Source organism: Dipodomys merriami, unplaced genomic scaffold, assembly GCF_024711535.1.
Source record: "Dipodomys merriami isolate MVZ:Mamm:240054 unplaced genomic scaffold, mDipMer1.0.p SCAF_72, whole genome shotgun sequence".
In the NCBI taxonomy this organism is placed as follows: Eukaryota; Metazoa; Chordata; class Mammalia; order Rodentia; family Heteromyidae; genus Dipodomys; species Dipodomys merriami.
The window spans coordinates 6,993,418-7,065,506 of record NW_027206313.1 but is presented as its reverse complement, the minus strand read 5'-3'; the positions used below and the strand labels follow the sequence as shown (position 1 = coordinate 7,065,506).

Sequence of the window (72,089 nt, the reverse complement as noted above, 5' to 3'; positions counted from 1 at the left end):
CTTGTTTTGTTTTGTTTTCACATGATATGTGAACTGCCAGGCCAAGATTCTTTTGCAATAATCCTTTGGGATAGAGTTCTATATCACCTTTGTATTCTTTCCAAATATTACTAGTCTTTAAAAAAAAAAACTTGTCTCTGAAGCTACTGTTTTTCAGATATTTTTTTCATGCTTTTATCTGCATGATCTATCACAGAGTGTGAAGTGCTAGAAAACAAGAAACTTGGTGAAGTACTACAACTAATCACATGCCTGATAAATATATGTGGATACGTGTGTGTGTGTGTGTATGTGTGTGTGTGTGTGTGTGTGTGTGTGTGTGTGTGTGTGTGTGTGTGTGTGTGTGTGTGTGTGTAGGGACAGATTTACTCTCAAAGCTTCCCCAATTGTCCAAACCCATCTTTAGTTGTAAATCCTGAAGCAAATGCAGAACTCTTCCCAGGGTTTTAAATGTTTATTTTATTTGTGTGTCCACGTGTGTATGTACAACAAAATCTGTATTCATCTGCATCAGTGAGGAATTGAGATGAACCATGAGCAGCAGAGACCTTCACCAGCACAGATTTATCTTTCTTGTGTTTTAACTTCAATAATGATTGGCCCAGGAACATGAAGGAGCTTACTCTTGCCCCTCGGAGTCCTGGCTCCTTTGTGCTCTGTTTCAACTGTACTGGTCCCTTTCTTCACGCTTACAAGATTGCTGCTGGAGTGCCTGCTCTGTGTAGGCTATTATACCTATATAACTAGAGAGAGAAGGATAAAACAGATGGGAAGGACTGGCAGGTAAGCAGGCAGGCAGACAGGACAGACAGGCGTTATAGGACCTTTCCCTTTTCTAGGGATACTCCTGAATGTCCTGCTGCATTACTTCTGCCTCTTTCTTTCAACAGTAGCTGCAAGGAGTGAGAAGCGGGTGGCAATAGCTTGCAGATGTGGAAATGTGGTCTTCCAATGGATCCATGCTTACCTAGAAATAAGATGGAGACTGAGAGCCATGAGTAGGAAAAGTGTTGCTCAACTTTCCATCACCTCTGCCATAACACTTCAGGCTTCCCCTAGCCTTAAGCCAGCTTCAGAGAGAGAGCCAGAGGCTGCTGCTCGTTGCCTGGCTTTTGTTCCTTACAGCATCATCTTCCTGATTCCAGAAAAGAGCCAGATACTTGCTCACACTTAGCAACAAGTGATGAAAAAATTTAAATACCACTTCGCCCTGGTATTTGTGTTTTAATGGTGAGTAAAGCCTCAAGCTAAAGAGATGAGTACATCACCATTTCTATTTAGGCATCTAGACATTAGCAGCTAGATAACAATAAGTAAGACACCGAACTGGATTTTGGGAGAAGGTATTTCTCCCTTTTCTTACTAAAAATCAAATCATATGGCCTGATATTCCTATGTTGAGGCTTTCTTTTAATGTCTCTATTTAATTTCAGCACAACTTCGAGTACTGATGGTGACTATTGCTCACCTTGCATCCTAATTATTTTCACTTTTATTTGTGCACTGCTTATCATTCTCCCTGGTCACAACTATGCAATGTAGTATTTTTTTCTTCCCTTAAGTAGGTAAAAATCTTTTTTTTTTTTTTGGTCGGTCGTGGGGCTTGAACTCTGGGCCTGGGCACTGTCCCTCAGCTCTTCAGCTCAAGGTGAGCGTCCTACCACTTGAGCCACAGCACCACTTCTGGCTTTTTTTCCCCCCTGCTTATGTGGTGCTAAGGAATGGAACCCAGGGCCTCATGCATGCAAGGCAAGTGCTCTACCACTGAGCCACCTTCCCAGCCCAGGTAAAAATCTTTTCAACACTGATACTAATTAGGCTTCAGTGCCCAGAGTTTTTATTGGATGTTTATTATTCACACAGCAGTCAGGAAGGGATGGCAGAAAAGTGTTTTTCTTCTGTGGTGACTCAAAAACAAGCCTGCTTCTGCTCTCACTGAGATGGTATGTGAGAGATGGCGGTGACTTTATATCCACCAACTCTGCCAAGTGGGCATGAAGCAGAAAATGAGGTTTAGTGCTCCCATGCTGCAGTGAAATATATGCTTTAAAAAAGAACATAATTGCCTTTGAATTACTGCGCCTTTATTTAGTGTATTACGAGGTCTTCAGGCAAATATTTCTGCAAACTGTTTTTCGGGATTGATGGTAATAACTGGCATTTGTCGAGTATGTTCTGGTATAAAAAGCATTTTCTCACTTATTGTGAGTGCCTAACTTCTCTGTCCTCGACTGCTAGAAAGCAGGGATCTCAATTTCAGAGCTCTGAGGTGGCCCCTGGGACATAGCTTTTGATCTCCTCTATCTCTGGAATAGATACTGGCAGTTTTAATAATATCCTAAATGACAGATTTCCAGAAGCAAGAACAAACTGACTGCTTCCTGATCTCTTTCTACCCTCAAAATAATACTATCCTCTTTGAAGCAAATAGCTCCATGCCAGGGCAAGCTATTTAGGGGACTGCATGATGGAGAGGTGTGTTGGAAAGAAGGATAATTCCATTCTACCATCTTTGACCCTTCTCCAGTTCTACTTCCAGGGTAGGCCGCCTTAAGAAATCACTGTCGATCAACAAATGCATGTGCGCTCCTTTGGGCCATGAGTAAGTCAGTCACTGAACCTCAGAGTTGTAAAAACACAAAAGTGAAAAACAAACAAACAACAACAAAACCCTGAAGATCATTAAGACCAGCCAACTAGGACTATACTAGCTAACTTAGAAGGAAATAAATTTAATCTGTGAGAAAAATCAAAACTTTGGGTTCCTAAAATTGTAAGCAGCCTAGATGTGCTAATCAGTTTTGGGTCACTGATAAAATACTCAGGAAAAATCAACTTAAAATGAAGTTGTTTATGATTTCTAAGATTTTTAATCAATCTGTTCTTGGGCCCATTGCTTTAAGCTAATGTAATGGCAGGAAAGACAACATGGAGCAAGTTAGCACCAAGAGGAAGAGTCTGCACACAATGTCCCTTCAAAGACACCCCTCAGTGACCCAACTTACCTCGGCTAGGCTCCACCCCCTTAGGGTCCACCAATTGTATACATGAGTCTCTGAGGACCATCTCAGATCAAACTATAATGCAATGGCACAGGACCTGGTTCCAACCCACTCCTATCTCATCTTCTGAATATAGAACTGGTCTGTCTACAAAAAAATACTCAAGGCCAGGTGCTGGTGGCTTACACCCGTAATCCGAGCTACTCAGGAGGCTGAGAGCTGAAGGTCATGGTGCTGCCAGCCCAGGCAGGAAAGCCTGTGAGACTCTTATCTCCAACCAACTAGCACAAAAGCCAGAAGTGAAGCTGTAGCTCAAGTGGAGCGCTAGCCTTGAGCACAAAAAGCTCAGGGACAGCCCCGGGACCCTGAGTTCAAGCCCCACAGGGGACACACACACACACACACCACACACACATATGAATAAAAATGCTCAAGCATCTTTTACCTAAAATACAAAACCAAAACAAATGATTATTTGGTTTCTGATCACTCCTACTAATGTTCAGTGCCTTTCAGGCCTTTTTCATTGAAAACTCTCCCTATAATGTCCTACCCTGGCAGGCTCTACTATCTGACTTCCCAGCTCATCCTCAATCCATGGAAGCAAGCTTAGTCCTCATCTGATCTCCATGCTGTTTCATCCTCATCTCTAAATGATCACTGTTGGAAAGCTTTATACACTTCCCCCACACACACACTTTAGAGATTCTGTCAAGTTAAATTTTTCAACCCTGTGGACTGCTAATGCTGGACCTCCCACGCGCCTCCCTGAGTTTACCCTGAGCCCTTCGCAAGCTCCGCTTCCGGCTTCCTGCTCTGCTTTCTGTCCACACCTCTCCAGGTGACCTCATTCCTTCCCTTTCTTTCAGTCACTTCCCCTGGGCTGATGTTTCCGCTGTGTGCTTCTTGCCAAGAGTTCCCCTCCAGCTTCATACTTGGATACTGTCTTTCTCAAAGCACATCTCCATGAAGCTGCTTTACCTAAACACACACTCCCTTCAACTCCTCCTCCTCCCCTACCTGGTTTTTCATCTGGTGTTCTAACCATCCTTTCATTCACTCCAGCCAGAAGGCCAGGATACTCCCCACACTTCCTCAACCCTACACTCTATTTCTCATTTCTTCTCTCTACGGTTCTGACTTTAGTTCATCTGTCACCTCCCTCAATCACTGCTACATCTCCTAAGTGATCTCCATACTTGCATATCGTCCTGCCTAGATTGTTTGCTTGAGATAAAAATCTAAACAATAGGAGAGAATTCAAGGTGCTTCATGTGGGACAAAGATACTAAGTGCTTTAACCTCAATTTCATTCATCTGACTGCTCACTTCTATATGATGTATCTTTTATATCCAGCCAAATGGAGCAGCTGGCAGCTCCCAGGAGTTACTATGGCAGATGTTGCGCCTACAAGTAGGATCCTGTGTTTGGAATGTTCTGCCCACCTCCTCCTTTCCCATCTCCTTCAACTCGTCAGATAACAGTCAGATAACTGCTCTAAGAAGCCATTCCTGACACCAAGATGGGTGAGCTACCATTCCTAGAGACCCTCATAATACTTCCTGCATAGTCTCACCCCACAACTTGACTCTTCTTAAAAACTACATGTCACACAGATGAATTCACTACAAAACTATTGAACCTTCGAGGCCTCCATCGAATTGATCCTTTCCTAAATATCTGTTCTTACTCACGTATGCCCAAACTATGGGAAAACCATTTCACCTGGAATGTTGATTTGAAAGTTAGTGCCGTTTGCTTCTTTATGTATTTTGCATTTTTAATCCTTTAGATAATTGAAGAATAGGAAACATCAACACATGACGCATTTTCTTAGTGTGGTCTTCCCAAATGTGTATAAGGCCCCAAATTTCCACCAGGGTCTTCTCAGATCTGTTTATCTTCTAGTCAATGAATTCTATAAGGGCAAAACTTATGACTTTATTTTTTTTAATATTTGTGTAAACTATACTTACTAGGGACTTAATAATTGGTTGTTGAGTGGGCAAGTGGATGGATGGATGACTCAGAAATCTAATAAGCTTGGAAAGAAAAAGACCAGAAATAATGCTGGCTATGGGAAGTGAGGAAGCAGCTCAAAGTGTGACCTGGTTCCCTGAGGGCAGCCGAGAGCGAGACCTTATCCAGGACACGAGGGAGGGGGGGAGTATCAGGCATCACACCAAGAGCAAGGGTCAGAAGCCAGGCAGATAAACATGGGCCTGGACTGTGCAAACACTGGTAGATAGAGCAGAGGAGGTCCAAGTCCAAGCTAATGGTCAGGAAACACAAGAGCAAAACAGCACTAGCAGGAAGGCAGAAACAAAACAGACCAAGTGCATCCTGCATGCTTCCTCTGCAGTGCTTTGTCTATGGACTCTCCCAGAAGAGCAATGGATAGGGACAGGGATTCAGAACACCTCGCCAAGAGATGGGGCAGGAAGGAGACAAAGGATTCTGACTGCCAGTGTTTATTCCCACTTGGGTTGGTCCAAAGGACATCCGTTTCTAAGCTTGAGCCTCTACTGAAAATTAAACGATGAAAATACTGCTGAGTTCACAAAGCCCTCTTTAAAAAAAAAGAATTTAAAAAAATGTGTATCTGTCCTGTTTTGAGGTATTCTCTAAAGATTTGCTTTCAATGACATGACAATAAATGGTTGTGTTGTCATAAGAAATCAGGACAGCAGTTATGTAAAGGAGGTAAAAATTGCTTCATTAAAATGCATGGAAGGAGAAGCGATGGATTATAGTATAGATCATGCTGGAGATGAGCAGATTACTGAGCGCCAGACACACAAGGGAAACAGATTAATGAAAAATAAATAAAGGGGCTTCGGAAACATGGCAGGAAGCTGAACACAAGGCTGCAGCATATCACAGTATGTGAGTCCAAAGTGTGGGGGAAATCATTTCATTTGGAACATTGGTTTAAAAGTTAATGATAGCTGCTGCTTTCCCTATTTCACATCTTATTTATCTTTGAGATAATTAAAGATGATTATTAAGAGCAGGAAACACTGACATGATAGCACATCTGATACAAGTGACTTATCTTAGGAAAACTCAAGGGCATTATGGTGCAGTTTTCTCAAAGTTATATGTAATCATTAAAAATTATAAGTAAAATAACTGACCCTTCTTGTTGTGGCTTTACTGTATGTTTTTCCTGAAAAACTCCGTGGATGTTACTTTGAAGAGGAAGCCAATTAAAGTACTGGGATGGGAACAGAATGTGGGGTCAGATGACCCAAGGTTTAAAAGCCAACTCCACTTCACATTTATAGTACATGACTAAGACAGATCACCAAGGGTATTTGAGTTCCAACATTTGCTGGGAAATAAAACTATACCCACCTTTACTAACTCAGAGTTTTCGGTGCATCTCAAATGACTGAGAAAAATTAGTTTTAAAAAAGTTGCACAGAGAGAGTGACAGAGCGTTGAGGTTGAAGCATGTGTAGAAAGGTAATGATAAAACCCAGCCTCACCCTCAGGCCCTGTCCCCTTATAACTAATATAAGCTAAAATTTAAAAAGCTATACAAACATTTATTGTCAACTATATATAACAAGCCTCATCCAGTTTCACATTTGAGATTCACATAGGCTCTGTGACTAATGAATTATCAGCCGAAAGTCATCTACCATTTATGTGTCAATATTGACAGCGAGAGACAGGTAGTTACTACTTTTAAGAATGCTATTAGTTTCTGATTATTTGCTTAATCGTTTTCAAATTAACATTTATACAATGTGTGAGGTTAAGCAAAACATCTTTCCTCAACTTAATGATCTATGTTAAAATATTATAATTATATTTACTTCTGAACATTGGGCGTGCATAGAGGCTTAAAAGTTGTAGGACAAATAAAAATAGCTGAAGTGCAAGTTAGATGGCTGAAAAAAATGTGGGGAAATGCTAGTAACTATAATACAGAAATAAAACAACAAACCAAAATAAACCTCTGTTTCAATTTTCAGTCTTCGAGGAGCCTCTTCATGACTCGGAGTCTTTCTCCCTGAGACAAAACTTGGGAAAGGTTAATGGGAAACACTGTTTGGCTACATTTGATCTTGGGGTTATGTGGTATGCACCGTATCCTTCCTCTATTCTCCATTCTGATTTCACCTCTGTCTCTAAGCTCTCATCTCTTCTGGTCCTGATGGTTTATTTGATTCTCTGAGCCAGACTTGTTCCTGAGGGGTCAGCATACTCTTTTCAGACCAGAATTGCTGCGTGAGTCTTTTCATGATCATAATCAGGCAAGGAAATGCAGGAAGCACCTGAGTAAGTGGTTTGGGTCCCAGGTCCCACATATACTGCTTCTCTCCCTGCTGTATCCAAAGGCCCTCGCCACATGAAGAGAGCACAAAGCAGCCTTACCTTCATCTATTGATGTGAACTATGCCCCAGTCAGATGGTGGCTCCTTTTTTATGGCTGAACTCCTACTTTCTTTTTTCTTTTTTTGGGTCGGTCAGTGGTGGGCTTGAACTCTGGGCCTGGGCGCTGTCCCTTAGCTCTTCAGCTCAAGGCTAGTGCTCTACTACTTGAGCCACAGCGCCACTTCCAACTTTTTCTGCTTATGTGGTGCTGAGGAATCGAATCCAGGGCCTCATGCATGCAAGGCAAGCGCGCTACCACTGAGCCACCTTCCCAGCTCCTGAACTCTTACTTTCTAAACACAAGGAGTCCAAAGTGCCACAAGCAACAACAGCTGTAATTCAAGGGGAATCGTAACAATATTCCCCTAAAAGTGGGAGGGTAAAAAGGAACACTTCTCTGAGTGAGTCGCTGAGAAGATGGTAAGAAAGATCTTCTTGCTTTCAGTTCTTGGTTCCTTTGGGTACCGGGTGTCATCTAGAGGTCTCTGATTTGGTGGATTTAATGACATCTTTTCTTTGTCAGATATTATCTTGAGGTAGGTCTCCAGCTTCCAAGACCACAGATACAAGTTCTTCTAAGTACTGTAGAATCACATGTCCATCAGAGCTAATGGTCCTGGTTCTTTCCTACATTTCTTTCTGTGAAGGTATTCCCTGGGAGATTCCACACCCGTGGAACAAACCTTCTGAAAGGTTTCTGCAGAACTATATTGCTCAGAAATAACATGAAGGTGTTTCTAGCCCAAATTTCAGGGCCCCAGGTTTAACCAAACATAGCTGTGAGCTGTGCATAATGCACTCGCTTTTGATGACTATATAAGTCCCCTGAACTCTGAAATTCCACTACATTCTGAGTCTGCTTCCCAGCTGTATCTGAATAAGAGCTTCTTTATAAGATACCTAAGTCTTCTGGCTCTAAGATTTAGCCTTTACCTACTTCTTAATCATGACTGGTCCTACCTTATGACTAGGTTTGTTTGCTTGTTTGTTGGACTATTGCTGATACCACCTGAGTGAATTCCAGTCCTCTAAGAAGCAGACACCAAGACGGGAGCAGAAGTATGAGAGAGATATTGACGATTATGCTTATGATGGATAACGTAGCAAAGAGAAGCCCTATGCAGAGAAACCTTCAGAACATCTGATGTTGGTAAAGGAAAGTAGGGTAGAAATAGCCTCCAACTGAGACTGGCCAGACCAGTGTGGAGACCCTGTATTGAGAAAAGGCAGTCATCTAGCTGGCTCCAGTCACTGCTGTTAGAAGCTCAGGAAACTCGTGTCCTTGCCACAAGCACCGTGGCAGTGATCACAGTCGTGGAGGCCACGGGTCGCCCATACTCCCACAGCAAGTGCTTTCTCTCAAAAGGGCGAGTGGAGCAGTCAACAAAGTATGCTCAAGCAAGAAACTCAATGCCCATCTAACTGAATTCTGATCATCTTGGTCATTGGATGTCCAATACAACAGGAAGGGTGCAAGTATTTTATTAATAAAAATTATTTTTCCAGAACAATATGTTACATCAAGCTTAAGCTGTTGGGGAGAGTTATTAAGAGAGGTGATTGATTATGATAGCCTGATGCCTCTTTTCTGATGAAAGAATTAGACATCAGTTCATCTGCAGAAAACACTTCAAACTGAACATAAGAGAATTGCAAATATACAGGTTTTTTCCTAATGTTTTCATACATTATTCACTACTAATAACCAGCCAATCCTGAAATCCTTTTTTTCTTTGTTATTGACAAATATTATTTAATGGAAATAATCGGGGGCTCTAGCTAGTTTAAATAAAAGTAAATACAGTTGAGAATGAATCATGACTAGTTCCCTCAAGTTGTTGTTTTTGTTTTTTTTTTTTAAAAAAACTGAGTTCATCTCTCTTCTTTTTTAAAAAATTGTATTTTATTGTACAGATGCTATACGGAGTGGTTAGAGTTCCATGAGTAAGGCAATGAATACTTTTCTTGTAGAGCATTGTTACCCCCTCCCTTGTTGTTCTCCCAGGATCCCTTCCCTCCCCCATGTCCCTCACTCCCCCTCACCCCTCACCTCCCGCCCGCCCTGCCGAAGTTGTAAAGTTCATTTCCAATATAGTGTCTTGTAAGTATCATTATTGCAATGGGTCATCCTGTGTCCTTGTTGCAGCGTTTTGTTATTCCCCTTCTCCTCCCCAAATTAGACAAGATGCAGGGTGCCAAAATCAAGTACAGTGACATCAGGAGGAAGAACATAGAAAGGACACCAAAAATCACATGGTACATTAAAAACAACAACAACAAAGAAAGACCTCCTGTGTACCGATCTTGGAATTCATTTGGCTTAGCATCATCTTATATGCTCACATGTACGTAGCTTTTGAGCTTTTCTGCTCATCTGATAAAATTACCCTAGACATATACCAATTATTGCAAATGAGGGAAACCATGAGATCTATATTTCTTTGGGTCTGGCTTACTTTACTTAATAGGATTTTTTCCAAGTCTTTCCATTTCCCAACCCTGAAATTCTTGTAGACTTTCCCCCATATCTTTCCAATATTGCATCATCACATTAGTAAAGGTATTGCGATGCTAACTTTATATTATATTTATTCCAAGGTAGGTATTGTAAAAGGGGCATAAAACTGCAATTCATTAAAAATACATTAAACATACAAGGCTTTAGACTGCCATTTAGCCTCCTCATAAATATTATTCTTTCTTATCTAACAACTTCCTTTTTCTATACTTGAATCCTGAAGCAGTTCTAATAGCATTCTGGGTAAGGAAAATCACAGGTGTGATATGAAGACAGTATCTCTATAGTAACATTCTGAAGTGGAAAGTTATCCATATTGCCTGATTGATACAGGCACACACACCCTAGCTTCAAAGAATTTGACTTGTGCTTTTTAAGTGAAAAATATCTAGACTAGAAGAGTTTCATTGTGATTAATACAGCAGATAATTTGCCTCATTTGACCTACTTTTATGTTGTCCAAATTGCTGTGTCCTTTTATAAGTTCTCCTTGAGAACTTATTGTCCATACCTTTCACTCAACATGCCTAGACTTTTTAAAATTATAACTTATGCTAGCAATAGTTCTTTATGTACATAAGGTTATATAGATAACAGGAACTCAACTATATAAAAAGTTAAAGGGACCTCAACTTGAAGAACTCACAGTCTAAACGGTAAGGCAAATGTGTAAACAAAGGCTGGGGCAGGGCTCAAGTGGTAGACAGCTATTCAAACAAGCAGCTTTGGGTTCAGTCCCTAGTACAATAAAAATAAGAGTTTAAATCCATATTTCAAAGCTGTTCTTGAGATACAAATAAAGGCCTTTTTATATATAGAATAAACACACAGTTCTACACAGTCTTGGAAAGAAATCTTACACTTCTTTTCCAGCACCAGTGATCAACACAGGATCTAGCACAGACCAAACGTCTATAACAGGTATCATGATGTATCTCTTCTTCAGTCATTCCATCAATCCTGTCATGTTTTAGCTGTTGAAACCATATCTATCAGTTTTAACAGCAATAATGATCTATATGGAGAACCCAGACATATTGATTTATTTGCTGAATTAAAAAGTAAACAAAAGAACATTCAATGTGTTGGAAATTTATAGTAGGTAGCCCCAAAGGGTCCTGAGAATGAAAACATAAAGTCACTGGGAGAGTGATCCCTTCTTTTTACTAAAAACTCTGACTGACTTAGTACCCTATAGGTTATTGGTACTGCGTACCCTCTATATGGCATGAGAGCGCAACCTGGCTGAGCTGAACCAACAGAAATCCCTGTCTTCTTCGGACTTCTATTCTGGTAAGGTAGATAGACAGCAAGCAAGTTATTAAGTGAAAAATGTACTACCTTAGAGGGCAATAGATATTACAGAGAAGAAGAGGACAGAAAAAGGAGGCTGAGGTTATGGGGTATGGGCGAGTTAGACTTTTCACTAGTTTGGTTAGAGAAGGCAATAGGCAAAGATTTAGCCAAGGGAACAAACTATGAAAAGAAGAATGTCTGGACAGGGAGAGGAAAGTATTAAATGACTCTGAAAAGGGAGCGTGCCTGGGGTTCTGAAGAAGCAGGAAGAAAGTCCCTTGATAAAGGATGGCAGTGGAGAGTAAAGCAGATGAGTAACTGCAACCTGCGCTCTACTGGAGCCCATGGAAGACCTTGGCTTTTCTACTCAGTGAGGTAAGCTTAGGCTGTTAGAAAAGTGTAGGAGTGACATGATATGATTCACTTTTTTAAAAAAGCTAACCACAGATTGAAGAAAAATCTGCAGGAGGGAGAAAAGCAGGATTTGAGAATGGAGGGAGAGTAAAACATGTACTTTGAAGTAAAGTTGATAGGATATAGGATGGAATGGGAAAGACGGTCACACATGATATATGCAACTTTCCCCAGCCAATGAGAAGATGACAGTTGCCATTTACTGACATGGAGAAATCCCCTGGAGAGCAGTTCAAGGAAGGGGGCTTCGAAGTTGTGCTTTGGACATATTATTTGATGCAAGTACGCTTGAAACTTTCCAAGTGGAGCTTGTCAGTCATCAATTCCAAGTCAGAGCTTTGGGAAGATGATGGGGGCTAAAGATAGATCTTTTGGAGTTATCTGTCAGTATGTGACTTGGAATGATAGAAATGCCAGTGGGCTCTGGACCACTTACATTTCACAGCCATAAAGGAGGGGATGGCCCAGCCAAGGAAACTTAGGAAGACGCTGAAGTAGGAAGGAAGCAAGTGTCCTGAAAGATACATGAGTTACCTAGACCAACGAGGAGGCAATGTCCGTTGTGTCAGATACTTCCGTTAAATAAGGCACAATGTAGAATGAACAAAAAACTCCAATGGATTTTGCATTTTAGAGGTCACTAAAACCTGGACAGTGATTCCAACGGATTGTGCAGCAGCAGAAAGTAGGGGTAGATGTTGGAGGTTCTCTGATAGGCATGTACTTTTCTTCTATTATCTCTCCTGCAATCTTCTTCTTTTATTTTATTTATTTTATCTTATTTGTTCCAGTCCTGGGGCTTGAATTCAGAGCCAGAGCATTTGTTCCTGAGCTCTTTCACCCAAGGCTAGCAATCTACCCCTTGAACCAGAGCTCTGCTTTTGGCTTTTTTACTGATTAATTGGAGATAAAGAATGTCATGGACTTTCCTGCTCAAGCAGGGTTTGGACCTTAATCCTAAAATCTCTACCTCCTATAGCTAGGATTAGAGGCATGAGCCACTACCACCTGGCTTGATTGTACTTTTAACTCAGGCTCATACATTAAATTAGTACAGGGCACACAGAACTGAGAGGAAATATCCTGCAATGAAGTTTTGCCCTGTTAGAGATGAAAACCTAACTGTCAGTTCACACAGATTCTCCATGAGACAATCAAATCAACGTTGCTAGAATTAATTCCTCAATCTCTATAGTTTCTAAACGAAGATTGGATGAATAAATGTAGTGAAACTTTACTTTTACATTTACATGTGTATTGAAAACGTCAGTTACTTAAAATCATGAGTGTTCAGGCAAAGTTGAGGTATATGATAATTACACAGAGTACCTGTTCTGGCAACTTTAGGCAGAATTACATCTGAACCTGCACAAATATTTAAGAGTTGATGCCGGTCATTATCCTAGCAGTATTTAACCCAGTAGCTGCCGTGTTAAAGTAATATATTAAATATTGTTCTTGACTAGAAGCTTCCTCGATTACCTGATCCATCATACCACAAGAAAATTCTACTCAAGTCTGGTAGAGAAAATCTTGTTATGAGACATTTTTCTGGCTTTGGGCTCTCTTAGTGAACCTCATAATTTGTTATTAAATATTCATTTAATTTTATTACTGTGAAATGTGTTCAGATAGAACATTATCTCCAATATTTTGTGTTTTAGTTTTAACTCATCCCTCATTCTACCATGTGATACAAAAGCACTGTCTTGGCTTGTCCTTTCTTTGAATGTACTTGGTAAAGGGAGAAGGATCATCAGCTCATCTGGTGTGTGACAGAATCCCATCCATCTGTTTTTGGAATGACAATATTGCCATTCTTGTCACTTGTGCCCATTACTCATTTTCTCCAGTCCAATAGTCATGTTAACCTCTTTGTCTAATCCAGTGGGCTACAAAATCCTAGGAAAAGTCCGAGCTGATTTCACAATGATTTCTTCAAGTTCAGCTCCTGCGAAAAAGTCTAAGATGTTGTTCTTTTTTTCTTATTATTCTCCTAAAAGCGCCCCAGAGGAATATTGCCTTTCATAATGTCCTTCCTGGCAAACCTATTATTTTCCATTTATAGACAGAATTTTCATGTTCATTTCCTCTTCAATGATCTACTTTCCAGGACTTACTTGCCTTCTCCCTATAATTAGTGCCACAAACACTGATAAAGAACCAACATTACGAGAAAGTAGAAAGTCATAAGCATGCATTGCATCTTCTTAAAAGAAAATATTCTCCTACATGAGGTTACATAATCAAATAAGAAGTTGTATCCCACATAAGAAAATAAGAACTTGATATATTAGAAGCTTACTTTCTTTATAGGTATTCATTTATTTAACTGCTATTTAAGAACAGCTAGTAACTGCACAATATACAGACCCTGTAGCATGTAGAGATACCGCCACAAATCCTGCCCTAAGGAACCTGCAGTCTAGAGAAGGGGAAGCAGAACAACTCTCCTTAGGGTGTGCAGTGAAATTCAGAGTCAGAAAGACTCCAAACAACAACCCAAAGAAGCACATAAGAAGGTCATGGCTAATGGCTCTTGAAGAATACATAGAGCTTTTGATGCTTACTTTGATCAAGTTGATTGGATTAAGAAGCATCTAGATGATCAAAGCATACTTCTGATATGGTATCAATGATGTCCTGTCAAGAGATAATTAGATCACGATGGCTCTGACTCAATGAATACATTAACCTGTTGCTGGATTCATAACATTATGGCATTATTGGGAGGTGGTGGATATGTGGGAGGTGAAGGCTGTCCATGGGGTAGCATCTTGCCCTGTCTGCTTCCTGAATTCCATCTTTCTCTCTGCTTCCTGGCTACAGTGATGTGAATTGCTCTGCTCATCACATCTGGTCTGCCATGATGGACTAAATCACTGGAAGCCCTGAGCCACCGTAAGTCTTTCCTCACTTATGTAGCTTTTCTCTGGTATTTGATGACAGTGATGCAAAAGTCTGACTAACGAGCTTGGAGCAGAGGTGCAGGTGGTGTTGAAGACTACAATGAGGAGAATCGAATTGCAAGAGGAAGGTCTGTGTGAGTGAGAGACTTCCTGGGTGGGGAAGGATGAACCAACAGAGTGAACCAAGAAGAGAGTGAGAGGAGATCAAATGAAGACAGGCCTCACAATACTGAGACTGCCAGGAAGAAGAGAAAGGCTGTATGAAGCAGAGAAAAAAACAAGATAAGATGACTGTGTAGGATGGGTTGGAATGAGGCAATACTGGAAAAACCAAAGCCAAATATACAGGGTTTTGTTTTGTTTTTAATCATAGGGTGGGCCTTGATGAAGTTGTAGGGCAGCAGAGCAGTAGAATCAGAGGAGGAAGAAGACTACAAAGATGTTTTGAAGATAGAATTGATAGGACTGGAAACTGATGGGCTGTGGAAAAGGGCGCATTCAGAGCTGACCCTGAGAGTCAGAGACTGGCTGGTTCAGATGAGAAATGAGGATCACAGGATGAAGTATTTGGAGTAAAAATGTGGATAAGAGAGGCTGTGAAAAATGCCTAGCAACTACTGGAAAAATAATGTACTCTTCTTAGAGAAAATTCAAAGCTAGAGGGACAAACAAATGTGTAAGTCATCCAGACAGATGTGACACCCAAAGTCACAACTTCAAGAGAGATTTTTTTAATGGAGAAAGAGCCACCATTACTATTTATACATCACAAAATCAAACAGTGTTTTGTTAATTATCCACTTAGTTGGATGAATGTAGACAGCCAATATCAGATCATTACAGTCTAGATATTTTGCAGATGGAATTACCCAGTTTTGTAATCCACATCAATCAGATTCACCAAATCACTAGCAAATCCGCCCTTAGCTTTATGCTATGTCAATACAGCCAGTGGGTATATGAGTATATTGAAATTGAAAACCCAATTCAAATCCCTGGAGTACCATTGCCAAATTTCCATGCCTCCAGGACTCTCAACTATCATCTGGCCTCATAATATTTTACTCCTATGCATCGTATACTTTTCAGAGCAATTGTACCCTTTAAACGAGAGTCTTGCATAAGAGCCATGTTGACTTCTATTTTATAGATGTAAATGCAAAAAACCTGAGGTTCAGAGAGCTTGCAAATTGTCTAAAGTCATAGGCCTATTGAGGTGGAGGCAGAGCTAACAGCTCATAATTCAGACTTAGTAAATGACAGAAAGATATGTGTGTGTGTGTGTGTGTGTGTGGTGTATGAAATGTTGTGTGTGTGTTGTGTGTGTGTGTGTGTGTGTTACTAAACATGCTCATGGCCCATTTATTTTTCCTACGGACATTCCTTTGTCTTCTCTGTGTTTTCTCACTGGAACGGATGAGTGGGCTGTGTATCCATGCACCACACACACACACACACACACACACACACACACACACACACACACACACACACACACACACACACACACACACACACCTTCTTTACTACGATAAACCTAGGAGGCCAACTTAGAAAGCTACAGTCCCAAAAATCCTATTGTCAAAGCCATACACCTTGTTTCTAAGCACACTTTTACAGTTCTTTGTCTCTGGAAAACCGATATCACAGCTCCGTGCTTCACTGCGCACAGGATAAATCTGAAATTTGATGTAACTTTCAAATCCTTTGAAATATAACTTCTAAGTCAAGCACCATATTGAATTCCAAACTTCAAAATGAAGACTACTATGTTGTATTTTTTTTTTAAAAAATCAGTCCAAATGAGCATGAGGAGTTATTTTCCAAGAAGGATGGTGAAAAAAGCAAGTGACTGGTGCCATTTCTAAGTCTTTGCTCACTACATTTACAGTATTTCTCCAAATTCTGTTTCATGATAACGTGAGGTTCATACTTCGGATCAATTTTTTTAAAAAAACAGCTCAAGAAAAACAATCCTAATATACCTTTGTTTCAGTTCTCTCTTTCCACCCAGAATAAAAATGAATCCACCAAACACTTCTTGAGTCTAACAGGGAGTCTTAGGGAGGCAGGCTCTGAATCTTAGATGTTTCTGAGAAGCATACAAGGAAGAAGTTGCCTTCCTCCCTTTTACCACTGATACTTACTCATGGTCCATTGGAAATGAAGAATTTCCCAAGATTATTTTCCTCCCCCAAAATTCTTGAGCCATCATATTATTGGAATTTAGACAGTGTTCATCATGTCTCATCAGTGGGTGGCCACAACAAAAGTAACATAATAAAGAGAAGGAAAGAGCTGGGGCCACAGGCCCTGAATTTGATTCTCAGGGAAGAAAGGAAAATAGAGAAGAAAGAAGAAAATAGGGGAAGGGAAATGACGGGAAGGAAATTTAAAAGATGATGTGTGGCAACCTGAAAATTCTATCTAAGAAAGGGAGGAAACAAAACAAAGTTGTTTTATGATGACACCCCATTGGTCCTACCTCTAATGTTATTGCATCCTCTTGTCCTCTGAAGGGAAGGGAAGGGGAGGAAAGTGGAGGGGAAGGAAGGGGAGGAGAGAGGAGGGAAGCGACATTTCAGTTATTGCATAAAGTTGATAGATGTTAAAATCTACCTAGTTTTATACTCTCATGCAGAAACTTCAGAGTCAGTGGCAAGAATCAGCGAGGTGTCACTTAGGGCTCTCATTTATATAGAGGTATAAAACCATCTGGACTCAGAGTCTCTCTTGCCTTAAGAGAACTGACTTATATGACCAATGCCTGTCCCCAGTATGGCAGAGTAGGTGACATCTGTCCTTCATCTTAATCCTAATCACCAGAATCTCAATGCACTACTATTGAGGACGTTTATGGGCTACTCTCTGACTATTGTTTTAAAAAATAAAATGAGTTGATGAGTAAGTAAAAGAATGCACAGCTGCATTGTGCAGGGTATATCCACAGAACCTGTCAAGGGGGGGAGGCGGGAAAAATGTTTCTCACGGGCAGAAGTAGGTCATACAACAAAGAATTAATGTGGGTCATTTTCAGTCTTGTCCAATCAGATTTCCCAGTGGGACAAACAGACCTCACGGAAAGTCGCTAAGGAGATTGCCTGGTATCAGAGGGCTCCTGAAGTAAGTAATCAGCTTCCTTAGAGATGGTTTCACCCCTGTGAGGTCCACCGACCACAAACCCACTCTACTGTGGTTTCAGTAAGACCTTTCCTGCTCCCCTTTTAATTTTCCTTCTTCTCTTGCTCTATTCCAACCCTAGGGAAACAGTGAGAAGCAGACTCTAGCAAAAGAGATTACTCTGACTCTTTGCCTCCCCCTCCCAGCTCTCCCCGTTCTATGGTGGGGCTTCACCAAAGGAGAGATTTGATTTTAAATCATCTTTGGAGTATTGACATTTTATGGGCTAGACATGCTAAATTTAAAAGATGATGTGTGGCAACCTAAAAATTCTATCTAGGGATGGGAGGAGATGTAATAAAGTTGCTTTATGATTCACCCCGTTGGTCCTACCTGTCTAATGTTCACTGCACGCACTTGTTCTCTCAATTACCAGTTTGCATGCAGGGATTTATATGGATCTGAGGAGCATCCATATAGGAGAAAGCCAAGAAATGCATGGGGATTCAGGCATGTACAGCTCTGTGAGATGTACACGTAGGCAGATTGCTTGGGAGGAGATTGTCATCAGAGGTCACGTAAGGGTCATATCGTCCTGTGAAAAGTACAGAAAATTAGCTGCTGACAGTCTCCTCCTAAATATTTCTGCAAATTCCCAAAGGCCCATCCCACAGCTACTGCATTTGATCTGCATTCTAGATACTCACAGTTGGAGCCACGCTTCCCTCCCTCCATTTCCCTGAAGCACGACTCACAAGATCTCACAGCAAGTGGTTCCCTTTTGGCTGAAGCAAGCAGCTTAAAATGCACATCAGCACCCTTGTCTTTGAACGCCCATGAGCTGGTGATGTATAATCACTGGTCCCACAGACTGTCCCCTTTGCCTATGTGGCTTGATCCCTTCATTTTTCAACTTCCGCTTCCCTTCTCTGCTCTTCCTCACCCTCCCCAAGTATCCTTGTTTACTTTTTTATGCTGACTGGTTTAGCTATAGTTTTGTTTCAATATTCCTTCCAAATCATACCCTGGAGGCCTCATCTTTGCTAAATAAAAGGCTATTTACTCCAGAGAGAAATTACGCTACTTCCTTCCAGGCTGAAGCTGCTTCCAGTCACTTGTGGTTTTAGATCATAATTGCTTTATCTCTACCAGAAGACTTCGCAACAGGCCTTGATTTGGAGGCGAGTAGTTATTGTGGTTACAGGGTAGTGGCAGGTTTCAGAATTCCTGTCACCCCAGGAGACTGACAGCATGCATCTGTCCTAAGAGAAAAGGGTTCTCTGTTGGGTCTGTGCATTGATTGAAATTATGTTAAAATTCCAAATTGCTTTTGGTTCTGATAAACTCATTATGAGTTCTATTGACTTTTCCTTCATCCTTCCCCCCTCTGCCGGCACCCCTGCCTGCACATACACAAATACACTCAGGCACACAGGCACGTGTACATGCACACACACATACTAAAACACACAAAGGATTATATTCTCCATTTAGTGGCCATGAGATGTTCTCTGACGTGAGAGCACCAGGGAGTCTTGATTCATCAGAAGGGCAGCGGAATTCCAGCATTACCAGATCTAAGCATATGTAACAAAGGCACCACACATGGGTTGGAATGATTGATCCTGGTTCAGCTGCCTGCAAGCCAAAGAATTCTTATCAGCGACTAGTGAGGCTAAAGCAAGCTTGCCGGAGCTGCCCCAGCTGAGTGCAAAATAATAAAAAAGAAAGATCTCTGTCCTCACAACAGCAACAAAGAGGAGCTTAAGCCTTGAAGTGCAATGGTTTGGGGATTTGGGGGGGGGCTGCTTTATTTTAAAAAACGATGTCAGGTGTGGGATTGTCCATCTTCATTAGCAGAAGCAGCAGCAGCACTGCTAGGAACAACATGGCAACCTGGGATCAGCAACTCTGGAAGCAAAGGGACAAACAGCTGCAAATCTGCATTCAGCCACAGGGCTGAGAACTAATTGTGAACATATGTGAGCACCCCTTGGTGGGGACTGGACTTCTTCGCATCAACAAGAAGCCAGTTACATGAGGGTGTGCTCCAAGCCGTTGACATTTGAGGTTTAATATGATGTGACTGTGTTTGTAGTTGGCAGCTGCGAAGTCCTGAGACACTTGGATTACATGACTATAAACAGCTTTTGTATCTAAGCCTGTGAAATTTATAGAGATACAAGGCTGCACCGCTATCGAATTGTTCTGTGGCTCTAGGCCTTCTACTAATGCTTTCCAGAATGCTACTAAAGAATTTTCCACAGAATATATTGCGAGAAAAAATAAATAAGAATATGCACCCAGGAGGCTGAGATTCAAGAATCTCAGTTCAAAGCCAGCCAGGGCAGACAAATCTGTGGAGACTCTTATCTCTAGATAACCAGCAAAAAGCCAGCAGTGAAAGTGTAGTTCAATGGTAGAGGCCAGCCTAGAGTAGAAAAAGCTAGGCAAGAATATGAGGTCCTGGGCTGGGAAGGTGGCTCAGTGGTAGAGCACTTGCCTTGCATGCCTGAGGCCCTGGGTTCGATTCCTCTGCACCATATAAGCAAAAAGAAAAAAGCCGGAAGTGGTGCTGTGGCTCAAGTAGTAGAGCTGAGGGACAGTGCCCAGGCCCAGAGTTCAGGCCCACGACCGGACCCAAAAAAAAAAAAAAAAAGAATATGAGGCCCTGAGTCAAGCCTGGCACAGAAAGAGAGAGAAACCGAGAGACAGAGAGACAGAGCGACAGAGAGACAGAGAGATGGAAAGAGCATTGCCTGTGAACATTAAGTGCTTTACATACTGTATCTCATAAAACCCCATTGCTCTAAAAGATAGGTGTCCTTTAGCCCAGAGAGATATAAAAAGAGGCTCAGAGATCTTAAATAATTAAAAGTCAGATAACTAATACCCATTGAAAGTACTTGAAAAAATTGCAATCAATATTAAACTGAGGCTACCAAAAGATTCTGGAACATACCTCTAATACCATTTCCCTTAAGCCAGGTTCCCTAAAGCAGAATTGGAGAGGAGGATTTGTAGAGGAAGTGATTTTAGTGACGAATTCCTTCTGGGAGCCATCATAAGAGATGAGTGATGCAGGACTGGGAATCAGCAGCCAATCAAGCAAGGGCAGAATCTCTGATTAGACCCAGGGACTTACTTTGCCTGATTCCAGCAGGAGCACTGAGGTCTATGCTACATCTCAGAGCTGTCCAACAAGAACCTCTCTTGTACCCATTAGTCAGAAGACAAGGCCACAGGCACGTTGAAAGCGAAGCACACCAAACCCACTGGCACACACACACACACAAAGAGTTAAAAGGGACCTGAGCCGTCTGGGCAGAGCGCTGACATAATCTACTATGTCCATTCAACAGCAGAACTGGCTCACAACCATCTGCAATCCTTGAGAGCCATGTCCAGAATGATTGAGAGCTTCCTTCTGTAACTGGGGCTTCAGACTCTGTATCCCCGGGAAGAGTAGAACGATAGCTTTGGTTCATTGAAGCTGGGCTATGATTTGGGAGAGCAGTGTTTCCGGGCTTCTATAGGATAATGAATGTTGTCAGGGAGGCAGCTTCATGTAGCCAAAACAGCTCAGCCTTTTCAACTCCAAGAGGAGGCATGCTCCCTTTCACTGCCCCTTCTGCCTGGCTCTGTGGCTCTGGGAAATTGTTTAGTCTTGGGAGCCTCAGGTCCCTTAGCAGGAAAAGGAAGAAGACAATCCACTCAAGGATGGCTGGAATAACCGAACAAAATGATGTCTGTGAAGATACTTGCAAACAGTCAGCATGGTATAGATGCGTTGCTAGAAGCCTTCGGTTACACAGAAAGATGGTGTTTGTATTCACAGGAGCTGCATTTGGGTAGACGTAAACACAGTGAGGTACACATTTCAGGGAAATGGGTCTTTTTAACTCACAAGAAGCCTGACTGCCTGTTCCCTAATATCTTTAGCCAAGCTATCATGCAGCTGGAGATTAGATGGATTTGGATAGAGAACAGCCTTGAGCCTCAGGAAATCCCAGCTCCCAATGACACAAAGCAGCTACTCTTTCCAAGTGTCTGGCCTCTGCCAGAGCCAACAGTTCATACCCCTCACACATCTTGTAGCCCTGGTTCTCCCTGCCCTCCCGGCTCCCCCTGTTCAGCACCCATGAGACTGTGCGGAGATACATACATTCACATGGAGGTCAGCTGGTGTAACAGAGTAAGTATTTCCCCCCACGGGGCACAGCTGTCATTGAACAGGATAGATTTCAAAGCTGGTTATGAGTATGGTGTGCAGATACTCAGGAACTATTCTAGAAAACACACCAGAGATAGAATTTGAGGTTCAATAAGCTCACGTTGTTCATGAGGAGAGCATTCCTCTTCAGAGCGATTGCCAAATGTGGAACGCAGGGGGTCTTGATTATCACACAGCATTTGTTTTCAATTCTATCTTAGGCAAGTAAATAAGAAGGGAGAGGCTTTAGGAGCATAACAGCTTAAGAGTTTACCAGCTTTGCCACGATGAGCATTGTCTGAACCTCAGTTTTCCCATCTGTGAGATGTATTGTCAAAATAAAATGCTGTAAATGCCTGGCACAGTTCCGGGTGCATGACACACATTCAACGACTGTTATCAATAAGATCAACAATGCTGGAGAAAGGTGTTAGACTGGTACCTTTGACATAATAAAACATTAGTTATTGTCACACCCCTCAGAGAGCATTGCAATGATTTGTACTCGGTAGGCATGCAATAAATATTGGTCAAACTAATGAATACATGAATGGTTGCCGTCAACAACCTTTTTAGAGAGTACTTCTGACATTCCTTTCCTAACAGCTCACAAATGACTCCCAACCTCAGCTTAGGCTTAATGTCCCCTGCAGTACTAAGAATGAGCATTTGAATGCAGCCGAGCTAGTAAAAGGTGAAGGTAAGGATTTGAACAGAGGTCTCTTTGACATGAAAGCCTATGACCTCTACCTGTCCGTAAAAGCTGATGGGAATTTCAACTACCTGAAGCTAAGAGCAACTTACCCACCTGTACTAATAGGCTACCAACAGGTCTAGAAGGTCTGGGTGGGCTGTTTCCTTAAAAGCCTGCTTTGAGATGCATAGTAAGTATAAGTCCAGGGGTTGCAGATCCATTTGCACTTTGTTCCTTTGTTACTATAGAAATTTTCTCTAAGCAACGGGAAAATCTGTAATCCGCCCCTGCACAGGCACATACCTGCCCTGGCTAATTATTTATGACATTGTTCAAAGCTGGGCTCCTAATTAACAATGTGCTCTGCTTAGGCCAAAACATCAACCCAGCATCTCACAGTCTGTAATCCATTTGCTCTCTGGCCCGTGCCAGTGCCGAAGATGGCTGCACAGTGGCTCCTGCTTGTGGGGGAGGGAGGCCCATGGTGGCTAATGAATCAATAATGCTCAGCCAGTTCCCTGGACTCTGTTGACATGCATGGCCAGTTTTCTCTCATGATTAATTACATTCCTTTTTTTTTTTTATTTTTGCAGGAGTATTAATTCACTTTTCTGGAGAGCTTTTCTGATTTTCTGCTATTAAAAAGCCAATCTTAACAATCCCCTAAGCTCAGAAAGAGTTGAGTTCAGATTGATAAAAATTGTCAAAATCTATAACTTAAAAAAAAAAAACAAGCTCTGTTACTACTACATGGAAGAATGTGAATTGCAGAAGTGCTAAAATGTTCAAGTGGTTTTACATACGTGTAATATACATATGCTTGAGCATGAATATAAACCTAGTCCAATAACAATTTTTCTTATAAGGCAACTGTATGCCTCTGTTTTCCTAGTTGCCACTTATTTCAAAAAGCCTCCTAAATTAAGTGTACAGGCAAATCAGATACTGCACATTTCACATAATAACACAGTCGGAAAAGAGGAGCAGATAATTGGAGACATATTCACAATTAGACATAACGTTCTTCAAACAAAGAACGACCCCCAGTTAATTAATGTTTGTCAAGCACTTTAAAATCATATAATTCAACATCCTAGACATTCCCACCTACAGATAGCAAGCCAAAGAGTTGGGGGGGAGGGGCTTGGGCTGGCTCTGGGTCTTGTCTTGCTCAGTTATTCATCACATTTGCCAAGGAGAGAGAGGAGAAAAAAAAAACAACACCATCTACACACAAAGTAGCTGAAACTAAATTTCCTTAAAAGCTATTGCTCTGTCTCTTTATCTCATTTTTCTTTATGAGCGAAAGGGAAATAATTCTTCTAAAAACCATTTCACAGGAGCAGTAACATCAATTCTTAATTATTAATATCATGATTTGTTATTTATTGAGCATCAATGGTACATTAGATGTTAGACAAAACACAGATAGCTCCAAGTCTTAAATCGAAGTGATTCTCTTAGAAATGTAGACTGCTAGCATTTACTGTTGTTGTTATGAGCGTCTATCTTTGTGTTTTTGGATGGTTCTTAGCCAATAGGTTAGATCATGAGGTGCTACCTACCTGGGGGGGGGAGTGCATTCAGACAGCTTTAACACCCGTAGACCAGGGAGGAACAAACATTTACCTGGGAGTCAAGGAATGCAAACCAGGACTGTCACATCTAAACACCTCCCAATTCAGCTGACTGTACTTCCATTGTAGTAACATTCTCAAACAGGCACCCTGTGAACTTTACATAGTTAATTGTAAGTTCTATGCATACTCTATTATTCCAATATATCATGATCATTATAAAACAAACAAATTAGGAAAATCTTAATGATAGAATGAAAATAAAATATATAGAATAATTTTTATTTTGTTGAATTTTATTAATAAAAACAAAGAATGTTTGCTCTCACTAAAAAGATGGTACTAGTTATAACATTTCTTTACTAAAACATAATTTTAAAAAACAAAGAAAAATAATTCAATGGTCAGTGGACACACTGATCATTCTAGCTACCTAAAAGACTAAGAGCTGAAGCCGGGCACCAGTGGCTCACACCTGTAATCCTAGCTACTCAGGAGGCTGAGATCTTGAGGCTCGAGGTTTAAAGCCAACCCAGGCAGGAAAGTCCTTGAGACTCTTATCTCTAATAAACCACTCAGAAAACAAGAAGTGGCACAGTGGCTCAAGTGGTAAAGCGCTTGCCTTGAGCTGAAGAGCTGAAGGACAGCGATCAGGCCCAGAGTTCAAGCCTCATGACCAACAAAAAGAAAAAAAAGACTAAGATCTGAGGATCATGGTTCAAAGCCAGCCCACGCAGGAAAGTCTATGAGACTCTCTCTCCAATTCCATAAAGCTGAAGTAGAGCTGTGGCTCAAGTGGTAGAGTGCTGGTCTCAAACAAAAAACCAAACCAGGCCCTGAGTACAAGCTCAGGACTGCCACAAAAACAATAATAATTCAATGGAATATGCTTTGGATTTTTAAATCTTGTTTTAGTAATTTTATGATATAAGGATTTGCAAGTTCAAGGGCTATCATTGCTGAGAAAGATACTTCTATATATATATATATATATATATATACACACATATATATGCATATATATATATATAAATGGGGGGGGGGGTCAGTGGTTGCCAGTGTCTCATGCCTGTAATCCTACCTACTCAGAGGGCTGAGATCTGAGGACCACAGTTTGAAACCAGTATAGGCAGGAAAGTCCATGAGGCTCTTCTCTCCAATAAACTATTCCAAAAAAGTCAGAAGTAGTGCTGTGGCTCAAGTGGTAGAGCTCTGGCTTTGAGCACCAAGAAGCTCACAGACAGCACATAGGCCCTGAGTTCAAACCTCAGGACCGGGCGCCAGTGGCTTATGCCTGTAATCCAAGCTACTGAGGAGGCTGAGATCTGAGGATCACCGTTCAAAGCCAGCCCGGGCAGGAAAGTCCGTGAAACTCTTATCTCCAATAAACCACAAGAAAACCAGAAGTGGTGCTGTGGCTCAAGCGGTAGAATGCTCCCCTTGAGCTGAAGAATGCAGGGACAGCGCCCAAGCCCAGAGTTCAAGCCCCACGACCAGCAAAAAAAAAAAAATTATATAGATGTATATGTCCACATATTAGAAAAATATATTAGCTTCTGAAATTATGAGAATTATTTTTAATTTCCTGGCAAATTTCATTCTTCCTTTTTTATCATTTGTCTTGCCAACAAATTAGAACTTACTGTATTCTTATTATTTAATAGATGAGGTCTTTCAAATATACTGAAACTATTATTAAATCTGTTTTTAAATTCTATTACTATATTTTTAAGTTTGCAGTATTATTACTATATTATTATTGCTATTATTATTAAAGGTTACACACTTAGACCACAGTTTGACAACAAAAATAACACTAATGATGAAAACATTTTTAGCCATTTTTTCCAAAATGTTTCCTCTATAGAACAAATTTTTTGTTTTGCTTCCAAAAAAGAACTAATTTCTCACCTTAGAAGAAGAAATGTCATTTTTTTTCTATTTTGATCTATTAAGTACCTTTATTTAGCCAGTTGCTAGTGGTTCATGTCTATAATTCTTGCTGCTTAGGAGGCTGAGATCTAAGGAGTGGTTCAAAATGAGTCTGGGCCGAAAAGTCTGTGAGACTCCATCTCAAATTAACCAGCAAAATGCCAGACTGATAATGTGGTTCAAGTGGTAGAGTACCAGCTGTGAGGAAAAAAGCCAGCCAGAGCTTGGTGACCTGAGTTTAAGCTCCAATACTGGCACACACACACAAAGAAAAAAAAAGCCTTTATATAAAGTCTACTCTTTCCTTAATTAACTGAATAGTCATGGGGAAGTCACTTCACAGTTCTGGATCTTTATTTCCTCATCTATAAAATGACATCAGTCATTCCTACCTTCTGAGACATGGGGTGAGTCAATGACTTAGCCCATTGACAGCAGAATATTCTCTGGCCCTTAGACACAAATGAAACCTGTTAAGTATGTCTACTTTCATTTTTTTCTTAATTTCTTAGAGATCTACTTCCAGGAGGCTAATATAATTACACACAACTTCTTGTTGTTTTTTTATAAAAAGGTTTTTTTAATTAGAAATTATAGCTTTATGTTTCAATTACTTCATCTCCTATGACTCACAAACCTCTTTGTGACACAAAACATTGTTGTGAAACAAGGCTCTTCCTTATTTCATTCAAATGAGTATAAAGATTCAGCTACTTAAAAAACGTGCTATTTTAGACAATATAGTCCATAAATCTCTTTGGCAAGACGTAATTGCTCATGTAAACGAAGGAATGAAGATGCTGTTTAGGGCCTTTGGTGTGAGTGGATTCCAGCCTTTGCTCTGCTATCGGAGTCTGGCTGATTTACCGCATCAAATACTAATAAGCTTTCTTCCCTCACCTTGAGGCAAAATGTAAACAAATACAAAGGATAAATAGGACAAATGTAAATGTTTTCTTTCCTCTTCTCCTGTCCACCATGGAGTCCACTGGTCCAACAGCTTCCTAACAAAGACTCTGTGGATTCCACTGTAGTTTCTAAGTCAGGCTTGGGTGTGGCCTGTTACTCTGCCAGTTGCCAACCTGTGTAAGCCTGAAAACCTGATGATTATCTAACTACCTTGCGTGGACAGCTACTTTATTGCACTCTGGACAGCTGGCTATCTTTTTGAACATTTCTAATGAAAAAGACCTATCACCTTTCGGAGTAGTCCATTTCATTTTATGGATTCCTGTGGTTGTCAGAAAACATGTTCTTCTCCTACTCTCTAATTTTATCCACTACTGTAGTATTTTACTCTCTGGTGTCACACAGAAAACAATTTACTACCATCACACCTCTCATTCTCCCCATCAACTCACTAACCCCTTAAACCAGTCCCCATTTGATTTGGTTTCTAGAATGTTCTCCCATTCCAGATTCTTCTTCTGGCTGCTCTCCTACTTGGAGATGTTGTTCATATCTCCAATGTCATCAGGCCAGGTCAGAAGACTGTGGGTGTGTGACTACTGTTCTTTCTTAATGCCAAAGAGATTTATTATCATCAGCCAAGGGTCACCTGCGCTGGCCATTTGGTGGTGCCTTATGCGGAAATACCTTTCATAATAGGGTTGAGGGACTTTCAAACTCTCTTTAAGACATTCCCTCTATGCCAACACGTATGTTCAGGTTCACAGCACAGAGTCCTAACTACATCTAATCTTCTTTGTGTCTTTATCCTGACACTTGCCATAAAAATGTGGCATCAAAACAAACACTTGAAGTTTCTAGGGTCAGATCACCTGATTACATAAGAGACTCACTCACTGTGATGTAGGACTTTGGTGCTAGAAGTGGGCTTGAACTCAGAGCCTCGTGCTCTTTAGCTTTTTCCACTCAGTGCTGGAGCTTTACCACTTGAGCCACATGTCTACTTCCTACTGCCTGACTTTGGAAGAACATCTTTTTCAAACCTCTTAACCCTAACCATAAAATGAGAATATCTCTGCCTGCCCTCCGGATTTCAGAAAATTTTAGTGAGAATTAAATGAGCTCTAATTTAAATTGGCATATATTATTATCATTATTGTTATTCTCATGAACCTGTAGGCATTTAATTAATATTAGGGGGGAAATGAAACAAATAGACAAATAACTGGGAGCAGACTGAATAATGACAAAAAAGGAGGATGAGAGGGGAGAAAAGACAGAACATCAATTCAAGCTCTTAACGCCTGAAGCTAGTCTGCCGCTTATAGCAACATGATGCAAATCACAATGCTTTGGGTCCAGTGTAGTGCTTAAAGAATGTATGGCTTACTTTCTAGCAAGGAACCACCTCACTCATGGTTTCCATGCAGTTAATGAGGCATCTAATCGCACCTGTTCAGCATTTACCCAGGAAGAAATCTAACGGGTAAGAAGCAAGGGCTCACATTCATCAACACACATTGCTAGTCTTCTAGGGACAACAAAATAGTTAGCTGTGGGGCAACAAATCCCATTATACTGTTTAAATAAGAAGCAATAATTAATATCAAGCTAAAAGTATGTGCCTTTCTCCATCTCAATATGTAAAAAATATACAAATGGCATATGTATTAATATGGCATTTTCAACCAGTTTTTATTCTCCCATGAAATAAACATTATAGGATATGGGCTCCATTTATTCAAATGAACATCTCTTAAGTGAATAGTATTGCTAGGCTTTATCCCAGGTAGATGAGTACTAAAAGATGAATAACCTTATAGTCTGGGCATGGAATATGAAAACTAAAAGGGGACATGGGTATTGAACATGATAGCCCACAGGCAGATGATGAGCTCAGTGACCCATCAAAGAGACCACTCAGTAGATAGAGATTTATTACTTGGGATTAGGAGCTAACAAAGTCATTGAAAGGTCATGAGGAGAAGTCTCTATTAAACCTGAAGAAATGAATCCTAGAACCATTCTGAAGAACTGTACCTCAAAGGACATTTACATTCTGTGACATATCAGGAAGCCTGAGAATCAACAGATTCACCAGTATAGCCAATGGCTGCAAGGAAACCCTCATCTGCACCCTCTGTGGATCACAATTGTTAGTTCTAGTTACTTCCTTATTGAGAAAGGGAAGAAGACTAGCCGCTGTCCTGACCACTTAGGTCTGAATTGGAGTCTTCTGTGAATACATGATTAACAGAGTCCCAAGTCACATCTGGATCTTAGCTGCAAGGGAGTCTCGTTCTAACCTCTGCAATACAGAACTCAGGAGAAGGGTGCAGATAAGCCGGTCAAACTCACCCAGCTCAGCAGAAAATGAAAAGATGAAGAACTGTTTGGGCAGAGTAAGGGGGGAACAATTAAAGGCAAGAGGAATAGTATGTACAAGAACTAGCCAACATTGGAACTATGTCCCTAATGAGCTTGGACAAAAGCAAGAACAATATTTGAAATAGTCAATTCTTTGGGCCATCGCTGTTACTGACATTATAATACAGAAGTCAAATCTATATAAGTGTGGAATAAAAATGAACTCAGAATCAGAGAGCAATGCAGCAATGTTCTGCCGGCACTGCCATTAGCAATGCCCCCTGCAAGGTCACTCAACCCTTCTGGCTTTATTTCCCCAATCAGAAAGATCATTTCCACGATTGTCTACTAGAAGAAATTCATATAGAATGAAACACCAAACACCTTATCATCTTGCTGGGAGTAACTCTATACGTAGTAAACATTCAATGGAGGGAAGAGAGATCTTCATGGTGTTTGCAGAGACTCATACCTTGTGACCAGAAAATGCCTTTCCAATAATAAATCACTGCTGTTTTGTTAGGATAATGTTAGCATGACTACCCAACAAATATGCACTGGTATGAAATAAATGTGCAGTAATTATGCAAGGCCTCCTTCTGCAGGAATGTAGGACTCTCCCCGCTTTCTTCTCATGACAGGTTGTAGAATCCTCTAATCCTGCAGCACATGTTGCCTGGCCAGGTAAATAAATGGGAGTTCAAGAGTCTCACCTCATTGCTAAGCTTTGTACTCAGCTGAGGTGAGTATTTGGCAAGTGAACAATTTTCATTTTGCAGCATTCATGAGTAGGTATTCATCTAGTCATAACAGATGCATTTCATTCACTTTTGGAAGTCACGTGTTTTCCCCTGGCTGTAATGGGGGCACCCGCTCTGTCCTGCTTTGAGGCTCAGCAGCTATTAAAGACCAAGCTACTATGGAGTTACTGAGTTACAGTACACAGACAGTAGAAATTATGTAGGATGTAGAAACACAACAACATAAGGTAAGTTGACTTTATATCTCTCCCTTCCTCTTTCCCTCTCCCCACAACTCTTTTCCCAGACCATAGAGAAGCTCAATCACCTAATTAATTCATAGCTCAATTTAATATAACATTAAATTTCTTTTACTCTAGAAAGTTTATGCCTCTTCTTCCTGACTCGTCTCTTTGACTGATGAGAATAACTGATCTCTCTTTTCTCGCTAACACCCAGATCTGCCAAAGTTATCGATCAGTCTTCCTGCTTTTTTCCCAGTACGTTGTTGCCTCTCTTGGCCTTATGAAGAACCTTTTAAAACATCCTCCTATTTCAGAGAATTCTTCTAAGTTCTGCACAGTTTGAATTGCTGGGGGGGGGGAGGGGTAATAAAATGTTTGAAATGCAAGAATGCTTTATCTCTGCAAGATAATGAACATATATGGATAGCTCTATGATGACAATTCCAAGATTTTTCTTCTACTTTATACATCTCATATGTGATATCCATTGAGAGTTTGTACCGACTTAGGAAAAGGTCTTAATCTTATGAAGTGGATAAAACATGGTTATCGTAGAAGCCTGGCACCTTCTGCATTGGCAAAATAACTGTCTTTGAAGGGTGGTTGTGAGGACTGAAGATGGTGATTGCAGGAACAATGGGAAGGAACCATAGTGAGAGACCCTAGCTTGTGATGTAGGCTACAGGTTGATGAGGACTTCTCAGATTCATCCCTCCAGGAGCTCTGGCTCTGGCTTGAGTGCCTTCCCTATGGAGGATCTCTTCTCTTTGCATGCAGGAGTTGTGCAGGTATGACTTGGCTCAAGAAAAAGATTTACTATGCAAATCAAAACCACATTAAGATTCTACCTCACCTCAGTTTGAATGGCCAATATCAAGAAAACAAATAATAGTAGATGCTGGTGGGGATGTAGCCAAAAGGGAACACTACTACACTGTTGATGGTTCAACCACTCTGGAAAGCAATATGGAGGTTCCTGAAAAGACTAAATGTAGAACTACCCAGAGACCCAGCAATCCTGCTCCTGAGCATTTACCCAAATCATCACAAACAACACCACACTAAAGCCACGGGTACAACTATGCTCATTGCAGCATTATTTCTCATAGCCAAGATATGGAACCAGTTCGGATGCCCCTCAGTAGATGAATGAATCAAGAAACTGTGGTATATATACACAATAGACTTCTATGCACCACACCATTCATAAGGAAATGGAAAGACTTGGAAAAAATCATATTACGTGAAGTAAGCCAGACCCAAAGAAACATAGGCTCCACGGTTTTCCTCATATGTAATGATTAGTATATTCTAGGATAGTCCTAGCAGAGGATCACAATAGCTCAGTAGCTATGTACATATGACCATATAAAATGATGATGATCAAAATGAATTCCAAGATATGGAAACAAGAGGTTTTTTTCTTTGTTGTTGTTGTTTTTAATGTACTGTGTGAAGTTATTTCTTTTTTCTTTATTTTTTTCCTTTGGTTTACCCACTGTTGTTACTTTTTTTATTTTGGGACCCTGTGTCTTGTATATACACTCATCTGATCTGGGGAAAGGAAGGAGAACAACAAAACAGTGAGACAAAGGACAAAGGGCAAACCAATGCAACAGCCAAGACACTATGTTGGAAATGAACTCTACTACTTGTAGCAGGAGGGAGGGAGCATGCAGGGGGCGGGGGGGGGGGGAAAGAAGTTGGAGAGGAGAGGTGTGAGAAAAACAAGGGGGTAACAGTGTTGGACAAGAAATATACTCCTTACTTTACATGTGTACTTATAACCCCTCTATACATCACCTTTACAATAAAATTAAATTTAAAAAAAAAGAAAAAAATTTACTGGTCTTCAAAGCCCAAGGAATAGTGAACATGAGGTTCCTAAAAAGAACTGGGCTTGACCAGGCACTGGTGGCTCACGCCTGTAATCCTAGCTACTCAGGAGGCTGAGATCTGAGAATCACAGTTCAAAGCCAGCCCGGGGAAGGAAAGTCTGTGATACTCTCATCTCCAATTAACTACCAGAAGCCCAGAAGCAATACTGTGACTCAATGTGTAGAGCACTAGTCTTGAGTTAAAAAAGCTCAAGGATAGCATCCAAGCCCTGAGTTCAAGCCCCATGACCAAACAAACAAACAAATAAAAACTGGTCTTCTCTCAGCAGGGATTCAAGAATTGTCTAATGTAATGCAGAGAAAGGCTAGCTCTGCCAGTTCCATCAGGGGTAAGGAAGAGCATTACCCATGTATTCTAAATAATTATCTGTGCAAGACTCACAAAATGGGAGGAAGACTCTAAGGTTCTTGCAAAATGTCCAAACACAGTTCACATTGTCTAGGTAATTGTCCCAAATTTTGCTTCCATTTTTGTGAGCAGACTCAGGACTCATGAAGCACTAAAATCTGCAGTATAAATTCCCATAAAGACATGATATATTAGCCACAAATAATATATTTGCTGACTACAAATTTGCTCATTTTCCTTGAGCTGTTTTCAAAGAGGAAAAAAACCTGCTTTATTAATTATGCTAACTGTTTTTTCAGTTACTTAGGTTTTGAGAAGGCTTTTATGTGCTTTAAAATCACATTTGTGTTAAATGCCAGCGTAAATGAAGCACAGAAATGAGTAGAAACACTGTAGTGTAAATTGTAGCTCATGGAGATGATGTGTTTCCCCCTGACTTTTCAGGCTATTTCATTTGGGGACATGAACCTTTGTTAAGACGGTCTTCTCTTCAGGCTTCAAGGGTGAATACAACTCAGACTTGATGCCTGAGAGCAATGGCTGAACGCCAATGTCTGGATCACCATAGGAAATCATTGTGTGTGTGTAAGCTGGGCTGCCCACCGGAGTGGAAGGCGTGGAAGAGCTACTATGTCTATCATGAAGGAAGAAGGGAGACCAACAAGAAATGAAAACTGAACAGCAGAGAGCTTTTGCCGACCGTGAAAGTCATGCCTCTTTGTAAATTTTATACCAAGAAAATGGCAGGGCAAGGGAGACAGAAGATTTTTGTTTGTTTTTAAAATAACTCAAATACATTTCTATTTCAGCTAAAATCTTATATTTAACCCTAAAAAGGCTGACAGTGCCACATGAAGGGAGGTTTTCTTTTTTTTTTAATATCATGCTTGAAATCCTCCTCCCAGTGCAGAAGGATGAGAAGAGGGTGTCAAGGCCCATGCTTGAAATGGGCCAGAGCCACCATGCACATGAATATATGGGAATGAGAAGCTGTCATCAATTCAAGATAATCTTTTCTGTGTGTGCATGCCAGTACTGAGACTCGAACTCACGATCTGCCTGCCTTTTCTCTCAAGGCTTGTGCTCTACAACTTCAGCTACTGGTCCTCTCTGGTTTTTTGGCCATTAGCTGAAGATAAGAGTCTCATGGACTTTCAGCCAGTCCAAGCTAGCTTTGACTGTGATCCTCAGATCTCAGCCTCCAGTGTTGCTAGAATTCTCTTCTATTTAGCTTTCCAGTCTCTAATGAAGTGCTATCTGGAGGTTCCCTTAGTTACACTTTTTGTGCTAGGGACCCTGAACTCGACGATTCTACTTACCCCCTTAACTTTCCCACCACAATACGAGTGAACATGTGTGACTGAGAAGGTACAATGGAAGGCGTCATACAGATGGTCATTTTAAAAGCACTTTAAAAACTTTTTATTAGTTCTTTGAGCCATCTTACCACTGGCAAGTTCTTACTGGTTACCACCCAAGCAGTTTAACCTCCCACAACTTTTTTGATCCTTCCCTCATCTCTCTTTTCACAGTGGTTAAAGATTGAATTCTTTCCCTCTACCAGGTATATGGAAGTCCTGACTTTCCATCTCAAATATGTGACTATGATTTTGTTTAGAAATAGGGACTTTGCAAATATAAAGAAGATAAAGTCATTCGGGCGAACACTGATCTAATCTGACTATAAGAAAAAGCCACAAGTGCATGGGAGATGTCACATGAGAACAGAGGCAGAGTTTCTTGCATGAACTGCAAACCAAGGACCACCAGGATGACCAGCCTCTGGCATGAGCCAGGAGAGCCAAGGGAAGATTCTACCCGGAGTCTGGCCCTGCTGATGCTTCCGTTTCAAAGTTCTCACCTCCAAAACAGAAAATAAATTTCTACTCTATGAAACCACCCAGTTGGTGCTGCTTTGTTAGGGCAGTTCCAGTCAATTAATCACAACAGCCCATCTCCTTCTCTCTCTTCTCATCTTTTTTTCATCAGAGACATTTAGCATCCCTTTTGCTGTCTTGACACTTACCCAGAGATCCTCATCTCTGATCCACAAGCTGATGATGAATGTAAATTCATAACTGAGGTCAGTTCCTCCTAAGACAAGGTTAAGGTTCCCCCCCACACACTCTGCTCTACTAACTTATGATACATTTAGATTACGAGGGAAAGACAAGTCCCCAAATTAGGTTTGAAGGTCTGATCTTTACAAATTGGCTGTTGTTGCTTGATGAGATAAACAGTTTGGTTAACATGCATTAGTAGCTCCCAAAAGGGGTTGAAGATGGGTTGAAGATGGCCATATGTGTCACAGCTTTAAAGCTAAGCTGGCTGGCAATTGTAAAAGCTCAACTTCTCCTCTATCTCATCTTGGTCCTTCCCACCTCCCCTGCTTGCTGCACCAGCTTCTTTCTGTTTCTCTTTTTCAACACTTGCTCCTCACACCATTGGCACGGGGCTCCTGCCGCCTACAGCCCTGGGTCTCTCTACTCCTGAGAGTTCACACTAACCTTCTGATCTCACCTTCTCAGCAGGACGACCTCTGAGGGCCTTTCCTGACTTCCTAGGGCAGAGTCATCGTTCTCTACTATAGACCTTTATGAACCACTGCTTTTCTTTCAAAATGTTTATTCATTTTTAATGACAATAGAAGCTCTTTTAATTGAGCTCCTTAGGGACTCAAACTGATGCTTTCAAATGCCTTTGTAAGATGGGCTGATGGATTGCCCAGAGCTCCATAAATGCTTGTGGCTTTGGCCACCTCGTCTCCTCTTGCCTTCTCCTCCCACAAGCTGGTTCCATACTTACTAGAAGTAGGTTGCTTTGGTTCCTAAACCTGTTTGTGGCTATTGTCCTTGATTACTATAATTACAAGTTTAATTAAATAGCATCTAAACTGTTCAAATATGAACATAAAAAGAAAGCTGCTATTCCTATGAAAGCTAAGTTCAAAGTGCTTTGGAATGATCTGAAAAGGCTGGGGAAAGGAAGGAGTTCAGTAATTGTTCTTTAATTAGTTGCAGGCAACACAAGTGTAAAAGATCAGGGGGAAATTCAAATGTTTCACCAGTGTCTTCAAACCCTCCCTCTAAAGTAGCTTAAACTGGCTCAGAGAGACAAAGGACTCATGTTTTCTCTCATATGTGGAATTAGGTCTAAATTATATATATGTAACCATATACAGGTCATCCGCATAGATACACAAATAGACTAACTAAAGTACTGTACGTATAGGGGAGGATTCCAATGCTGTAACTCCTTTGAATGAGCAAAATGAATACCAAGAAGTTGTAACAGATGTTACATAATGCACACATAATATCAAATACATATGATAATCAATAAATGGGTAATAAAAATAAGATAACTGAAAATTATACATAATATTCATATCATATCATTTGGGGTAAGTTTTGTACAAGGAAGATGACATAAAGCTTCAGTTATTGGACCAGTCCTCAAACAAAGCATCTTTGCTCCATCAAATTTAAGAAGAGAATGTTTCTTTATAGACAAAATAAAACAATTTATAGATAAATATGATTTCTTCTTTACATTTTCCAATTAACTATCTACTGGCCTTATTAGCACTCGATAAGAACTTGAACATTAAATATTCTTCTTTTGTTTTGCTTTGTTTTCATTCATTTGAGACAGAGTTTCATTATGTAGCCCAGGTAGGCTCAAACTCTCTACCCTCCTGACTCGGCCTCCCCTGGTGCTAAGATTTCAGGCAGGCATCACCATGCTCAACAATCAATACTTACTGATGTGATCATTTAATTAACATTAATCTGCCTTACTCTGTAAATTCTATGTTAGAGTCATGTGTTTATTTCAACACTGGAGTTATAGTTCTTAGTACTGACACAGAGTAGTCTGTCAGTATTATTCTAGATAGATAGACAGATAACAAAAATTTTTCCCTTAAAATTCTTCTAAACAATTAAGTGTTAAATCTCAACTTTATGGAAGGCTATATGGTCTTTTGGGGTGTTTGCAGACAGCAGTATCATTTTCCCTGACTGATAGCTGCCTGTCTATTTGTCTGAGCAGGGATCCCTGGATGGTATGGATCTACACTAGGGAATGGAAAGATGTCTTTTACTCTTCTCTATTCTCCTCCTGCTGTGAGAAATCTATGCTGTTCCATGATCCAGTCTTAGTGAACATAACAGATGGGCTTATTCCAAAGAATGAAAAACTGTTCCCATTTCAAATCCATTTCCTGCCTCCTTAGGTAAAACAAAACTTTCCCCGAGGAAATGATGTAGATGTGCCTTGATATTCTTAAAAGATTCTATGCAGCACAGAATATTGCTGTGAACTAAACCATACTTCTTTTCATTCACATTTGAAAAGAAACATGAATGAGGTAGTAGGGAAAAAAATGCAGAGAAGAATTAAGAATTGCTTCAATGTGGCTTCCTTCTCTAAGCTTCAATTTCTTTCTCTGTAAAATGGGGTTGTAAAAAGAAATATGTGCTCCATCTATCTTATTATAGAATTGTGAAAGATCAAATAAATTAATATTTATGGAACTCTGGAAATACTACAAAGGATGAATACTGTTGTTCTTACTGGGATCTCCTATGTCATGTTCCTTCAACAACTTTACTTCCTGCCTTCCTTGTTTTGCCTGGTAGATTGAATGTTGATTCATTTCTTTTAATACAGACATAAGCAATCTTCTGTTACTACAAACCTAAAAAGGTTGGAGGCTACGCACTAGTAGATGATAGTCTTGCTCCAAAAAAAAACCTTTTGGTTGAAATCTACAGGACATTGAAACCCTGTCTGGCTCTCCCCCTTGCCCACCCATCCCCCTCCCTGCCCCAGTCTTCTTGAGATAGATGAAGAAAGAGGTGGGAATCAAGACCTCTATGAAAACTGTAATTTCACTGCTGATATGGCTTTAAACTTTAACGGCTTTGGTATCCATCTGTAAAATGTCATTTCTGCTGGTTCCATTCTAGTAGCTTAAACAATAGAAAAATCACACATCCACCTCTGTTAAAGTCTACAGTCCCTTTATAATGTATGGGCACTCAAGCTATACTAATTTATTCTACAATTACTTTTAGTTTTTAGCATTTTTATTTGGCTCTTATACTATATAATTAATGGTGTTTACACAGAAAGGTTGTTTAACTAATGTAAATGGCATAAGTGGATTAGTGAGCAAGGCTTAAAACAAATAAACATTTTTCTCCTTTGATTCCCCCCCCCCCCCGCAAATGTCTGGCACAGGAGAAGAGAAATGCCAAAGAGCTATAGAAATCAGATTCCTGGGGCCCATTGTTTCCTGGTAGAACAGGCTGCTAATTCTGTTTCGTACAATGGCTGGCATAGGGTGGGGAGCCTAGAGCCCCCCATGACCCACACATCCCCAACTCAGACGCATGTGTTTTCTTTGGGAAGTTGCCACTGTTTTTCCTCATGACCTTAAATGTACCACAGTAACTGGATGAGAGACTTGGGAGATAAACAAATATGTTCAACTCTAAAGACCAGAAAAACACCAGGGAAGAAAATCTGCCAGGCTTCTGAACGCCTCTACCACCACCATTACATCACCCAATTGTGCCAGTTACTGGTATTGCCCTTCTAAGTCAAAGTCCAGATTGTGCATTTTGAGTGCCAGCATAGAAACAGGTTACTGTAAAATCGAGGAGGCAGGACTGCTACTACCTCTAAGGCAATATAAAGAAAAGGCTTTGGCACTAAAGGCCATTTCTTTCCCAGAAGCAAAATCCTGAGTACATGCTGTACCCCCACAACCCCAGTCCAGCTCTTAGGAGGCCTATAGAGGAAAAGCTGGCTCTACATCATCTCAGAACAGATAGTGTGTTCTCTAAGGTTCTCTTGAGTTATCTCAGGAGTTACAGATGAGACTTTACCCGCAGGCTTTCTTTACCATAGACTGCACAGTACACCAGCCTGAGAGTGAAACCAAAGAGATGACTGAGCTTTGGAATCTAAGCCCATGTGAATTCCCAACTAGCAGTCCAGAATACATAGATCTCTGCTCCAGTCTTATTCAGATTCCCAGGAAATAGCCTGGAATTAGGCTCAGACTTACAGGAAAAAGCAAGGAACAAGTGCTTATAACAAGTACCACTTAAATGAACAAAACTATACAAGACCTACTGCTATCTCAAGACTTGTCTTCATGTTCCCTTTCACATCCTTTTAAATATCCTAGAAGCTGTACACAGCCATTGAAACCCCCCCGCTTGTAAACTACTTAAAGGTATTTTAATTATATACATAAAAATAGGTTTGTGCTAAAGATTCTAATAAGTAATTTTGTCTTTGAAATTAGCTAAAGTCACCAAAAATAGGTTGGTATTCACAAGGAATGCCTGAATTCTTTGAAGAATGAGAAGTAATGGATACTTACCACAGTATTAGTTTCTAACAACATGATTTTTCTCTTTGGACTGTTCCTCTGTACAGCCTAAAATCCTCATTATCAATATACAATAAACTTAAAATATTTTGCTATTCCCCTCCCCCCAAAAACTGCATTACAATTTCTTAATACTCATACTTTAGGAACTTTAACTTGGTGAAAGCACCTCATCTAAAATGTAATGAAGTTGCTGCAGGTGCTACATCTATCCATTTATGAAGTGAACACAATGTTCTCTGTGGTGACCCTTAAATAAAAGTTTACTGTTCTGTTTTTCTTATTTTAGAGACAATTATCTTTCCTGGTCAGACTGTAGACATTTTCCCAAGCAAAGAGCTTATGTCCAGCACTGGATCTAGTCCTGGATCTAGAGGTCAAACTCCTCTTCCAGGATTATGGCCCTGAACAAGGCTCTCTCAAACTAACTAGGCACAGACCACAAGAGTTTGCAGTGATTTCCAGTCACTCCACTTGATTCCTACTCTCAACTGAAACAAAATGGTTGAGATTCCAAATCTTGTGCCAGCACTGAATGACCCAAGAAATTATTGCTAATTAATATTCTGAAAGTGCATGAACTTTGACTTTTTAAAGAAATTTACCTCTAACCAATGCTAAAAAGCCTTTATTGTTGCCTTTGGGATGCTAGTCATCTTCTGTTTGTAAAATTTGGTTTCTTAAATCCAATTTATTTCATGAAGATTTGTTTTCTATCAAGAGATGAGATTTGGAAGCTAATCTAAAATTACATTTCTAGGAAGTTTTTCTATCACTCCACAGAATGTAAGTTATGCATTTTCTATCAATGTGTTGATTATAACTAGCCTTGATTAGCATCTGTTAAATGAAGTGATTGGTTCCCATCCCCTCCCCCAATACATCTTATCTGGGTGTATCAACTAAAAAATAACCACAGGTAGTCCATTAATTTATCAAATTCTCTCTTTTAGCTACAGCAAATGATGGAGTGGCAAAGCGCAAATATAAAAATTTCTACTTCCGGAAATTTCCTCCAACAATATCACATAATCACAGAGGTTTGTTTAGGAGAGTCATTCCTAATCTGTTTTCTAAATTTGTGTCTTTTTAAAAAATCACACATGAAGTGTACAAGGGTATAGATGAGATGGAATTCCAACTCTGCCATGTTCTAGCTGTGAGCATTTAGACAAATTATTATGCCTCCATTCCATCATCTGTCAGATGGTACTAATAATAATAGGATTGTTCTCAGGAATAAATAAGCTAATAAATGTAAAGCTTTGGGTGTGCAGTCACAAATATTAGCTCTGAGTATTGCTATACTTATTACCTACCCATCCTTTTCTATCTCCAGTATCACCACACCTGGCATCTGGACTATTTACTTAGTTGCTTCTTAACTTCCCTGTTTGTCCCACTCTTGCCCATTCTAAACTCTTCTTCCCAAAGCTGAAGGATGCTTTCAGAATAGAAAAGTGATCCATCCAAGTCCTTCCCACATAGGGACACAAAGAGATAAAGGGTAAACCCTCACATTGCCTTTAGTACAGACCTAAAGTCAGCCTCGCTCTGGCTTATCCTCTCCTGAATCCTGATTGTTATTAGGTCCTTACACAGCCCCTCTGTGCTCCAGTCACCACCATCAGTTCTCCATGCCTGCCCCTTGCTGTGCTCCCTCAGCCTGAGATGCTAAATCCAGCTTCAACTCACAAGTTCTCTCATAACCTGACTGCACGCCTGTCCTTTCACTTTTGCTTCTCCTCGAAGTGCTGAGCTGAACAGATGCACAACAGCTGTAATAATAATTGCAAGCATTGTAAAAATACTTCCAATGTCGGAGTCGCCTACAAGGTTTAACGTTGCAATCTCGCTCATCCTGTTCCCCGTAACCGCGCTTAGCCCAGCCCCAAAGGCAGCTGGTAAAAAATTACATTAATAACTGAAAGAAAGTTGGCGGGGTGTGTGTGTGTGTGTGTGTGTGTGTGTGTGCGTGTGTGTGTGTGTGTGTGTGTGTGTGTGCGTGCGTGTGTGTGAGCACGCGCGCACGCGCAGTCTCGCAGTCGGGCGTGGGCCCGCTGGTTTCCACTCTGCATTGAGGACTCTACAGAGCAGGTGGCCGGCAGGGCGGCAGGCGCGGGCGGAAGTGCGGGCCGCGGCCGGAAGTGCCCGCGCGGGCGGGCGGAAGTGGGGTCGCTGGCGGCCGGCGTGAGGCTGAGGTGGGTTTGTGGGGGTTCCCAGGGCTGTGGCGCCCGCTGCGCCGCCGCCGCCGCCGCCGCCGCCGCACGGTGCGAGTTTAATTTAATTCTACCGGGAGCTGTAACTCTTTGACCCGCCCGGGGCGGGGAGGGCTTGGGGGGGGGGGGGGGAAAGGAAGCGAGTCTGCGCATGCGCGGCGGGAGGGCCCAAGGCAGCTTTTTAAAAGAAGGCAGAAAACGTGTCAGCCTCGCGCGTCTCCCGGTACTGCTCAGATACCCCAGGCCCGCGGGTGCTTATCTCACCCGGCAGCCTGCTGGGATACTTTTGAGCCGCCGTGATGACCTCTGACTGGGGGGCACGGGTGGGACGGTGCAGGAGGGGCGATGGTCCGGGCTTGGGTGGGCGGCAGCAGCCTCCGAGCGCGGGCGGGACGGCGAGCGAGACCCGATCCGAGCGAGCCTGCGCAGTTCTCTGCGCATGCCCAGCCCTGCCCGGCACGCCCAGCAAACGGCAGTGCAGGTTTTCAGAGTTCCCGCCAAATCTTCCCCAACGCGAGCAGACGTGGGATTCTTTCCAAGGCTCTTTTTTTTTTTTTTTTGGCCTGTTTTTGTTTTTCCTGTTTCTTAATAGAATGGGCTTATTTGGACTTCCTATTTTAGTACCCCCTTAAAAAAAAAATCCACACTATGGCCTAGGATAAGCCCCAGGAATTCTGCAATATAGAGGTAGTGTCTAGAATAAGTTGGTAGCACCTGTTCCAGCCTGAGCTGGGCTCCTAGAACTATATGTTGCTTTGATGCAGTAGCCACTTCGGCTTCATGTGCCTTACACTGAGCAACTTCAGGTGGCTGTCAGGGGCCACGGTCTCCTCTTATTTAGTAATAGTTTGTGACATAGCTTATTAAAATGCACGTGAAGTTCTGTACCAGTATTTAGAACTGTATACACTGAAGTATATTATAGGTAAATAACAGAAATTGAAAACATGTGGGAAAAGAAGTATACCATGAGAAAAACTGATTACTATAACACTGGGGCAAGCCAGAAGTAATCATGGTTCTGTATGAAATGTTGTAGCCTAATAACCTGGGTCCTACTTTGCTGAGAAATTGCCTGGAACCAGAAGGCTTACTTGTGAAAATTAAGATTTGTAGTTGTAGTGTGCTTTAGATAGGCCCTAGATTTTCTCCCCCCCCCCCCCCCACTTGCTGTGTGTGGTCCATTAGTAGCCACCTGCCAAGAAAAGATCAATTTTTTTTGTCTCCTTCACCAGAGGAATATGTGACTATGTAGTTTCATTTAGATGGACTATTATCAGACAAAGTAAAGGAAATTATTTTTTCCCCCAATTTGAGAGTTTATTGGACTGTTTTGTTTCAGTTTTGTTCAGTTACCTGGCTATATCCAGAGGCACTAAGGAGAGATGACTTCAAACTAGTTTGTTGGTTTAAATTAAAAGATAGATAGCTTTATATACGCTCACAGTTTAATATATTGTTACCCTAATATTAGAGCTTGGGGTTTAAAACATAGCAAGACCTTGGTACAAATAGGGCTTTTTTACATTAAAAATTTTTTTAAATCTAATTTTTGCACTGCTTTATTCAAGAAGTATACGCCAGAGGAAGCCAAAAGCCAGCTGGAATAGTTCCTGAATGTAATTTTAATCTTGTTTGCAATTATTTTGATGGAGAGAAACCATCTGGATCAGGTATGTGTAGCTACTCAGGTAGCAAGGCTGAGTGAGCTTCCACTGTCCTTAACTTTTGTATCCTATAGTGGATTCTAAAAATCATTTGAGGAAGAATATGCAAAAGGAAAAGTTTTGGCCAACATCAGCATAGATATATAATTCCACATCCCTAATTTTCCATCCCACTATACCACAGGGATCAGGAAGAATGAAGATACTGCTTTTTATTCTATTTCTTACCTCAGAATTAGCTTTCCAGAGATTAGAAAATATGATTCTGAAAAGATTCAGAACATTTTTTACTAGTATCTTAGTCCTTCTATTGATATAATGAAATACTGTAGGCCAGATAACTTATAAAAGAAGTTTATTTGTCTCACAATTCTGATGGGTCTAAATACTATGACACTGGAATCCTAGAAAGGGTCCCTGGCTGCATCATACCATAGTGGAGAAGCAGAAAGGGAACTGGCTGTGTGGAGTGACCTTAGTTTATAACACCTACTCTGGAGAGAATGACTTTAATCAGAGAGACCCACCATTAATCTCTTCTGAGGACAGTTAGTTCCCTATGACCTAATTGTCTTCTTCTAGGTCTCACCTTTTAAAGCTTCTAGCCATCTTATTCCATCCACATTGGGGACCAAGCATCCAAGAAATGAATCTTTGAGAAATATACTTAAACTATATCCAATCCATAGCAGTCAACAATATCTGCTAACACATTTTATTGCTAGTCTTTGTTCCTGGATACCGTGTCTCCAGTCTTCTCCCCAAATTGTGAGGCCCTTAATGGTAGGGACAGTGTATGAATCACTTTTGTATTTCTGGCACTTTGCATATTGTAAGCACTTAGTGCACTTTGTAGAAATGAAAGGCACAAGGCTCATGCCTACAGTTCTATCCCTTGGAAGACTAAGACCAGGAGGATCACGGTTCAGGGTTGGCCTGGGCAGTTTGTGAGACACTTCTCAACCTATAAAAATAAAAGCAGGGCCCTGTGTCCCAGCGACACCAGAAGTATAGGTAGAAGGATTACAGTCTAGGCTGGTCTTAGCAAAAAATGAAACCCTATTTGAAAAATAACAGTGGCAAACCAGGCTAAGGGTACGATTTGGATAGAATGCCTACCTAACAATTTCAAGTCTTAAGTTCAACTCCCAATAGGGCCAAAAGAAAGAAAAATTGAAAAAGCAGTACTCTGAATGGAGACTGACTCTAGTGAAAATAGCACCAGGAATGCCCCAAGATAAAGAAAAGAATAGAAAATAACAATCACCTTTTAGGTGTTTCTAGATACAATTAGAAGTAAACCTTTGCTTACCAGGGAATATTTGAAAGTCCATAGATAAGTCACTGAACTGCCTTTCGAGGAGATCAGGCGTGATTGCTTAAAGGGTCTTTGTTGAATCAAGTTGAATGTGCAAGCTGACAGGTCCTAACAGCCCTGACCCATCACCTGCCTCCAGCCCCATCATGCTCAGCTCCTCACCCGATACCTGTTTGGCAAACATTCAGAGAGAATCCATGCCCTAAATTACTTAAAGCACCTGAATCTTGGTTTGGTCCTATTTCAAGTAGGATCTGTGTCTAGCCGCTGTTTTAAGTAGGTTTCTCAAATAATATTGAAGAAAAGCCTCAGTTGTTTTTTTTTTTTTTCTGCGTTAATACAGCATTCCAAAGGAGTTCAGAGTTGACAGCATTTTATGTTGTGACAGGGAAGCCAGGGGCATATGCTGTTTCTTTGTCAGTGGGACTGCAGCAGAAACCAGAATGTGACAATTATAAACAAATGAGCTTCCTTTTATTGTTCCAGAGCTTTTACAAATTAATAATGAAATATAGGGGAAATGATTTCTAGTTTACTTAGGCGGGAAGGACATGACATTGAATTATTTGATTTTTTAAAAAAATTCTTACTACATAAAGTCCTTCCAGTTAGCCAAGAAAAAGGATACCATTGTTTAATAGAAATTCAGTCAGCTGTGGCAATTTGAGACATATGCCTGGAAAAAAAGAGAGCTAAATTCAGCTGTCTTTGGGTTCAAAAAGTGAAATTAATGTGAATCTTCTTAAGAGATAAGAACCTCATTTTGTGTTAAAAGAATTTTTCCATCTGAAACTTACTCTTTCCTTTTTCTCTCCAGCCTTAAAATAATTCTTAAGCAAAACATGTTGTCTTTATATTGGGTATACTCTGAGAATTAATATGAAAAACTTTGTGAGATTTGGGGGGGAGTTGAAGACAAGTTATTGAAGTTAAAGATGTCTTCTAGTACTGAAATTTCATGTTAGTCTCATTGTATACAGTACACAAATACTGTATAGAGATACTTGAAAATATATAGAAATGAACAAAGACTATGATATGAAGACTTGGTTAAACATTACTTTCCTTATCCAAAGTCAAAATATTCCATATTTGGTAGCTGTTAAAGAACAGAGCAGAACTCAGAAGACTATAGAACTCAGAGTTGCTAGGGCCTGACCTCAAGAGTAGATGGTTCCTTATGTTCAAATTGAGCATTGTGCTTCTGCAGATGTATGTCCTGTTGATGTCATAAATCCAGTAGAATGTTAGATCTGCAACTGAGTGTCTAAAGCCATTTGCTCCCAAATAGCTGGAAATTAATGAAAGTCTTTCAGGTCTTTTGGTTATGAAGATAAACTCACTTCTCTGGCAAGATAAGTTGGAAATGGGCAGCCTTACTGACAAATTGAAAACATTGCCTGGGCACATGGGTTTTAAATTGCTATTGCTTTTAGAAATGGGCTTGGGTGCTTTTTAAATAGCAATGAAACTGGGATTGCTAGCTAGGTACAATAAGACTAAGGTGTTCTAATGAAATTGCCTTCTTTCTGAGTATTAACTCTCAGTCATGCCTTCAAAGGGAATAGGTCACAGTGGTTAAGAAGGATAATGTGAGAGCCAGGAGTGTGGTTTAAATAATAGAGCAGCTACCTTGAAAACATAGTCCCTGTACTTGGGGAAGGGGAGGGGATGCTGCATCCTTGTGCACTTTCTCCCATTCCTTGAACCAGATGATTTTGCCTTTATCTTAATGCTGTCTTTATGGAATGAAAGAATTTTCAAATTGGTTTTTAAACTCTATTAAGCCCTCCTGTATGATATAACCTAACCATATTATTCAGGCTTTTTGGCTTTCAGGAACAGCTTTACAGCCATTATGTCATAATTGAACTGAACATTGTTGTACACTCTGAATTTGGAATATGCCTCTCTGGCGCTAGGCCAGCTGCTGAGTCAGTGTCTTTGGGGTTGAGGATGGAGGGAAGGAGTGAGTAGATGGAGACCCCATTGTGTTAAGTGGAATTGGCTCAGAATTCCCTTTGGACTCTCGTGTACTGAAGGGAATGTGTTCTGTGAATGTGTTGCTGTTCTTTATTAACATCATTTTGTTTTTTCAGCTGAATCTTTTCCTGGAAACCTTTCCTGACATTGTCATGTGTGCCAACCCCATTACAGAGTAGACTCCTCTGAAGTAATGATCTGGAAAGAGTGACAGCTAAGGTCTAAAAACTCTAAAACAAACCCTTGCTTATTCTGGAATTTCTCTCTACTACTTCACATTTGTCAGCTTGCTACAGGCCAAGGCAAAGCAGCTGTGCTCGGAATATGGAAGAGAATGCTAAGGCAAAGAGAATCTTTAAATTCATATGATAATAAGAGAACAATGCATTGTTCTTCCTTTTGGGAAGAGCTTTTTCATCTCAGATGTTTTTAGGAAGTAAAGTGACCAACCACTCTGTCACCCCGTCCTCCCACCCCCCCCCCATCTATCACCCCCTTTCCCCCATTTCCCACCCAGTCCTTTCTGACACAAAGCTTTCCTACTTAGGATTGAAATGTGAGAGAAAGTACATTTACACTTCTACCTGGATCTGTAAGTGAATTGGGATTCTCTTTACAGGGCCAGGTATTTTAGGTTTCATATTCTTGTTCAAGGTCTTAGGCAGTCCCATGTGAGTACTCCTTCTTAGACCAGGAGGACATTTGGTGCTCAAAGCCAGGAGCAGGAAAAAAAAGAGCAGGACAAGTAGTAGAATTTCCATTTCACATTGACAAAATGTTGGCTCAACTAGACAAGGATTTGCCCAATCTCAGAACAAGTTAGTAGCAGTTGCTTTTCCTTTGGGATGTATCTTTATAAAATCCTCATCTAAAATAGGCATTCAAGAAATTCAAACATGCAGAATTACAACTGGAGCACTACCTGAACGGTAACTTTAAGTTCTAATGAAGAATTGTGCTTAATTCCTCTGACTGGTGGGAGCTGTGTTCATTTAAGTTATTTTGATTTCTCTGGACAGTTTATTCAGAATTTTTTGGAATGACTTTTGTTTTTACAAGTTACATGTAAGGGTTGGAGTTGTGGCTTAGTGGTACAGTTCTTGCCTAGCATTCACAAGGCTCTGGGTTCAGTCTTCAACATTCTCTCTCTCTCTCTCTGTCTCTGTCTCTCTCTCTCTGTCTCTCTCTCTCTTTCTCTTTCTCTCTCACTCTCTCTCTCACAGACACAGACACACACACACACACTGAAACAGACTGTCAATAAAGTCCAACTTTACCATTAGTTAAGCAGATTTTGTTTTGACATATATAAATTGAGTATATCATTGTTAAAGTAGTAATTTCTCTAAATTTACTTTGAAAAATAATAGCAAGCACTGGAAAAGAGCAACTGGAAGGGAACTGTCCTTTGTTTAAAACCTATCAAGAGGAAACTTAGAATCCTCCCAAAATGCAATTGCAGTGTGCTATTTTGTGATTCTTAAACTAAGCCAATACCTTGTGCCAGTATATTTGCTGGTTAGCAACTTCCTTAGTGGAAGGTAAATATGTTGATCAGTGATCTCATGTCTTGGAAATTACTATTTAAGAAATGTTCACCAGGGGTTGGAGGCATGGCTCAGTTGCTAGAGGGCCAGGCAGTGGGTGAAAGTGTCAGGTACCAAGTTCAAGTCTCAGTCTTGGGCAAAAAGAAAGGAAACATGTTCACAAGCTAATATTTCTATTTGAAGTATTTTTTAGTTTTTCATTTCCCCATTTTTAAGATTGCTACACTAAAGACAAGTCATCCATTTGGGGCCAATAAAAGCCCATTTTCATCAATAAAATTAGTAGTAGTAGCAATTGTAGTACTGACTGGTAATTATTGGTAATTGGTAAATATTTAAGCCTTGCTCCTCTATTTTACTTTATACAGATTGTTTTTTTTTACATTTATTACTCTTTTAGGCTAGACAACTTGCCCTTCTCTTCCTACTTATTTCCTTCTAGTTAAGATGTTAAATTAGGCAAGAACCAGTCAAGGTCTTTCATTTTAGGAGTAGGCACTGATTGGAAGAATTAATTACTTTGGAACAACATGAGACTCATGTTTCCTGGTTTTTGTAGGTTCATTGCTCCTATTCTAGGCAAGCCTCAACACTGTTTGGCAATGAACTATGCCTTCTGTTTCTTATGTGATGACAGACTTCCTGGGTTTCCTCTTACCCTTCCCAACAGTTCTTTCAGCCTCTTCTACTGGTTCCTTTCTTCCCAACCTCTAAAAATTGTATTACCTCAGATCTCTCCTGGGCTGTTCTTTTTCTGTACTATCTATATGATTTCATCCAGCTCCATAGCTGCAGATTAAATCCTTAAACAAATGGAAACTTAATTTTTTAAAATTTTTTTTCTTTTGGTTGTGGAGCTCAAACTCTGGGCCTGGGTGCTGTCCCTCAGCTCTTCAGTTCAAGGCAAGCGCTCTACCACTTGAGCCACAGCACTACTTTTGGTTTCTGGTGGCTTATTGGAGATAAGAGTCTCATGGACTTTCCTGTTCAGACTGGCTTTGAACAGTGATCCTAAAATCTCAACCTCCTGAGTAGCTAGGATTACAGGCATGAGCCACCAGCACCCCGCACAAATTCAGATTTTTGTCTTCAGCTCTGGCTCCTTTCCTCAGGACCAGACCTGTGTATGTGACTGTCTTCTTGAGTTCCAACATGTTCCTAGCAGAGCTCATGGCCCACATATATTCAAACTGCTGCTTAGTTTTCCTCATTTTGGTAAATGGTGGCTGCCACTCAACCAGAGAATCGCTATCCTTAATTTCTTATGTCTAGTTCATTGGCAAGCCCTACTTGCTACATTTCTACTCTTGTCCCTGCACTTACCTCCTAATTCGATCTCTTCTTCAACTTTTGCCCCTCAGTAATCCATTTCTTACATTTTGGCTAACATTATCTTTTCAAGGGGTATATGAGTACTAATTGTACTTACAAGAATGTGTCAGTTCCTTAATATGGCTCACAAAGCCTATGTGATTTGATCCCTACTTGACATCATTTAGCCTTAAATTCTGCTTGTTTTCCCCATTTTCTCTTGTGTTCTGTGCTTCAGTTACTCTAGCCTTTGTTTCTAGTAAGTTCTTTGTCCTTCCCTTGGAGCTTTTGCCTAAAACACTCTTTCTTCAGATCTTTACACCTTCTGATCCTTTAATTCAAGCAACTCTTATGCACAGAATACCTCCCTTAGTCACCATCAAATTTATTCTCTTCCCTGTATGTGATATCACTGCTTGATATGCTCTGATGTTAAAGAATCTCATTTCTAAAATGTAGAGCCCCAACAGGGCAAAGTGACTTTCTTCTTCACTACTTCACCTCAGCACTGATAATGGTATCTGGTACATGGACAACAGTAGATAATTATTGAATGAATGGATGGATGAATGAATGAATGAATGCCTCTACTTGTACATTTAGATTGTCAAACTGACCCAACTCCTAATTCCATTTTCCTTTCCTGTGCAGCCCTTTTCTGAATGCTCCTGCTGGATTAATCTTCTGAAGCACTTGATTATCTTGTCATCTGTTCAAAAGGCTTGTCAACCAGCTATAGCATTGCTGCCTAAACAACTTTATGTCTAACCCCAGATTTGGAATGATTCTCTTTTGTCAGTATATCCAGATCCTTAATAAATCAAGATTTTTCTATTTGAAACCAAATCCAATATCATCTCACAGTACTCTTCTTTCCCTTTCTCTTTAAGCATTGGAAGTCACCTTTTACATGGTCCCATTAGATGTCCTATTAGCCTGGGTATGTATAAATGTCTTGTCTTCTGATCACATTTTGTTTTTAGCCCTTCATGGGTAGAGATCATCTCTTCAATTTCTCTCTCTACTATACAACAAATAATGGAATTCTTTAGTTGACTAATACTGTGAAGACTGATAGAATTTTTGTTTTAGTTAAGAATTTTTCACCTCATGAATCTGCTAAAATCCATCTAGATTCTTGTTGCTTATATTTAGTACACAAAGTTGATTATTACATGTGAGGGCCTTATCTGAAGAGAAAAATATTGGCAGAACACCAAGCCAAATAAGAAAAACATTTGATGGATTAAATGGTGACTCTGTGAATTCCATATACTTTTAATAAAATTGTAATCTTATTGGATAAGCAAGGCCCACACTTAAACAGCTAAAAAGCTTTTTCACAAAGTTCTTGCAAACTGAAAGATGTGAGAGCAAATGAATATAGTACCCATTGAGTCCAGACAGTGGAGTAGAGACATCTAGATACTTGGCAACCCCACGGTCATGATGATAATTTGAATGGAACATAAAAGAGTTTTTGTCTAGGCACTCATGTGACCAGTAAGTCCTGGACCAATCAGTTGACCAATCACTTCTGGCCACTAATTGTCTACTGGCTTCTTTTGTCTCCTATGTGGAGAACCTGTTGGCACTGAAATCCAGAAGTAGAAACTGCAGGAGGGGAGCTGCTTCTTGCCCCCTGGGTAAGGCATGATACAAACCTACTGTATAATGTAAAAGGAAATAAGCAGTATAAACTGCATGGTTGGAATAAAGCTGAACAGGATTCCACATAGAACTGGCCCACAGGGAAATAGTAATTCGGGATCTCCATTACAATATCTTGTCTGATTGGCACCGCCTCCTTAAGCGTTTCCCTAGGCCAGCTGCTCCACTGGGGCCGAAGCACTAACTAAGACCTGAGATCTCCTCACAGCCGTGAGTTAGGGCCCAGCTCTCTGGTCTCCCACTTCCATCCTAACCTCTGGTTCCCTGCTTTCTGTTCTGTATCTTCATTCCTGGCCTTTCCTAGTCTCTTGAAATTGATGCTTCAGAGTATGCATTCAGTTTTCAAGGGTTCTGTTGCTGTTTTGTCACTAAGCACTAGTGTGCCTTTCCCTATCAGGACCCTCTATTGCCCTGGATCCCAAGATCCCATGTTTGCCTCTTTCTTGTTTAGAAAAGAGAGACTGACTGACCAAAGCAGCAGAGGGCCACTGGGGAGGCGTGGTTTGTCCCTGTTCTTTGCATTGGGTAGAGCCTTGTGAGTGAACGGACTAGCAGCCCTAACAGGAGCTTTACCTTGTAACGTAAACTTTCGTTAATCTAAAATAATGAAATTTGGTCTCAACAGAGGTGTGTGTGTGTGTGTGTGTGTGTGTGTGTGTGTGTGTGTGTGTGTGTGTGTGTGTCTGTCTGTCTGTCTGTCTGTCTGTCTGTCTGTTCATCTGGTTAAAAATAGGAACATCATACTTGGTAATGAATGTGAAATGGAGCACTTAACTTCTCACACGGCACAAACGACTGAGCTGTCTTTATGGGAAATAGGTTCAGAAAGAGCTGTGGTAATAGTGTTGGGTTAATGTCAGCTCAGCATTAAATTTACATTATAGTCTTGTGAAGAAGCTCTAACATTATCTGTTAATAACCAAAGCAGTACCTGAGTTTATATATATATATATATATATATATATATATATAGAGAGAGAGAGAGAGAGAGAGAGAGAGAGAGAGAGAGAGAGAGAGAGAGAGAGACTTTCTGATTTTGCACATGAACTAACACTGCAGCTTACTGATGAAGGATCATGTGAGCTTGGAGCTTTGGTGTGTCAGAGGACTCTTTGTATGAATCAAATTCTGGTCAGTGAAGGTCAGTTTTTCTGCTCAAGCGAGAACAATGTTGTTTCCCTCCTAATCAGATGCAGACAGTGTTTGAAAAATCCAGGATCCCCACATAAATGATGGCCTGCCACAGCCTGGCCAGCTTCTCATGCAAGAAATGAATAATCCTTAATAAAGGTTCAAATGGCCCTGGCCTCTTTCTGTACTGTAATGAGTTGCTTTAATGATATACCCTTCAGTGCTTCTCAGAAAAGAAACGCTATAACATTATCTTCCCTATTCTATCTGGTTTCAAGGAGGCCTGAATTAGTCCAATCAGACCACCCTCCCATCCCCAATGTACTTGAGTGTGTCATAAAGACCACTGAAGTGAGTCTCAGTTTTGTTGAAAAACAACATTCTCTTTCTCTTCCCGGGAGATCCATGCCTCTGAGCGTGGCACTGGACTTGAAGCAGCAGGAGTCACTATCCCTATTGTTAGGCTTTAGAGTTTGCTTTAAGCACATTCCAAATTCAGTGTTATGCTTTTTGCTCTTTTTAAGTTGATGACAGAGGTGACCCAATTGTACTACTTTGATATTATGAACACAGCTCTTGGGCTCCTATCACAGAGGCATGTAACAAAATACAAAAGATCAAATTGTATCTGTGTGTAGTTAGAACACGTTCTTCATGACTAAATTCAATGGCATAATCAAGTGTCTTCTCGTAGCAGTGGGCTCATGATGGAGACCACCTTTCAGGATATTTTCTTATAGTGCTAAGATACTAGTCAAAAATAATAGAACTAATGAAAATGTCACATTGCCAGAGTAGCCCACATTAGGATTTTACTTCAAGAAGGCATGATTTGGTGAATGTGACATTGACAGCAATGGTATTAGACTTTATAGAGTTAATAAAATGTTCTAAGGAGAATATTACAGAGTTCCCATTGGAGTACATCATTTTTTTTCTTTTCTGGTAATAAGACTCCAGGAATTGAGGAATGTTAGTGTTCATTATTTAATTATCTGCCTATCAAGGAGAAGGAGCATGTTCTTTATATAAGATTCTAATGTTATAATACAGTACTTCCAAAGCAACAAGTTCATTGAACAATATGGTAAAATGCACATGCCTTAGGGCATTTAGAAAATATGCAAGTTGCAAAATTGCATAGCATTGATATCTTCAGTAAACCAATGTGCCACCTTTAAGTAATTAAGAATGTATGAAAAAGACATGGAGAACCACAGTGGGAAGCGAATGCGTTATAAACAAAATAGTTGTAGCATTATCACTGAAGGCTTTCCTTCCCTATCTGGTTTGGTCGAACAAATATTCTACCAACTCTGGAATGAATAGCAACTCTGTTTACTATGACAGGTTTGATTTGTCTTCGGTGCAGCTAGGACTGCATGCTGTGTTCTGTTGTGTTAGAAATACTGAAGCAGATTTCCATTGTGAATGTGAAATTTTTTAAGCCTTACCACCTCAGTCTTAGTTCAGCCAGGTACAAGCAGAATGTTTTCCCTCCTTTGCCTGCCAGGCATTGATAAATCTTGTGTCCTTCTCCCCAAAATGTGTTTGCCATCCTAGTTTTAGAATCCTTCTCATTTCCAAGGGCTATATTTGTGCCTTTAATAAAGCTAAAGTCTTGTCTTTTCTTTCCATGTATAAAACTACTTTTTTGCTCCCACGTCCTGTGAGTGTAGGCCCTGATAGCAAAGAGCCTTTCCAAATGCAGTGATGCAGAAATTTTTATGCTAGCTTAATTGTGGGTGCTTTGAGATACAAAATAAGCAGATACCTGTTCTGAACAGTCTTGTTTTCTCTTTTGTTAATGTACTGTATAGACAAACTGTTTAGAATCTATGCCTTTGGCCCCATTCACCTTTCAGAGTTGATTCTGCTAATATGCAGACAAAATGTGATGTCATAACTTTGTTGACAGTAGCACAGAATATTGTAGAATTGTTCATATCCACTTTCTACCTTGGAGTAACTCTGGATGACAAATAATTTGGGGATTCGTGTGTGTGTGTGTGTGTGTGTGTGTGTGTGTGTGTGTGTGTGTGTGTGTGTGTGTGTGTGTGTGTGTGTGTGTGTGTGTGTGTGTGTGTGTGTGTGTGTGTGTGTGTGTGTGTGTGTGTGTGTGTGTGTGTGTGTATGTGTCTATACCTATGCCTGTGCCAGTACTGGGGCTTGAACTCAGGGCTTGGGTGTTGTGTGCCAGTACTGGGGCTTGAACTCAGGGCTTGGGTGTTGTCTCAAAGCTGGCACTCGACCCCTGAGTCACAGCCCCACTTCTGGCATTTACAGACTAATTGGACATAAGAATCTTGTGGAGTTTCCTGCCCAGGCTGGCTTCAAACCCTGATCTCAGATCTCAGCCTACTGAGTAACTAAGAAATAGGTGTGAGCCACTGGTGTCCTGAGCTTGTGGAATCTTACCACATTTCTTTTGTCTGTATTATCAGAATCCCTTAGTTAGCAAGGAGATTTGGGGAGAAGTGGAAGAGTAAGAGCTTAAGAATGAAAAAAAGATCAATGTTTTCATGGATCAGTATCTGATCTTTTTGTCCCTTGGCCTTTACTGTAATTTGATATGGGTTGATGATTTTCTCTATAAAGTCATCTCATTCTGTTTGAAATGAGTTTTAAGCTAATCTTACACTGAGGAGCCTAGTTGCCAATGAAGATTAGCAGTTAATTAATATAGCCATGCTCTGTGGATCAGAGCAGGGGATGATGTGAGGGAGTGGCCATGAAGAGCTTAGAACCAACTGCAGCACCCAGCCCAGAGCGTGGAGATACCTGAAGGAGTCTAACCTTTAACGATGAAATAGCCCAAACAGTGACTGCTGTGCACGCTGAATGAATGAACAGGGATGAGGTTGCAGAGGGAATGAAGGACTCGTTTCAGTACTTTTAACATTCACCTAAATAGTCAAGCACTTATTTTATGCCAAGTTAATTGTAGGTACTTAGAGATACAGGATAAACATATCCCTGCCCTTACAGAACTTACATCATATGAGGGGACATAAGTAATTTTAAGCAATAAATGACAAGAAAACTATAACAAGGCATGAGGAGGATGGAGACTCATGGGCTGGTGAGGATTGGTAATGTGGTACAAAGGCAGTGACATGACACTCAGACGAATGAGGAGACCCCAGTCAAGTGCTACCCTGGCCAGGGGAAGGAACTGGCCACCAAGCACTGAAGGACTAGAAAGGTGAACTTTTTGCAGCTACAATAGCTAAGGGAGGAGAAAGGGATAGAGGAAGTTGAAGAGAGAGTTGAAAGGAAGTTAAGAAATGATGATCATCCCAGAGATGTGTTCATCTTGGGAATATTAATAACTGACAAAGCCATCAGTGCAAGTGTATTTTAACAGCGAGACTGTAATATTTGTAGTTTTACAGACAAAGCTGAAGGCTCAGTAGAATAACTAGGAAAAATAGAGAGTCATGTCAAACAAAGTAGCAGGATGAGAGAGCTTCAAAGCATAGTGCTTGACATGTTGCTATCAAGCTGTTCTTACTGGAATCTCTACAGTAGAAACACTAGAACATGTGTATGTGAAGTTTTTTTTTTTTAATCACTACAGTTTCCTTTTAAGTTGAAGAGAGGTTTGGGTTGGTGTTTTTGTTTTGTTTTTTTCTGAAACATCAGCTCAATCTGAGACACACACCCCAACTTGCTCTTAACTACAGATTTGTGTTTCCCCATCGCTTGTAGGTCTCATAAAAGATATCCTACTATTCACAATAGACAAGTTGTGGAAAGCCCAGATATTCTACACTAGATGAATGGATCCAAAAAATATGATACCTATAAACAACAGAATTTTTCACAGCCATTAGTAAGAATAATATTGTGTCATTTACAAGGAAATGGATGGACCTAGAACAAATCATGTTGTGGGATAAGCCAAGCTCAGAGGGACAAATGGCACATGTTTTCTCTTACATGCAGACACTAGATCTAAAATATACCAGGACATGATAAATTATACAGAACTCTAGGCATTCACACACATTGAGTCTAAAGGAGGATACTATTAGGGGAGGAACACAAAGATACAATGCCTATGTGCATCTGATCATATAAACTAGTATGTATGGAAATGCACTCCAGGAAATGAAAGCAGGAGGGTTTTTTTTTATTGTTGTTTTCTTTTTGTCTTATTTGTTCATTTATCTGTCTTTGGGAGGGGAAAGGGGGCGCAACAGAAATGGAGGTACAGAGAGTGACACTCACTAGACACTATGTTGAAAATAAACTATAGAACTTGTGGGTGGGGAGAGAAGAGGAAAACTGGGGGAGAGCAAAGAAAGAGGTGACATTGTCCCAAAAGAAATGTTCAATTACCTGACTTATGAAACTGTAACCCCTTTGTACATTTCTTTTATAATAACACTTTTTTCAAAAAAAAGATATCCTAATCTATAACCTGGGACTTGTACTAGGGGCTTTATTATTTCCTTTACTGTGGTGTTGTTGGGAATGTTGGAGGCTTGCCTCCAACTAAAGTCCGTCTCAAGATACTACTACTTTTCAGTGGTTGCAGGAACACCAGCAAAGTCTGCAAGTGAAATTTTTTTTCAAATTACTGAACTTGTGCAGTGTTTACTTACAGGAACCAAGTGATCCATAAATATGGATTTTTTTCCATTCTAAATTCTGCTTTGTTTGAAATACAGTAAGGTATTGTGGAAACTTGCCAAATATTTAGTTGCCAAGATGCAATTCTGAAGCCTCCGACTACCATAAAAGTTTTAATTTATTGTTGATATTGTAAATAATAAAGTCAATGCTTTATTTTTCTTTTCGCAGAATTAAGATGCTTCAGTTTCAAGGAAATAGCATGCGACTTGCCAAATCCATTGGACCTTTCTTGCGAAACCTCTCTGCCTCTAATACCACTCTGCCTGTGCTGACCTTATTTAAAAAGGTACCGCGTGAAAAATGAAAACTACTACTTTAAAAAATAACGTATTGCTAGAAGCAGTGATACATACCTATAATCCAAGATACTTGGGAGGCAGAGGCTGGGAGAATCATTCATTCAAGTGCAGCCAAGTTAAAAAGTTAGTAAGATTCTACCTTAAAAAAGCAAGCTTGGCATACTGATCTGCATTATCTTTTAGTTTGGGCAGCAGATGAGCTAGTCAAAATATTTAGTTAAAAATACTTAAAAGGGCACCACCAGCTCACTCCTGTAATCCTAGCTGCTTGGAAGGCTAAGATTGGAGAATCATGGTTTGAAGCCCGCCCAGGCAGAAAAGTCTATGAGACTCTTATCTCCGATTATCTGAAAACTGGAAGTGTAGCTGTGGTTCAAAGTGGTAGAGCAGTAGCCTTAACCAAAAAAGCTCAAGGACATTGCATAGGCCCTGAGTTCAAGCCTCACAGACAACAAAGAATTAAAAAATAAAAATTAGAGCCTGGGAGTGGTAGTGAACATCTGTAAGCCCAATTGTAAGGAGGTATAGGTAGACGGACTATGGTCTAAGGGCAGCCTTGAGGGAGAAAAGCATGGGACCCTATCTGAAAAATAACTGACACAAAACAAGAGATGGGTGCATGGCTTTAAGTAGCAGAGCTCTTGACTAGCAATCTTGAGGCCCTGAGTCCAAACTCAGTAGCTCTAGAAAAAAAGGTTAAAAAAGGGATAAACCTGATAGATATTAATACCCTTCAATATCTCTGCCAGCACAGTAGCAGTAATTGTTTCCTCCTGAAAAACCTCTTGGTCACCTAATTAGTTACAAGAAAGTAAATTAATATATCCATTGTTCACCCTACAATAAAAATATGTTATAATATGATGTTTTTAAGTGAACCACTTATAAATAAATCAATTCTTCTTATCTGCAATAGCTATGTTATATAAAGCCACCACGAACATGGAATTAGCTAGCACTAAACTATTGTTCCTACGAAGATACAAGGTTAGGTTCCTGTGAGCCTCTGGCCACAATATTTTTGAAAACCAGTCAAATGCATAACCTAATTTTATATGTTGCTCTTTAAAATGCCTTATTTAATGTGTATTATTAATCCATTAACATGTGCAATATAATAATTCCTACCCAAATGAAGCCTAACTAACCTACATACTTTCTCTATATTTCACTACTTTCTTATGCTTAGGAACACCAGGAAACATTCTAACACTGTGCTTTGGATAATTTTTAAAAATCACTAACAAAAAACAAAAGTGCAAAAACCATAGCATTACTCATAAGGCAGCACCCTTATCCGTAGCCATGAGGATCTTCACTATGGTTACCGCAGTGGGGCTGAAGCAGAAAGGCAACGCATTGCCTTGTGAAACGCAGTTTAGAATTGGTGATTCTGAAGACTGAAATGTCTATCCCTCAGTAAATTTTTGTGTCTGAGGATGACCACAGAAGCACTTTGGGTATTGATTTGGGGGTTACAGATAAGTAGAAAACCCACAAAGGTACAGAATCTATAAAGAATGAGGACTGACAGTACTTATTTTCTTATTTCTAACACTATTTTAAAGCCATAAAGTGACCTTAAAAATGTTTAAAAAGCAAGGTGCTAGTGACTCATGGCTCTAATCCTAGCTGCTTGAGGCAGCTGAGATCTGAGGATTGTGGTTCAAAGCAGCCCAAGCAGGAATGCCTGTGAGACTTTTATTTCCAATTAGCCACCAAGAAGCTGAAAGTGCAACTGTGGTTCAAATGATAGAGTGCCAGCCTTGAGCAAAACTCCTCAGGGACAGCACCCAGGACCTGAGTTCAAGTCCCAGGACTGGTACACACGCACGCGCGCGCGCACACACACACACACACACACACACACACACACACACACACACACACACACACACACACACACACACACACACACACACACTATTTAAGAGCTTTTCCTGCCTGCCATTTATAATAGAAACATGGTTTAAATTATAAATTATAATATGATTGTATGTTTTACTAGCTGATATCACTTTGTCTGATTTATAATAAAAATGAACTTAAATTGTTAATTTAAACATAAAGGTCTTCAGTTTTTTCAGAATTCGGGCATTTTTTAAATCTAAGTTTTCTAATAACTTTTAAATATTTTTAAAAATGACTTTTTTATTTGAAATATTTAAAGTGCTTTTCATATCTATAAATCCAACTTCACTTTTATACAATATGACAGGAAAGGTATATGAGAATCAGAAAATTAAAATAATCTCTTAAGGCTAGTTGTATTCAGTTGGCCTACTGTTCTGCACTATCTTTCAGTTTGGGCAGCAAATGAGGTAGCCAAAACAGTTAGTTAAAAATAAAAAAGACCAGGCACCAGTGGCTAATTCATGTAATCCTAGCTACTCAACAGGCTGAGACCTGAGGATTGTGTTTCAAATCCAGCTTGGGCAGGAAAGTCCATGAGACGCTTATCTCCAATTAACCAGCAAAAAGAGCTGGAAGTAGAGCTGTGGCTCAAGTGGTAGAGCCCTAGCCTTGAGCACAGAAGCTCAGGGACAGAACCCAGGCACCACGTTCAAGCCCCAGGACTGACACCAAAAATTAATTAATAATAAGGAAAAACCACTATCCATTCACTTCATATATGTATTGAACCTCATGGTGGTGTACCTAAGGCATCACTCCTCCTTCAACAATTCACAATCAATCCACTGAAAGAAATACTTATTCTATCAGTTCTCTTCCAGTTACAATAGAAAGTACTTCCCATGGGTCTCAGGGATAGTCTGATTAAATCCATGTCCATTCTAGCTTTTCTCATGGATGACAGCTGAAGATCTCAAGTATCAGACTTTATAGAAACTCCAGAAAATTCTCCTGACTATCCATTGGCTCTGATTGGCCTAGCCCAGAGCCAAGCACATGCAAGGAGAATAGAATGTCCTAATTTGAGCCTATGTCAAGTGTCCCGTCTTCATTATTCAAAAATGGAATTAGCCACATGCTGAGAATAGTTTCTCTGAAACAAAATTACAACATTCTTGTTATAAGAAAGGGTAGCAGGTAATGGGCAGTCAATCCAACAAATAAAAAGGGTCATGGAAAATCCTGAAAAAAGATGTTTGGATTGCCTAGACCATAGGGTATTATTCTGTCTTGTGTCTTTCTAAAGTGTGACTCTCCTCATGGAAATACATATACTTATTTTCATATTATTTGTACAAGCTTTCTTAATTTTGAAACAGCCAAACACTGGGTTCTAGATATTTCTAAAACTTTACATGTAAGAACAAGTTTTTGTTAATGTGGCATTTCTGCAGTTTAGCATTTGCTTTTAATATTCTATGTTGACCTTTTGAAGTTTCACAGAAAATTTCATCATGATTGTTTTACTGTATCATAAACTGTTTTTAATCTGTTTATTTTAATGCTGATAACAATTTGAAGAGCCTAATTCTCTGTCTAGCAAATTATGGCCAATAAGACCCAGAAATATTTCCTTCCTTATTTCCAAACACAGTCTGAGCATGTATGTGTGAAGGAAGACCCTCTACTCATATAACAGCTCATCTCTTTCTGATATGTTAAAAACTGATTTTAAATGAGCATCAGTAATGCTGAACTATTCTGAGCTCATGCAAGAGAACATACAGCTAGTCCTTTATCTTAGGCTCGGTGACTGAGAATACTTTAAAATTTTATATTCCCAATCTATATTCTCCACAAGGTGGTTTAAGAGTACAAATAAATGGACCCTAAACTCCTTGCTTTTTAAGTAGAGCATTACTCTAGTATATCTGTGGATGACATTTGAAAAAGTAGCAAAATATTATGAATTGATACTATCATCATCTGGAGTGAATGATGATTTTTTTTCTCTGCTTATAAAGCAACCAGTGTTTAATTCTACATGAATAGTTTATTCCTGTGAAATAAAATTTAGCTGTCAAGGTTCAGCACTTCCCAGTTAGATTTTAAGCCATCCTGTTAGTGTCAACTTTGCTGACTCTATGAGGCCAAAGTTGAACTTAGGAAGGGAAAAGCCCTTAGATCAGTGAAAAATACTAAATACTTAAATCTGTTCTACACACAAAGGTATATGTATTTGTGAAAGTGTATGAATGAGAAAAATCAAAACAACCAAAATGTACAGAGACTCCATCTATTATGAAATACTGTCTATAGATTTTCTGATAGTATTTTGCTTTGGAAATAGCAATACAACTAACTTGATAGAAAACTGTCCTTCAAAGTAAGTATAATATGCTTTTTGCTGTTCTTTTTTATGCTAAATACCATTCTTTGGGTTTAACGGCTTTATTTTTTTTCTTCCCTGTAGGATCCATGCCCACTTTGTGAAGAAGCCAAGGAAGTTCTCAAGCCTTATGAAAATAGGGTAATCTAATATAGTGTAGCTCTTATGTGTATGGGATAGGTACTATATATGGTATCAAGTACGTGCTTGGATCCTTTCTTTAGGAAAAGAGATTAAATGATTTTTCATTCAGATTTCTTTCTGTTCTTCAGAGAAAGACTTTAGTGCTGATTTCCATAAAACTCATTACTCCTAAGTGTTTTCTTCTGAACAACACTGATTTTCTTACTTTGACTCTTAATAGAAGTTAAACTAGCAGTATTCTTGCTTTCTTTAAATTTCTGGTCTCATCCTGTTTTTTTTTTTTTTTCTGCAAATCCTGAATCTTGAACTCTGGGCCCAGGCGCTGCCCCTGGGCTCCTTTTGCTAAAGGTTAGCACTTTACCACTTGAGCCATAGTACCACTTCTGGCTTTGTCTGATTGATTGGAGATGAGAGTCTCACAGCTTTCCTGCCCAGGCTGGCTTCCTGTTCATGTCTCTTTTTAATCTTATAACTTCTATAATGTATTTTCTTTTTTTTTAATTGTGAAAATACTGTGCAGAGGGGTTACAATTTGAAGTATTTTCTTGTAGTAAATCATCATGACCCTGACACTCGTATAACCAAAACGCCTGTGTCCTGATTGGCCACAGCTTCACACCTGGCACATGTTTTGTTTCACCAGGAACTGAGCCCCACTGGAAAATGTAGGAGGGATAAGAGAAGAATAGCAGGATTGGGAGGTAGGAAATGCAGTATAATGAAGCCAGCCAGGTTTTGGAAATCAGGGGCATTAGATCCTTGTGGACCTAGGACAAAAGACAACAAAACTTCTCAGCCTGAGAAACAGTCTGAGAATCAATAGATCACTGCAGTTGATGATCATGTCATGGTCTCTAAAATATGAAGCCTTAGCCTCTCCATGTTTCAGTTTATTTTACAGGAGGTGGACATCACACTTCCAGAAAACTCAACCTGGTATGAAAGGTACAGATTGCACATCCCCGTCTTTCATTTCAATGGCCAGTTTCTGATGATGCATCGTGTAAACACCTCAAAGCTTGAAAAACAGCTTCTGAAATTTGAGCAGCAAAATGCTGGAGACTGACTATTCCCTTCATGAGTTTCCACCCCCTCTGTCATTCTGATACCTCTTTCACAGAGCCCCAGGACGCTCTGAACTCAGTGTGGTACCATATAAGTGTTGCATTCCTCTTCTGATTGATGGAAGTGCCCACAGGGGAACTGTTTCTTACGGGCTTTTTAGAATAAAAGGAATACATTGGCAGAGGGTGGATGATGGAGAGCAGTAGATGTCCATTTGTTGTATTTATTCTTCCCTTTCGTACTAATGTGGAAGTACTGCACATGCCCTGGACAGGGCTGTTGATAAGAAGGCTTGCATTCCCCCTGCTGCTCTGGAGGCTTAACCTTTCAATGAGAGAATAAATGCTTTTCTACTCAGTAGATAAAGTAAAATGTGAATTGTTAATAACTGCACAGTCAATAAAGGGATGTTTTAACGAATACATCCATATGAAACCTATTTCATTGGGATTTAATAATACTGGTTCAAAATTAAAGTTCATTTTTGTTGAGTAAAAGAGAATAATTATCCTGGCCAAAGAGGCTCTATTTCAAAAAGACAAAAGAAAGATTTAAACCCTTAAAAATGCATCTAAGAATCTGAGCAATGTGAATTGATTTGTAATATTGAGGGATGCCTATGATTGTTTTTCAATTATCACCAATTAAGTTAATTCAACTTACTATAAGACAGCAATTTTACCAAGTCTTAATACCTGATAGGAAATTGACTTATAACCGAATAGACATCTACAGATGAACTATTCGTCACCATTTTATTTTTAAGGTATTAAAAATGTGTATGCCCTAATTTATATTTAGGCAGATTCAACCAACTTAAGAATAGATCCACTTGGGGCTGGGAAGTTGGCTCAGTGGTAGAGCGCTTACCTTGCATGCCTGAGGCCCTGGGTTCGATTCCTCAGCACCACATAAGCAAAAAGAAAAAAGCCAGAAGTGGCGCTGTGGCTCAAGTGGTAGAGCGCTAGCCTTGAGCTGAAGAGCTGAGGGACAGCGCCCAGGCCCAGAGTTCAGGCCCCATGACTGGACCCAAAAAAAAAAAAAAAAGAATAGATTCACTTAAAAACTTTTCCTCTTAAAATCACATCACTGTAATTCCATCAGTAATGAAATTCTTTTATGAACTAATTAGATGCATTTGGATATTGTGAGCCACTAGAATTTAATTTGATCACTCTCATTTAGTCTTTAAAATTATGGAATACAAAGCTAGTCAACCTTAGACTCTGTCCTCATTTTACACATGAAGAAAAGTCTAAAATTCAGAGTATCAGAGACTTACCCTGAGTTCTCCCAGCCAGTCAGCTGGCAGGCCAGCTTTGCCCCAGCCCCTAGTTGCCGGTGGACTAACTAAAAGGGCTTCATTGTCTATCTCAAGTGTAGCATCTTCAGCCATCCTAGATCCAACATGAACTTGCAAGCAACTAAAGCCCTCTCAACTGACAATACAAAACAAATTTACAATTAAGTAGCAGTGTATTTCAGAAATACACTTATGAAATACATCTTATTCGAAATTATAAATATTCATTGAACCCTGGTATAGGCAAGATTCTAGAAGTACCGCAGTGACCTTCACCCTTATAAAAATTCTCTCCTCTTTGAATGTAGATGGAAATACCTCTTATGTAATCACATTATGTAGCAAAAGGCAGATTATCCTAGATGGGCCTGATCTGATTAATTATGGGAACCATTTAGAAGCAGAGAGTTGTGTGTGGATAGTTGAAGTATGCTCCAACTGGCCTAAAAGCAAGCAAGTATCCATTCTGTCAAGGGACTAATGAAGCCACATGGCAAGAGACCAAGTAGGCTCTACTTCCAACAGGAAAATGTGACCATGAATTCTGCCACTAATCTGCTCAAAAGAGGAGCCTGAACCCTGGATGAGAACTGCTGCCTTAGCCAATATCTTCATTTTCTTTTAGTGATGCTATAATCAGCAAATCCAACTAGACCATTCCTAGACCTCTAATCCATTCTAACTAAATGATAATAAACATGTGGTAATCTGTTACACAGCTATAGAAGGATAATATAAGTCCTTACAGCACTGAGATGCAATGCTAGATGGCCCCTCCCTGGTCTTTGAAACACAGTCTCTTGGGGATGAGGTGTTAAAGCACACCATCATAATGCGAGGAGAGCTGGAACCAGGAAATGGAAAATGGCATGGCAGCTGGATGGGGAGAGTAGCCAGAAGGCATCACAGAAAATGAGTCTTCCGCTCCGTCTCAGTGACTGAACCGGAGCAGTGGAAGGGTTGGGGAGGGAGAGCATGCCATCATGAGAGAAGCGCTTTTGTACACTAGAGGGTTAGGAACAGCATTCGCGGAGAGGAAACGTCATGGCTTTGCACTGAGAGTAACCGCAAGGAGTGAACAGGGCAGAGACTGGAAAACGGAAGAGGCACACGTTGGAAGACCTCGGCTAGTATGCCGAGCAGCAGTCAGCTCCCTTGCTTCCTGCCTTCATGCCTCGAGGATATCTGACCTTCCCTGTGCCTGCCACTGTCCTTCCTGTTTTTAGGTTGCTGCGTTTCTCATTCCCCTTTAGTGGTCCTGCAGGATACTAACCCCTCAGAGCCACCAGGGATACCATAGCTAAGATCACCTAGCCAGGTATCTGGGTGCCTTGCATTCCCTACAGCCGTCTCCAGGGCAGGTGGAAGGCATGTGGCCCCTAGGCCCTAGGTTGTTGATACTTCTCTGGGACCACCAGTTTTGAAGAGTTCCAAGTATTTCTTTCCTTGTCTGCTCAGGAAGAATAGCCAGAAAGTTTCCATTCTGCAGTTCTGCTCTCTTGAATGTAACTCTGCAGTTATGGTGTACAGGAAGTACAGAGACTAAAGGTAACACAATCCTTATACAAACAATAAAGTTATGACATTAGAATTTAAAAAGAAAAAAAAGCATGCCAGTGCTGGTGGCTCATGCCTGTAAACCTAGCTACTCAAGAGGCCAATTGGTGAGGACTGCGGTTCAAGGCCAGTCTGGGCAGGAAGGTCCGTGAAACTCTTATATTACTTACTTAATTACCCTCAAATAAAAGCCAGAAGTATAGCTGTGGCTCAAGTGGTGGAATGCTAGCCTTGGGCACAAAAGCTCAGGACAGAGCCCAAGCCCTGAGTTCAAACACCAGAACCCACACCAAAAACAAACAAATGCAAATCCATGATGTACTTACAAGTTATTCCAAATAAGTATCAAGAAACAATAGTGCTAGGAACTGTTGGGTCACATCTAGGAGTGTTGGAGATTGGGAAGAAGATATTGAGGGGGTTTTAATTTTTTAAAAGAAAGGATCACAGTTCAAAGGATTGTGCTTTGAAACCAGGAAAGTCTATGAGATTCTTATCCCCACTAAACTATCAGAAAAGCCAGAAGTGAAGCTGTGACTAAAATGATAGAGTGCTAGCCTTGAGCAAGAGAAGCTCAAGGACAGTGCCCAGGCTGTGAGTTCAAGCCTTACCAAAGTGGGACTTACTGGGTATCAACTGAGCGGGACCTAAGTGTGATTCATCAGAAAACTGGAGGCATGGACGCCTGTCCTTGGAGTAGGAAGAACACAGCTCACTCTGTTCAGGACATTCGTATGAGAGATTACCTGGCTAGCAAGACTCCATCACACCCTGAAGCTTCTAATTTTACCGGGAAGAAGTGTGTGTGTGTGTGGGGGGGACTAGATGTAGGCTATGCATGATGAAATTTCTATATAGGTAGTCCTCAGAAAAGGAGAAATCAGGACAACTTCGGGTTCCAATGGGTTAGAAGGAAATGTCAGGCAGGACATTGCTAGCAACAACCGCAGCCTCCCAAGAGCTCTGCAAAATGTATTGTGCTTTTTGAATGGTTACCAGGACATTGTACAGCCACAGCATTCAAATAAGAACATTCCCACCCCTCCTTATTCTTTCTGCCTTCTCCTACCCCTACTCAAGAAGGATCAAAAGCTGCCAGGCAAAGGAAGAAAGGCCTTCCTCTTCCTCTGCACCGGCTTCATGCCTGAACCTGGCTTTGCAGTGGAGCAACCTTGGCCTGTGTTCTGACTGTGACATATGGGATCTGAGGCACAAAATATGACTGAAAGTGACTGGAAACTCCTGTTGCCTGAGAATGCTGAAAAGTGTCCTCTTTCCCAGGATTTTGTTTTTCCCCCATAAACAAGAGTAAGAAAATTCCTCCTCTGAAAACATTTGATAGGGTACTGGAGCACTTAAATAAAGATGCTTTTTGAAGGTATCCCATACGCTAATGCTTATGCCTAATTTTGTTAACCTACAAATCTTCAATAAAGGTGCTTAACTCTTATTTGATTGAGGAGTAGTGGCCATGTGACTGAGACCTAGAGATGTTTAGCAATCCCTTTGTTATAACTGGCGAAGTGAAAGGCAGATACCTAGAAACCTAAATCTGCGTTATGTTTTGCCACAGTTGACAAGTATCAGAAAATGTCGTGTCACTTATTGTAGTCATTTTAGCAGCACGTACTTTCCCTTTCTGAAATGATATTTGCATAGATGGATCAATTTGTCCTTGTGTAAAGATGGCTTGACACTAGAAGCTTATCATCTACCCACAGAAGAAAAAGTGATACAATCTTTTATTTTTCCTCCTCCTCAAGCTCGTCTTAAGAACTGAATGGACATCGAGTCTGGGACTTCCTCCATTTCTTTCAGATGTTTCATAACCCTATAATGGAGCAACAGCTTTCACCTGACTTTTGTTTTGTTTGTCAGGAAACAAGAGTTCACCCAAACCAGGTTTTGTTGGTTTTGTTTTCAGCAGCAATCTTAAGGACACTCACTGACTGACAATACAAGTCACAATATGGCCAGGGCTTTAATAAGTACAACTGAAATGCCATTCGAAACTGACTGAGACAGCGCTGTTCTCACGTGCTGCTTTCTCTCCTCTTCTCTCCTGCTGACCAGCTCCCCTGCTCACACACAGTATCTGCTTCCTCATGACCACAGCCTGCTCATGCATGTAATTCCTTGGGAGCTTTCTGTTCAGCAATACAGTGCTCTGACCAGCTTCAGGTGGCTTCTCTCGGTTCCTCTATTCTGAAATTGCAAACGGCCACTCAAGTTATAAATTGGCTACCCAAGCCTACAGAAGAAGTGCCTTTGGGACAGATGCCAATCCCTGGCCCCTTTGTCTATGTGGAGGCCAAGGTCATGTGCTATGCAAATCTATCTGCCCATCAGAGAGAGAACAGGGCAGTACTTTTGATACAAAGCCAAAATTTTAAAAGAATGGCATTCTGATATTCAAGAGAAACCAAGAGAAATGGTGTGGTAAATCCATTTATATCCTACTCTGTGGGAGAAAAGAGGATGTGAACCAGGAAGTTAGGCTTAAGACTGGGGTAGGCAGAAGTTCATGGATGACTAGACTATGGGAAGGACTGTGGTAGAGGTTTAAAAAGAAATTTTTAAAAATATGAGGTCTAGAATGACTGACAGCCTTCTTTGTTTTGCTGTTGAGTAAAAGCTGGTACTTCTTTCCTTAGCTTATAAGAAGAGAACGTTAGTTGAGAGTTGTGTTTGGTGAAGGAAAAGATGAGATACAGTATATTTGCCATGCCTGTGGACCACACAGGTACAGATTAAATCAGAAGTACAAAATAGAGGTTGAGGCTGCAGATTTGAAAGCCCACCGTGTATGATTGGAACTGCAAACAGTTGGCATACTAAGGACAAAAGAGGGCAAATACTAAACCCTAGGAATGCTCATCTGTACCCATAGGAATACAGAACGCTGCCAGTGAAGGAAAATAAGAATGGAAGATGACAACTAGAAATGAAAGAAGCTCAGCCAAATTCTGTGTTGATTTTGGTAATTGCATATCGCCAGGCAGTATTCTAAGCACTGTGGCTAGAGCAAGAAACACAAGACAGAGTCACTGCTCCAGAGGACTGCATTCTAGAAAGACAGACACAATAAAGTCACATCGGTGGAAAATAATACTTTAAAAAACAGAAGAGGAGCTTTTTCTAGAGAACTGACAGCCTTGATATCAAAAATGTTACTGTAAGGACTATAAAGAAGACTTGGGATTTGAAACAGGGACAGCAGTGCTAAGTCTGAATAATGTCTTCAGTGGTATTTTGGGCCTAATCCCTGGAACTTGTGAATGTTTTCCTCTTCAAAAAGGAACCTGGCAGATGTGAATAAGGATCTTAAGATAGAGAGATTATCCTGAACTATCCAGGTGGATCCTAAATGTAGTCACAAATGTCCTGTTGGAAGAAGAGGAAGAGAAGTGGCTACAGAGAAAGTAGGAGACGTAGCAATGGAAGCAGGATGACATACAAAATGAATAATGCATTTAGGGATTCTGGAGGCCTTCAGAAGCTAGGAAGAGCAAAACAAAGCCTTCTCTCCTACAGCCTCCAGAAGGAACAAATCCTGTGAACACCTTAATTTAAGAGCAATGCAAGTTATTTCTGACTTCTAGCTTAGATTGTGGCATCATTTACAACAACAGCAATAAGAAACTGATATAAATGTTTACCTTATTGAGAACAATTTTGGTGGGGATAGGAAGAAGAGGTAGAATGAAAAGGAATTACATTATGATGATAAGTGAAAGTATTCAGAGTATCCATCCCTTAGGAAGTGTGTGTGTGTGTGTGTGTGTGTGTGTGTGTGTGTGTGTGTGTGTGTGTGTGTGTGTGTGTGTGTGTGTGTGTGTGTGTGTGTGTGTGTGTGTGTGTGTGTGTGTGTGTGTGTGTGTGTGTGTGTGTGTGTGTGTGGCATTTCACTCAATAAAAGGATCCAGATCAAGAGCTAAAGAATCAATTAGCTCTGTGGTTTGGGCAATTCCAAAGCAGTCATAGCTTTGGCCTGTTTTAGGAGAGGTAAGTGCCTGAGAAGCAGAGTTCAGGTGATCCTGACGCTAGATGGTAAATCATGGCAGCCCCCCCCCCCGTTCTTGATTTACAGACACACAGAGCCCTAACTCTAGTGCACCACAGAGAACAAGGTGCTTTGTACTGTGACCCTAAGTCCTATGCTTGCCAAATTTGGTAGCAGAGCCAATGTAGAATGTAATCCAGTTTAGGCACTGGTTCTGTAGCTCAAGTGGTAGAGTGCTAGCCTTAAGTATCAAGAGGCTTGGTGATAGCACCTAGGCCTCAGTTCAAGCCCCAGGACTGGCAAAATAAATAAATAAATAAAATTACCAAATCTAAAATCCTGAATTCCAGAGTCTAGAAGGGCATAAACTTTCAGGAAAGAGGGGAAATATTATATAAGATGGAGAATAACAGTATACAGAAGACATACTAGCCAGTACATTAGAAGCAATAAAAAGCCAACTCTAGGCCCATAATAAAAGGAGTCAGAGTCTTTTATATTAAAATATTTTATATGAAATTTCAGATGGAGTAGCTTCCTACCCTTAGCAACAGGTAGGCTAAGTACTAATAGATACTCTTCTATGAATTGGGGAATGTGAAGAAGTCAAGATGATACAAACTAACGACAAGTTGAGGCTGTGGCCATGCTGTGGTACTTCGAATGCACTAGCATGACCTGACTCCCCTCAGGGGTGCTGACAGCCTTAGTGCAAGACTGTATTGTAGAGAAGACCTAATAACCTTCCCCATGACAAGGTCAACCTGTGCCCTGGCCAGTGAGACAGGAGAGGAGAACGTCACAAAACATTTTCTTCAAAGACAGGGTTAACAAGGTGCAATAATATACCATTGTATCATGGCACTAGGTTAACTGTGGAAAATGCAGCTAAGATACCTCCATATTCAGAGCAACTTATTCCTTGACCAAGTAAATGAAGCCATGCTGAATGTTCTTTGAAACAAATTCAATCCTAAAAAGAGAATGGGCAATAATTTATAATCTGGGTACTGAAGAGTGAGTTCATAATCCAGGTACTAAAACTCAGAACTGCTGGAGGAGCTAAATTTTCCTATTTAATTCCAACTCACCCTGTATTTTCCTTGAAAAATGATTCTCAAGACCAATCTTCCTTTTAAGGTTGGAGGAGATAAAGACATTCAGAGACCACAGATTGTGGGGTTTCTTCCTATTGTGATTTCTGGCTTCTAGTATCACTCTTTTGTTCTGCATGACATCTCTTAACTTGCAAACTAGCAAGATCTTGAATTTGGCAAGGATCCTGCTCTCTGAAGCATTTTCAAGTTTCAGCTTTTAGCAATGTCAGATTTCACTAAGCCAGTAATGAAGAACGCAGGCAAAGGATGCTACGGATTTCTCAGCTAAAGGCTCAAGATAACCTCTCAGCTGGCAGGTTCAGGCTGACACCCAGCTTGGGAGGTCACAGCCTTCCAGTTTGATATCTATTAAATCTTCTCACTTTCCCAAAGAACTTTAATAGACAAATTTTAATTAAAATCTTTCTCCCCCCGGCCCTATTCATGTATAGGTGTTTACTATTTATATATGTGTAAATACATGTAAAACATCCTGTTGGATTTTTGACGTTTTACAATCTTAATATAAAGTGAGGTCAAAGAGAAATAAAGGAGCCAAGAGGTGGTAGCTCACACTTGTAATCCTAACAACCAGGAAGCTAAGATCTGAGGATCATGGTTGAAAGCCAGCCCAGGCAGGAAAGTCCATGAGATTCTTATTTCCAATTAACCATTCAAAAACTGGAAGTAGAGCTGTGGTAGAATACTATCCTGGAGCAAAAAAAGCTCAGAAACAATGCCAAGGCCCTGAGTTTAAGCCCAACAACTGATAGAGAGGGCTGGGGGGGGAGGGGGGCTGCTATCATTCTAACTAATCTGTCCACGGGAAGACTGAAGAATAGAGCAGATTATTATGAGTACCTAGGAATAAAACACGACTTCATCACTAGTACAGAGCCTATAATTATGTGCAATTCCCTACTTGGACTTTCTAGTTATGCTGAACATTGAAGAAGAAAAAGAAACTAAATGGTTGGGAGGACAAAGGAGAATAGGGAAAATTTAAACAGTCAACATAAAATGTTCATTTAAATAGAACTGTTGCGTCACTATAAGAGGGCAATTAAAGATACTATAGGCCCACTCACATACTATTAACAAATCATCCTTTTTAGGCCCTGGATTAGAGATTCTTAAAAATTTGCATTCTTTTCTTGAAATCAAGAATGGTTCCTGAGCCAGGCACCAGTGGCTCATGCCTATAATACTAGCTACTCAGGACCCAACTCAGGCAGGAAAGTCTATGAGATTCTTATTCCCAATTAACCATCACAAAATAAAACCAGAAATGGAGCTGTGGCATAAGGGGTAGAGTGCCAGCTCTGAGTGAAAAAGCTAAAGGGTAGTCCAGGCCTTGAGTTCAAACCCCAGTAGCTACACACACACACACACACACACACACACACACACACACACACACACACACACACTGGTTCCTTTGTTCACAGAACATATAAAATGTGATCACTTTTCATCAACTTTTTAATGTTCTTACTGGTTTTTATATTTGCATATCTGGTAAAGAAAATCTAAAAAAATAATCTTCATGCCTTAGAAATAAATCTCCTATTTTCTCCCTGCCAAATCTATAAGATGATCCCTTTCTATCACTGATGGCATCATCGAATAGCTGGCTGTATCTTGCTTGCTTGCTTAGAAGCAAACTATGTATGATACTCAGCAGGAACAGGAATATAGAGACCTAGAATAAGGTACATTCAGCATACATGGTTACAGATTCTTTTTTAATCAGTTCTAGAGGTACCCTCTGAAGTCCTAGTTTGACAGTATGGATTCTTATTCAGTAACCAATGTCTCTCCAAGTCAGGTCTCCAACAGAAAAGAGCGAAGAAACCCTAAGGTGTAAACAGCAGCAGGGACAGAGAGGATAGAGGGGTTCAACCTCTTTGG

At 40.4% G+C, this 72,089-nt stretch overlaps 1 protein-coding gene across 7 annotated transcripts; it reads left to right on the top strand.

Annotated features, from left to right (window-relative positions):
* Nucleotides 1-41,103: 41,103 nt before the first annotated feature.
* On the top strand, nucleotides 41,104-62,848 carry LOC138818160 (glutaredoxin-like protein C5orf63 homolog). Of its 7 annotated transcripts, none has more exons than XM_070009095.1 (5): nucleotides 46,200-46,508; nucleotides 56,636-56,753; nucleotides 61,094-61,150; nucleotides 61,797-61,854; nucleotides 62,043-62,179. In XM_070009095.1, exons 1-5 carry the CDS (start codon nucleotides 46,501-46,503, stop codon nucleotides 62,093-62,095), a joined length of 294 nt encoding a protein of 97 aa, XP_069865196.1. In that variant the 5' UTR covers nucleotides 46,200-46,500; the 3' UTR covers nucleotides 62,096-62,179. The 7 variants fall into 7 exon arrangements, with proteins under 7 accessions (XP_069865191.1, XP_069865192.1, XP_069865195.1 ...); XM_070009092.1 differs by lacking the exon at nucleotides 61,797-61,854 and adding an exon at nucleotides 49,915-49,964 and having other exon boundaries at nucleotides 46,220-46,385; nucleotides 62,043-62,847; XM_070009090.1 differs by lacking the exons at nucleotides 46,200-46,508; nucleotides 61,797-61,854 and adding an exon at nucleotides 41,104-41,180 and having other exon boundaries at nucleotides 62,043-62,847.
* The last annotated feature ends 9,241 nt before the right edge of the window (nucleotides 62,849-72,089 follow it).

What these genes read in the sequence shown, in the direction of transcription:
- LOC138818160 (XM_070009089.1), top strand. An exon ending in TGCTGACCTTATTTAAAAAG is followed by an intron (nt 56,754 to 61,093) that starts GTACCGCGTGAA and finishes TCTTCCCTGTAG; the next exon opens with GATCCATGCCCACTTTGTGA. An exon ending in TCAAGCCTTATGAAAATAGG is followed by an intron (nt 61,151 to 62,042) that starts GTAATCTAATAT and finishes TCCATGTTTCAG; the next exon opens with TTTATTTTACAGGAGGTGGA.